Here is a 62,905-nt window from a genome sequence, read left to right on the forward strand (position 1 = left end):
ATCCAGTGGGGGGCACTTTGAAGGTGACCCAAGTTTAAACATGTAAGAATCAATACACACTTTTTGGTAAATAAACTCTGTTTTGGGGAGGGTTCCCCCTTGTAACTGACAGGTAGTAACACCAGTCACGGGGCTGTTTCCACAAGGCTGACAAGGCCCGGCGGGGGGCCCAGGCACTGGAGCGCCGTCCCGTACACGAACGGGCTGTGGGTTCGGTCCCCACTCAGGGCACACATCTAGGCGGCAGCTTCGATCCCCAGTCGGCTCCTCAGTATGGGAAGCAAGCGATGGGTGTTTCTCTCTGTCTCTCCATCCCTCCTCTCTCTCTAAAATCAATCTACATATCCTCAGGATTAAAAAAGAAAAAAAAGGCCAATGAGCCTGCTAGTGACAAGTCACGGCTGTCATCACATTCTGCCCCTTGCCCTGTCTTCTGTCCCTTCTCAAGACGCCCACAGTCACCATAGGCAGGACGGTCTCGGGGGCACAACATCGGGCACAACACATGTGGAAAGAATGGAAGGCTATGCTGAATCGCACGCAGTCCGCGGGGACTCTTCCGGGGCGGAGAACCTCGGCACTGTTTTCCCTTCTTTCCTGTAATTTGCGATGCATTCTCGGAGTTCAGTGGAGCCTCAGCCTGTCGTAACGGGACACGTATTTGGGACGCTGGTTTCGCAGCCCCGCACGCAGCGTGGACAGGGACATGCAGGGACAGAGTGCCCCCCACGGCTTCAGAGCATGCCCAGAGTCCCCGGGTCAGGCCACGGTGCGACCGCAGTGGGGACCACTTTCTTGCTTCATTTCTTCTACTGCCCTGTCCTGTTGTCCTCGCTCCCCCTTGTCCTGGGAGCACCCCTGATAAGTCACATGGGGATGGCATCACCACCACGGGGCCGCGTGAGAACCAGGAAATGAGGAAGCCGGGCTCTGCCACACAGGGGCGTCGGGCATCACGAGGCTCCTGGCCAGGCTGAGTTAACGGCACAGCGTCACCCACGCGTCACATCAGCGTCTAAGTTGTTCCAGAGGGCCGCTACGAATGTGACATTCTCCCAGGCTTCTGCATCCCCCGCCCTGCTGGCCCAGGGGGTCCTGTCCACTATGGCCCAAGGTGGCAACCGAGGCCCGGGGGCCCTCGCAGGGAGGGAGCGATTTGCTCTTAAGTGTGTCAAAGCTGTTTTCTAGAAAGCCCGCCCGCGTGTTCACAGAAGTCCAGCACAGGGCTGTGGAGGAATCCGGTCCCCTGGGGAAGTGAGCCCCTTGTGATGGGAGCAGGGGCAGACTCTCAGCACGGTGGGGGCTGGCCCCGTCGCCTGCTCTGCATGTGGGCGGCGGGCCACGTGGACAGGCTGGGCCTCCTACGGTCTGCCTGAATTTACTTTTGCGTCTTACAAACACTTTCAGCAAATGTACAGTTCGTAAGAGAGCTGAGAGTCCTAGTAAAAAGAGACCCAAGTTGCTGCAGGAACGAAAGGACAGGTCTTTAAATAGAAACCGGCGAGGAAACGACAGCCGTTGCGCGTTTGACGGGTGATTCAGCCGCCCAGGCGTGCTGTGATTCACGCCGGGTGGAGGGGCTGGGCCGTTGGGAACCCACAGGGCCTGCTGGGCGCTTCCGTGCACCCAGAGAGCCGGCGGTAACCCCAGAGGGAGCTGGGGTTCTGCAAAGGCCAGGCAGGGGCAGGGCCTGCGGAGGAAACCCCAGTCTCCCCCAGGCTCCCCCACGCTCCCCCAGGCTCCCCCAGGCTCCCCCAGACTCCCCCAGGCTCCCCCAGTCTCACCCAGGCTCCCCCAGGCTCCCCCAGGCTCCCCCAGACTCCCCCAGGCTCCCCCAGTCTCCCCCAGGCTCCCCCGGTCTCCCCCAGGCCCCCCCAGGCTCCCCCAGTCTCCCCCAGTCTCCCCCGGTCTCCCCCAGACTCCCCCGGTCTCCCCCGGTCTCCCCCAGTCTCCCCCAGGCCCCCCAGGCTCCCCCAGGCTCCCACAGACTCCCCCAGGCTCCCCCAGGCCCCCCCAGGCTCCCCCGGTCTCCCCCAGGCTCCCCCGGTCTCCCCCAGGCTCCCCCAGTCTCCCCCGGTCTCCCCCAGACTCCCCCAGGCTCCCCCGGTCTCCCCCAGTCTCCCCCAGGCCCCCCAGGCTCCCCCAGGCTCCCCCAGGCTCCCCCAGGCCCCCCCAGGCTCCCCCGGTCTCCCCCAGGCTCCCCCGGTCTCCCCCAGGCTCCCCCGGTCTCCCCCAGGCCCCCCAGGCCCCCCCAGGCCCCTGCTGCCAGACTTACCCCGACGCAAGGCCCAGGGGAGGGATGTGCATGGGCGGGTGCGGCGGCCTCCCCCAAGCTTCAGCACACACCAACATTTGTTTATTTGCTCATTCGTTCATCCCCCTGAGCCAGGCGCTGTGCTGGGCTCTGGGACCCGGCAGGGACCCACGTCCTCAGGGAGGTGTGTCTGAGGTCTAGAGGCCCCCGCTCACTCCTTTTGGGGAGAAACACTCCAAGCTCCTGTCCCAAGGACCAATGACCTCCGGCCAGGGGTGGCATCTCAGAAGCTCCCGGGGGATCCCAGCCCCAGTGAGCTGGCTTTTCTCCATCTGAGGTTTCAGGAAATGCTTCCCAGGACTCCACCTGGGAAGGACAGGTTCCCCCATTTCTGTAGGGAAGCCCCGAGCCCTCCTGTACCTGCGCTGGTCCAGACCCTACCCTGCTCCTCAACTTGGGCAAGGCCCCTCCAAGGGTGAGTGGGACAATGGGCGACTAGCTCTGGAGGGACAATCTCGGATGGCACAGACGAGGAGGGCCAATTCCCCAGGACACAGGAGACCCGCCAGCTCCGCCCAGCCCCAGCCTGGGCATCTCACACCATGGCAGACAGAGCCCCGTCCTGCGCGGGACAACCCTGGACGAGTGCCCTGGGGTTGCCACCACCGAGTCCCACGCACCGGGGCTCACAACAGGAGCAGGCTCCCCCACAGTCTGGAGGCCAGGGGTCTGCCATCAGTTGTCCCAGGGCCGCTGCCCTCCGGAAGCTCGAGGGGCCGGTCCAGCTCCCGGTGGCCCTCATGCTCCCGGGCTCTGGCCGAATCCCTCCAGCCCCCACCTGCCTCCCCAGGGTCCCCTCCATGCGTCTGTGCCTCCTTGTGTCTCTTCCATGGATGATTGTTGGTGGATGCAGGGCCCATCAGGGACAATCTCACCTTAAGTCCCAAATTCAATCCCATCTGCAAGCATCCTTTTTCCAAGGAGGGTTGCATTCACACGTTCCAGGGCTCAGATGTGAATCCATCTTTGGTGGCCACCACCCAATGCCTCCCCAGCCCCCAGGCCTCCTCCGCAGGCAGCCGAGCTCCCCAACCCCAGAGGGTCCTTCTAGGAAGCCCACCGCAGTGACCCCTGAAGGATAGTCCCTGGGCACCCCTCCCAGGATGCCACCCACAAGCCAAGCCTGAAGGAAAAGTTTCTAGGAGACATGTGTTTCAGGGGGTGAGGGGTCCCAGAAAGGTCCCCATGGATGTGAGTGACCTCTGGGAGGGAAGGTGGCAGGTGTCCACAGGAGGGACCAGGGACCAGGGCCCCCCCACCTCCTGGGAGAGTAAAGGAACCTGAACTTCGCCTTAAGAGCAGCGGGATGTCAGACACGACCGTTTTAAGCAGGTGAGTAACAGGGTCCACTGGGGGGGGCAGGTGGAAGGAAGCGGAGGCGGGGGCTGTGGGGGCTCCGCTGCTGCAGGTTGATCGCACTGGCTGGAACCAGCAGGGTGGTGGCGGGGAGTGGGGGACACAGAGGGAAGTGAGTGGCTCCCTGGCTCGTGTGTGAGAAGCGTCGATAGCCAGGCTGTCCCAGACCAGGTGCCCCGGGCCCAGGAGCAGGGGTGGGGGTAAGTGGGAGCTCTCTCTGGCATGGGGTGGGCACAGGGGCCTCCCTGAGGGGGAGACAGGGGGACAATGCATCCGGTTTCGTCCACATTAAGCTGAGACGCCGGAGTGATTACAAGGAGACACCTCCAGGGGAAGCTGGACACGTGGCCCAGGTGCTCACCTGCAAGGAGAGCCACCGGGAGAGTGCGAAGTGGGGCCAGGGGGGGACCCGGGACCGGGGCCTGGAGACGGGCACCCCAGACGGTGGGGTGGGGGGAGGGTCTGTCTCAGGAGCCTGGGTGAGGGGCTGGAGGTGGGGGCGGTGAGAGGTGGGCAAACCCAAGAGAGCTGGGAGAAACAGAACAAGGGAAGGTGTTTCCAGAAGGAGGTGGGCGAGTGCCGCAGGGCTGAATGGGGCCGGGAGGGGGAAGGCGGCCACATGCCTGTCCACCAGGATTTCTGATTCAGAGAGGGGGTTGGCCGCTCCCTGCCCCGAACCCTCAGGTCTGGAGAGGCTGCTTAGTCCCTCGGAGCAGACCCCCCAGGCGCTGACACGCCCAGCCACCTGGGCCTCAGCCCCGCCGGGACGCTATCCCGTGGACTCGGCCCCAGAAGCCCGAGGAGGGTCCAACCAGCTTCCGAGCGCCTGGCGGCCTGAAATGACTTGGTGCCGCAGAGACCTCCAGCCAGAGAGACAGAGACAGGAGGCTGCGCGATGCCAGAGCTGAGTCCGAAGGAACCGTGAGCACCACGCAGCCCGAGACGTCCACAAAGGAACAACTCAGAGCGAGATGCGTCCTCAGGGATCAGCCGGGCTTGGGGCCAGGCTGCACCCAGAGCCCCTCCACCCCCCTCACAACTCCTTTGCTGGGCATTTCGAAAGGTTTAAAAACTCAAGCAAAACTTGGGAGAAGGTGTTAAATGGGAAGCAAAATAGAGACAAAGAGGAGACAAGCTGAGCCCCAGCCCGCGAGGCCCTGCAGCCCTCCGGGGAGTTGTGGAAAGCCCCAGAGAGCCGGCGAAATGAGGGAAGGAGGCGCTGAAGCAGGGCTTACAGGAGTGCTTCCCAGAGCCTGGGCCCAGTGCTCCCGAGCAAGACTCTAGGTGCCCCCCACCCCTCCCGCCGAGGAGGGGCACCATCTGTGGCTCCTGCAGTGACATTTTCACAGGACAGAGATAGATGCTTCCAGACAGGAGAACCCAAAACTGTCACTGTGAAGGACAGGAATGTGACAGCACCAGTCGGGAGCAAGACGGAAGAGGACAAGTTAAAAAGCACAGCCTTCAAACTACAGAGAATGATCCTCAGCTTGGATTCCTCCACCTGGCCAAACGGCGCCTTAGGTGTGACAGCCACTCGGGGGCTCTTGGAGATCCACCTGGAGCTGCCCTGAGATGCGCAGGCCGGGCAGAGAGCCGTCCCCAGAGGTGCTGGGACTGAGAGGAGAGCAGGCGGGAGGGCCCGGGATGAGACCCTGGCTGCCCCGGCCCAGGCTGGAGCAAGCAGATGGGTCAGGAGGGTGCCCTGGGCGCGGGGACCTGGGGGCCTAGGCGTTTGACACATCCTACCGAGAGGTGTTTGCAGTGTCTGTTGTGGCATTTCAAGGAAAGAAGCTGAACAGGTGCTGGGATGGCCAGTTTTATCCGGCAGCTGGCCGGGCTGGGCCCCAGGGCATCAACCCAACGCTTGTCCCGTGTCGCTGTGCAGACACACTGTGGGCGCGGCTCCCAGGGACCATCAGGACACTCTAAGGAGGGAGGTGGCCCTCGACGGTGTGGTGGGCCTCGTCCCACCTGTCCAAGGCCTGCGGAGCCGATGCTGAGGCTTCCTGGAGGACAAAGGACTCCACGTCTAGACCTCGGTGCCAGCTCCGTCGGGATCCCCAGCCCGCAGGCCAGCTTACCAACTTCGGGGTTGCCGCGCTAGCGCCCACCAGCTCGAGAGCCGATGCTTCGACCCCGACCGCTCAGTGTGCATGTTACCGTGTTATTCCCGCCCATTCTCGTCCCTACGCACACAGCACGCCAGTGCCACTGGTCCTTTTCTCTGGGGGGCGCTGACTGGCTGCACATCCACAGAAATCAGCAACTGAAAAACGGGCCATTAACTCCAAGGCAAACAGAACCCACGCGGGAGCGGAACGGATCGGAGCCCCGTGACAACAGCTGGCCTGTCCTGGGTCCCTGGTGCCAGGCATCTTCACGACAACCCCGCCGGGTGGGCACTGGCGTCCGGTTACATAGGTTACATGGGGTAAACTGAGGCACAGAGAGGTCCACTAACCTGCCCCCAGCCACACAGCGTCCAGTGGCAGAGGTGGGATTCAAACCCAGGCAGCCTGACCATGGACCCCCAATCCGGCCACAGTCGGGAGATGTGACCCTAAAATGGTGTGAGGCCTTGAAAGGACTGGAGGCGGGTGTGTTCAAGACAACTAAATCCTCAACACTCAATAGGATGCCCCGGACAACGCCCCGACCCGTCACCCCAAAGATGAAGGAAAAAGCACGTCCTGCAGAGAGGCCAGCCTCTGAACCCCCGCCCCTCTGACTGCGTCCCTGGAGAAGCGGTGAGGGGCGACTCGGAGCGGCAGGCTGAGTCACGCCCCAGGCAGTGGGTGAAGTCTGCTCCCAGGTCCGGTGGCTGATCACGTGTCCAGCTGTCTGTCTACTTGGGGCAGTGATTGACAGATGAGCTTTGACACCTCCGGTTTCCACGGTGGTGTCCGTATTTTGTCTCGAGGTGTTTTCCGTTTTCCCTTCACCGGTGTGGAAGTTCTGGTGTACGGCCCACTATTTTCAGGACAGCGCCCCCCACCCCAAATGGACCCCGTCGTTATGAGCTGACCCTCGTGACCCCTGCGAGCCCTGCCGGCGCAGCCTCCTCAGTCAGCGGTTAGCGTAGGCTCTCCTGTCCTCTACTTTCGCCCCTCACGAGCCCGTGCCACCGGCTCTGGTGTCTCCTGATCCACCGGGCGGGCTCTGACTTTCTACAGGAGAGTTAGGACGCGTGTCCTTCACGTAAGTATTGGTGACAGGTTTCCACGCACCAGCTTTCTAGCTCCTTCCCCATTTGCTCTTCATTCCTTCCCCTCCTCTGCCTTCCTCCGGAGTCCGGGGCAGACTCCAACTCCATCGCCCCCCACACCCCACCCCCTGTGCCCCACGGCTGATGGACTTCACCATCCTGGGCTGACGTCTGTTTGCTCTGCGGCCCCCCCAGGCTCGGCCCTCTGGCTGCCCGCGTCTGTGATCCCTGTGGCAGCTGAGAGCGAGTCAGCGCCCCCAACACCACACGTTCTTGGATTCTGTCTGGAGTCTTTTGCTGTTTTCCCATTGTCCCTGCTACTCCATCTTGGCTGGAAGTGGAAATCCCTGTTAATTCCTTTTTGTCAATCAGCTTCTCTGGCTTGTCCTAAAGGGACCTCTGCCCACTGCCCCACCCACTCTGCCAGCCTCGGGGTCTCTAGACATCAGCTCCTCCCTCGTCCAATCAGATGCTCCACCCTGTCTCCCTCGCCTCTCTCCATCTTCTGTCCTACCTGTCGCCCCATCCACCACTACCGTGGGCTCCTGGGGTACGGGGCCTGCCCCCTCGCCGGGTCACTGACAATGGATTCCATCTGATCTCGCCCGGCATCCCAGGCCCTTCCCACCTTAGGAAAGCTTGTCCCCAGCGCTGAGTCATGGCCAGCTCACTGGGCAGCCACGGTTGATACCCGATGCCAGAGCCCTTGGCCCGGGGTTCAAGCCTGACCCACATGCCTCTGCCATGTGGCCGAGGATAAACATCTCGTTCCCTCCCAGGACTGCCATGGTGCCCGCCGCGCCGGGTCCGTCTGCAGACACCGCACTGGGGCAGGAAGGGTGGTGGGGCCTCGGAGGGCCGAGCAGTCATGGTTACTCCCTCACAGCCCCGAGCTCCTTCACCCACAGAGCTGAGTGCCCGCTCCACGCCAGGCCCCCTTCTGGGCACATATGTGGCGAAACGACAGGGGTCTCTGCCTGGAGACAGAAAAACACAACAAACAGACAATGAGGGGATCTTCGAGCCTGTTGGAAAGCAGGGAGGCTGTGGGGAAGAAGAGGCTGGGGGAGGGGCGCTGGGGCTCGATGCGGGGCAGGGCGCCAGGGGGCCCATCTTTCAATGACTAGTGCTCGGCCGATGCCATGCCCCAATGGGAAGAAAAGGACCCTGGGCCCCACCTCATCCCACACACAGACGTCAGCTCCAGATGGACCCAAGATCTAGCTGCACAAATGCGGGACAGTTGAGCTTTCGGAGGCAAACAGGGTAAATGGCTTCGTGAACTTGGCAGGAGCAAAGTTTCTTAAACAAAACACAAACACATGAACCATCGAACATTTGGTAGATCGGACCACGTTACAACAAATTCTTGTAGCCAACAAAACTTTCTTCTCTCCCGGGTCTGGAGGCCGGAAGTCCAAGACGAGGGGCCGGCAGGGCTGGTTCCCGCCAAGGCCAAGAGAATCCGCCCCCGGCCTCTCCCTGCTGCTGGGGGTCGGCGGGCACCTTCGGGTTCCGTGGCATGTAGACTCAACTCCCCGATCCCTGCATCTTCTCATCCCGTTCTCCCTCTGTGTGTGTCTGTGTCCGATGTCCCCTTTCATAAGGACACCCATGCGATCGGATTAGGGGCCCACCCTGATAACCCTATCTTAACTAGTTACATTTGTCACTGCCTTACGTCCAAATCTGTCACGTTCTGGGTACCGAGCATGACCTTAATACATGAATTTGGGGGGACGCAGTTCAGTCCATGACGACGCGTGGGTGTCTCTCACACGCGGCGTACGGCAGCAAAAGGCGTCTGAGCTAAAGCAGAGGGGCTGAGGGGCACTCGGCATTTTCGCTGATGCCGGCACTTTGCCTGCATCACCTCTGCCTCAAACAGCTGCTTGCATTCTTGAAAAAGAGGCCTGAGTTTGGGGTGCAGGAGGGAACGGGAAGGGGTGCAGCCTGCCCGAGGCAGGCGTTTGCCCGGGAGGTGGTGCTGGCTCCAGCAGGTACAGGCCCACGCGGGAGCCCGGGTGTCCAGGCTGACACTTGCACCTCTGCCCTCTAAGCCCAAGGCCAACGGACACCCAGCAGAGTTCTGGATCACCTCCCCTGGGGACACGAAGGAACGCCACGGCTGGAGCAAGGCTTCAAGGTCAGCGGGAAGGGGCAGGCCGGGGGTACAAAGGAAAGGCTGGGGCAGCGATCCCAAACGCAAACGAAATGACGAGGACGGCGGTGAGGTGTGGACAGCAGAGAAGGCTGGAGGAGGGTGGTCGGGGTGGACCGACTGCGAACTCGGGCACCCCCGGAGGAGAAGACAGGGTGAGAGGGAGCCGCCCGGCCCGGGAGTGGGGGCTGCAGGGGAAGAGTCGGGGAAGGGCCTTGCCAAGCAGAGTGTGCTCTGAAATGTCCTGGTTCCAGGAAAAACAAGTCTTCACAAGCCCCCAAGAGAAAAAATAAACAGGTGCTCTTGAAAAAAGCTCGAGTGCTTTCCCTCCCCTCGGGAACGAAGGCTGTCAGTCCCCGGAAGCCCGCGGGCTGGTGCAGCAACATTGGAACAATGCACCTGGGCGTGTCTTCGGGGGACAGGTCCCGCCGAGACCCAGGGCCCGAATGTGGGAGCCCCCAGACCGCGCCCACGCACGGGACTCTCCAGACACCCTCAGCATCACCTGGAGTCGCACAACAAGGGTGTGACGACAGAATGCGGGCGCCCGGGTGCGGGGCCTGGCAAACAGGACCCAGAGCACAGGGGGCGGGCGGCTGCTGACACGGTTGCGACTAAGACGGCAATGGTGCCACCTGAGGGAGTCCAGCGTTGCAGCAGGAAGGGTGCGGTGTGGGGAGTCCGGGACGCAGACAAACCAGCCGTGAACAAACAGGGAGGAGGGAGCAGAGCAGGGGAAGCTGCCCCGTCTTCCCCATGGGGAGCTGGGCTGCTGTTTGGAGCTAGGTTATCAGGCAGATGTGAGTGCAGCTGTTTAAACAAGAAAGTGAGGTGGTCGAATCAAGAACATGCTGTCTGCTTTCTACATCATTGTGGGAGATTTAAAACGTAAACATGTGAAGAGGAAAAGACAAAAGGAAAACCCAGCAAAGAAAAAGGGGGGGAGGAGGTAAGGGGGGGGAGGGATAAATATTACCACCACCTTATTCCTATCAGGATTATTTAAACATAAAGGATGTCTGATTATGAACAAAAAGAACTCTGACTACTTCTAAGAGATATGACAGCGCTGGCTGGTGTGGCTGAGTGGATTGAGCGCTGGCCTGCAAACCAAAGGGTCGCCGGTTCAATTCCCAGTCAGCGCACCTGCCTGGGTTGCGGGCCAGGTCCCCAGTAGGGGGCGCACGAGAGGCAGCCACACATTGATGTGTCTCTCCCTCTCTCTCTCCCTCCCTTCCCCTCTCTCTAAAAGTAAGTAAATAAAACGAAGCGCGGGATGATAAACGACACAGAAGAGTGTGCGATGACAAGACGAGGAAAGACACGGACTGAAATCAATGGCATAGAACACAAGTCTGTCGACAACTGAACCTAAAACACAAACTACGCAAAGAAGCAGAACAGAGACAGAGTCACCGGTACGAGAGCCTCGTGATGGTCGCCAGACGGGAGGCGGTGTGGGGGTGGGTGAAGAGGTGAGAGATTAAGAAGTACAGACGGGTGGGTACAGAACAGCCACGGGGATGTGAAGTGCAGCTCAGGAAACGCAGCAGCCAAAGGGCTCGCACACCTGACCCGGGAACATGAACGAGGGTGGGGGATGGCCTGAGGGAGTGGGGGTGCTGGGTGGAGGGGGGCACGGAGGGGGAACTGGGACAACTGTAATAGCATAGTCAATAAAATGTAATTTAAAAATAACATAAAGAGAGCTGGGACAGGAGCATTGATACAGCGAAGTTGGATTTACAGCCAGACACTCTCCGTGTGAACACAGGGGGCCGCTTTGTATCAAAGATGCGCATAAAGTGGAGAAGACAACAAACTAACCAAGGAAGGAAGGAAGGAAGGAAGGAAGAAAGAGGGAGAGAGAGGGAGGGAGAGAGAGAGAGAGAAAGAGAAAAGAGAGAAGGAAGGAAGGAAAGGAAGAAAGAAAGAAAGAGAGAGAGAGGGAGGGAGGGAGGGAGAAAGAAAGAGAGAGAAAGAGAGAAAGAGGACGGAAGGAAGGAAGGAAGGAAGGAAGGAAGGAAGGAAGGAAGAGGGAGGGAGAGAAAGAAAGAAGTAAAGAAGGAAGGAAAGAAAGAAAGAGAGAGAGAGAGGGAGGGAGGGAGAGAGAGAAAGAGAAAAGAGAGAAGGAAGGAAGGAAAGAAAGAAAGAGAGAGAGAGGGAGGGAGGGAGGGAGAAAGAAAGAGAGAGAAAGAGAGAAAGAGGACGGAAGGAAGGAAGGAAGGAAGGAAGGAAGGAAGGAAGAGGGAGGGAGAGAAAGAAAGAAGTAAAGAAGGAAGGAAAGAAAGAAAGAGAGAGAGAGAGGGAGGGAGGAAGGGAGGGAGGGAGAGAGAAAGAGGAAGGAAGGAAGGAAAGAAAATTAAATTATTGCAAATCCAAGGAGAAAGGTTTCGGTCCCCTCTAAGGACCAGGTGAACTGGACTGCCGGGAGCGGATGGGCGAGGAGGGGATAGGGGCCACTCTGCGGGAGCCACCACGGCCACTGCGGATGGGCACATAGCGTCTCCGGGCGCAGAGAAACCTCCGTGAATATTTAAAACCCAAGATTTATACAGCTCTCGTTTCCTTACCATAATGCACTGAAGCTACAGATAATAAAAGTGTGAGCAAAAATGCCAGTCACTTAGAGATGTGAAAGTTCTGGAGCGAGCAGGACAGAAAATGTTGCATCGTGGGAAATAAAATAAACATGGGGACCCCGGCAAAGACTCGGGCGCCGGAGCCGGGACGAACTCGGCAGCGGCACACTGCTGCAGCAGCTCACACGGGTGTAAAAGTGGGATGAGAGAAACACACCTGGCTTTCAGCCGGAGCGTGGGGAAATACTTCTGGTTTAAGTGGGTGTTTGGCCGGTGACCCTCCACACAGACCCAACGATGTCCCCCTGGAGAGCCTGCTGTCCAGAGGAGGTGGGCTCTCACCCCGCCGCACACCTGCTGGGAAGCTGGGTGGAGAGGCATTGCTGGACGGCCCCTCGGATGTGCCCACCCCCACAGCAGGGACCTCCTCCCCGGCACCCAGTGTCACTCCACCACGAGGCGCAGCCTTTGGGGGCGACTGTCACACTCCCTCTTCCAAGCCACTCACATCCTGCTCTCCATCTTTCCCTGCGATCCAGGAGCCCTGTGCCCACGTGTGACGGGGAAGCCACCCCTCCCCCCAGGGCAAGAGGCAGGCAGCACGCTGGGGTGCCAGACTGGGTGGCCCAGGCTGGGGGAGGCTGGACCTCAGTTCCCAGCCCTGCACACGCCAGCTGAGCTGGCTGCTGCCACAGTGGCTCCCGGGTGTGCCCTGAGCAAACCACCTGAGCTCCAGCTTTCAGGCCGAGTGCACAGAAGCTGGAGCCTGGCTCCCCTCCCCACCCCCACCCTGTCTTCACGACTGGGAGACCCACAGCTCTCAGCTGGCGGAAAGATAAAACAGCCTCTACCCTTGTCTATGCCCCAAGGCCCAGGTCTGATTTCCCAGATCTGTGGCCTGGGCTGGCCCGGCCACCGCCGCTGCCCTTGGCGAGGATTCCAGAACAGCCAGGCATTTGCAAGCCTGCACAAAGAACCTCATTGCAAAGGCAGCTGTTCAGAGCAGTACGACCCCAGAGGAAGGCACTGGCATTGATCCGGACCTTCTATGCAAGCGGGCTGCAGCACTGGGCTTCCCTCCACTCTGATTCGCACCAGAGTCTGTGCTTTCAGACGAGAAACTCAGAGCCGGGGGCGGAGCCAGCGCTCTGCCTGAAGGCAGCGTGGGGCCTGCTCCTGACCTTGGGGCCTGCCCCTGACTGAAAAAGCAGACAGGGCCAAGACCAGTAGGCCAGGCCGGGGGCAGCCTGCGGTTCCTTATTAACTTCCACAACCCCCGGGGAGCTCCAGGACAGTGAGATGTGCCTCGAGGACGTCCTCATTGGGCATTTCTGGACAGGCAGTGGCCTCGACGGGCAAGCTGCCTGGGGAAGATGGCGCTGGGCCGGCGGAGGTCGGGCAGGGCCTGCGTCCGTCAGCCGCGGCTGCCTAATAAGCACCCACGCGTCTCCGGGCACCAGCTCTCTCCTTGGCCGACCGGACAGCTCGGCTGGGAGGCGGGCTAGGGTCTGGGTGTGCACCGCCTGCTGCCGGTCCTCTGACCAGCAGCCTGCCTGGCACATGCTCCTTGTCACAGCCATGACGGCAGAGGCCTGGGAGGGAGAGAGAAAGCGCTGCGGCCTCTTGCCGCCGAGGCCCTGAAGTCATTCCCAGTTCTGCCCCTGGTTCGTGCTGGTCAAGGCCTGAGCCCCCTCCCCCACAGCGTCCCGGAGGAACATTCCACCTTCAGTGAGAAAGTCAGTCTCCTGGCAAAAGGCTTGGACTCAGGGCAGAGCGAAGAGCTCGGGCCAAGCGAGCCATCTGCCGCACCCGCCTGGCAGACTTGGACTTGATCCTGGAGCAATACGGAGCCATCAGCAAGTGGCAGGTAACAAGGCGGAGGACAGGGGCTGCTGCAGTCCCTCTGTCAGGGGACGGGGGAGGGTGAGAGATGACAGAGACGTTAAGGAAGCCGCAGGGTGCCAATGGCAGACAGACTGGCCTGCACAGGGGTGGCCCGAAGTCTGTGCCTGTGCCGACGGGCCGGGTCCTCTTCACTCCTCTGCGCCCAGCGAGGTCACAGCCTCTGCCGTACCTCGCCATCGGTGTGCACACTTGGCTGCCGGCTCTGCTGCCCTGGCCTGCACTGGGCCCGCCCGGTCCTGGCCCTGCTTGCCCTCCATCCCCACAGCAGCCACCTTCTCCAGTGCAGGCCGGATCCTGCCATGACGCAGCCAACGGCCCACCCATGGCTCCCCACTGCCCTCTGACCTAGGCTGGACACCTGACTGCTGGCCATGGGACTCCCCTCAAGAATCAGCCTGGGAGACCTGGGTTTGCAGCTCAGCCAGTCGCCCTCCTGGGTTCCCTCCGCGCCGAGTCGCCTGTTCTGACATTCCCGTGTACCTCCCTTCTCCCCGCAACAACCCGTGGAGGGCAGGCGGGCTGGGCTGTTTCGGGGCAGGAAGCAGCAGGAGCCGCGGGCGCAGAAGAGCTGCAGCAGAGCTGGCACCCGGCCCCGGGGCAGAGACGGAAGGGAGAGTCGAGAGGCGGGCCAGACAGAGACTGTGGAGGAAAACCGGGTCCAGGCGAGAGTAACGGGGGCACGGATGCGGCCGCGGTAACCCCACTCCGGAGTCGGCAGGCCTGGCTGGGGATGTGGCCTGTGGGTGGGACCGAAAGCAGGATGGAGGGAGCCACACAGACGTGGGGAACCACACACCAGGCGGCACGTGCAAAGGCCCTGATCCCCCAGAGGTGAGTCCCCATTTGCGCAGCTCCAAGCGGCGGCCAGTGACCCACCCAGGAAGCAGCCGAACGGGTCAAGCCTAATGCACTCCAGTGCTTGACAGCTTCCGTTTGTATTCACTCACTCATTCACTCACTCAATCACTCATTCACTCACTCAGTCATTCATTCACTCAATCACTCACTCATTCATTCATTCACTCACTCATTCTCTCACTCACTTACTCATTCACTCATTCACTCATTCACTCACTCACTCATTCATTCACTCAATCACTCACTCACTCATTCATTCACTCAATCACTTACTCATTTTCTCACTCAATCACTCATTCCTTCTCTCACTCACTCATTCACTCATTCACCACTTAGTACTCATTCACTCATTCATTCACCACTTACTACTCATTCACTCACTCATTCACCCATTTAGTCAACAAGTCCAGCTGAGCCCCACTCACTCCCAGGCTCAAGCTGGGGACACTGAGATGTGTCAGTCCTGTCCCCAGCCTGAGGGGGTCTATGGACACAGACACGGACAACCGTGAGGCAGGTGCAGGCAGGGCTGAGCCCCAGGACACCTCCCCTGGGCAGGCAGTCCTAGGGCACTTCCGTCCTCGGGGCTGGGCTCCACTCTCCAGCCTGGATAGGCTGGACAGGTACCTCAGGGACACTCTGAGGTCTCCTGCCAGGTCTGCCACCCCCATCCCACTTTGTGGGCCAGGCTGGGAAAGAGGCTGTCACCTGTCAGCGACCTAGAGAGATGGCTCACAGCCTGCCTGCCCACCCCAGCTGGCACCAGACACTCTGCTGACCACTGAGCTCCGACAAGCCGGCAGACGGGCACAGGGTAGGAGCCAGCCAGGCCCTCAGCAGACGGAGGCAGGCAGGGCTTGGTCGGGCCAGACCTCAGGTGGGGGCTCGGGGCTTGGTGTCTGGAGAGCCAAGGCATGTTGGGGCACGGGCCCGTGCCAGGGCTGGGGGATGGGAATGGGGGCTGTTCTTGCCTTGGCCCAACTGTGTGAACGAGAGCAGCCAAGGAGCCAAGAGGGGCTGGAGACGCGTTCACTGGGGCCGGGGGCCGGAACAAGACCCTAGACGTGGCAGAAGCTGAAGCTGCAGGGAGCCCTGTGCCCGCAGAGGGGCTGCTGCGGGCTCAGCCGTGCCCCAGAAGTTCACCCGCTGAAGTCCTCACCAGGGCTTCAGAATGTGGCTATTTGTGAAGACCGGCTGTTGAAAGAGGTGATGAAGGTAAGACGGGGTCCGGGGTGTCCTTCCAGGAAGAAGAGATTAGGACACGGGCACACAGACAGGGACGACCGTGTGAGGGCACAACATGGGGAGAGAGTGGCCGTCTACACGCCAAGGAGAGAGGCCCAGGAAAAACCAACCCTGCCGACACCTTGACCTTGGCCCTCCGGCGACCGTGGCAGGGAGGAGGTGAGTCTGCTGTTTAAGTCCCCGTCTCTAGTCCTGTGTTGTGGTGGCCCAAGCAGTCCAGAAGGGGTGGCAGATGGAGTTCGGTCCTGCCTGGCCAGCCAGCCCCTGGCCGAGTGGGCTCAGGAGTGGGTGGCGAGGTCCCTGAGCTGATGGCCTCGCCCAGCACTTGGTCCTCCGATGTCTTCCAACGTGCGGTAAGGTGTCTGTCATTCATGTGGTGGATGAGGCTCACAGAGGGGGTTTTGAGCGGCTGGAGCAGAGAGCCCCTGGCTCCTGCCCACCTCCGACCCCTCTGGGGGCACAGATGAGCCCTCAGCCAGGACAATGGACCTGCTGCTTCACTGAGAGGGGCCTGGGCCCCAGACCTGGGTGGGATGACCCGGCAGGCCCCGGGAACCCTCCATCCCCAAGTCAGATGCGCCCGGAGGCCAGCCCTGCACGGCGCAAGGAGGGCTTCCCAGGGGCCACCAGCAAGGACCGGTGATGCTCAGGGGCTCCCAAAGCTCCCAAAGCCTCTAAAATCAAGCCCATTCTCCAAACTTCAACGTCAGCCCGCTCTGGCCCCCGGGACTTGGGGACCTGCAGAGAACCTGGGCAACCTGCCCTCCTCATACCCAGTTCAGCCCTCCTGGGGACCTGGGGACCTGGGGACCGGTGGTGGGGAGGAGGGACCGGAAGGAGGCAGTGGGTCCTTGTACAGTGGGTGGCCTCGGGGAGCCTATGGGGAGCAACCGATCAATGTTGTCTCCCCCCCCCCACCCCACTTCTCTCTCTCTCTGAAAAGCAATGAAAAAATGTCCTCGGGTGAGGATTAAAAAAAGCAGCAGCAGCTCCCCACAGCCCTGCTGACTGGCACCACCCCGTGGCCACAGGCCGCCACCAACTGATGCCCGCCTACGCCAGCTCGGAGGGCCAACACTGGCCTGGACTGCGCCACGGCCCACTGGGCGCGCCCACCCCTTCGCTTACTTCTCCAGTAGGCGATCACTGCCCTCCTCCCGTGTGCGCCGCCCCCCGCCCCAAGGGCTTGGCCTTGCCCGTGCTCTCACCGCCCATATTTTGCAGGTCAGCAGACTGGGCCCAAGAAGGTTAGAGGTATGCCTGGAGTCACAGCCCCCGGGGGATGGAGTGGGATTTGGACCCAGGTGTCCTCGGCTTGTGAGCACAGCTCTCACCCACTGCACCCGCTCGCCCCCCAGCCCTCCACGACACTGGCTCCTTCTCTGAGGCATGCCCTCCAAAATTTAAGGCAGGTGAGTCCCTTCCTCCAGGAAGCCTTCCCTGACTTCTCATCTCCCACCAGCCTGTGTGGGTAGAAGCCCTGTCTCTGGCAGAAGTGCTTCCAATGCCAGACACCCTGTCATTGGCTCACTCAACACGCCTCAAGCAGAGGCATGTGCCTCTCCAGGTCCTCTCTCCATCCCCCAGCGCTTTGCTACATTTCCCCCAGTCTGAACAATTTCCATCCTTGGGCGGCGATGAGTAAGCCTTCAGTACCTTCAGCCAAGATCTTTTTATTTGCTCTGTTTGTTGGGGCTGTTTTTGCCCTTTTAAAGTAAAAATAGTTTATTTTTAACATTTTGAAGTTGTTATTTTCTTTTTGAGATAGTGCAAAAACAAAAAAATTAAATTAAAAACACTCCTGTTTCTTTTCTTGGCCCAGCACGTGTGTGATGCACCCTGCTCACTGGACACCCTGCCCCTGTCCAGGCGCCGCAACTGGAGCTCCCACTGGATTCTCACTGGGGGGCCGCTCAGCATGGGTCGGGGGGCGGGGCAGAGAGCCTGCAGCTGGGAGGGAAGGAAACGTGACCATTGGCCTCTTGGGGACAAAGCAAAGCTGCAAAGGAGCTCCTCTAGGACCCCTCCCCAGCAGGAACCAGGAGCCTCCGAGCTGCAGAGAGGCCAACACCGGGCACAGCCCAGAGCACCACAGCCTCTTCCGCCCCCGACACCCACAGGCCTTTCCAGGGCCTGGGGTCCGCACCACCTGGCCTGCCGGCACTGGAGCCCAGAGGCAGCCCCCTCCCTGCCCTTAGGAAGCTCACTGGGCAGAGGTGCAGACTGAGAGACCAGGGCTGGAGCTGAGGGATAGGGCCACAAAGAGGGATCTGGAAGGCTTCCGGCGGGGGGGGCACCCTGAGCTGGGCTCTGGAGGAAGAGCAGTTCAGCAGCTAAGCCGGGACAGGGGGGACACGCAGGAAGGGGCCAGCCCCAGAGGCACTTGAGACGTGCATGGGCGGTAACAACCGGACAGGACTGCCGCCACGGCCCACTGGGCGCGCCCACCCCTTCGCTGACTTCTCCAGTAGGCGATCACTGCCCTCCTCCCGTGTGCCCCGCCCCAGGCCAGGGCCTGAGAGTGCAGACGAGGGCTGGATGACGCCCCAGGAGGGTCTAGTTGTTCCCAGGCCAAGAAGGGAAAGGGACGAGGAAAGAGAAGGTGGCAGAGCCCCGTGACTCAAGCGTTCCAAATCCCGACACCAGCACAGGTGCACCGGAACCCCAGCGGCCCTGGCACCTGAAAACCGAGACAGGGTGTGCCCAGACCCGAGTGGTGTGCTCTCAGGCCCATCCTCCCTCGGCACAGCGAGTGCTGGGTGGTGGCAGGGTGGTGGGCGGCAGAACAGCCGCCCCCCCCACTCCCGGGGAGCGGGGCCCCTGGAGGGTGGGATGCTAGGAGGGGGCCGCACTGCCAAACACTCGGTTAGAAGGGTGGTGGGCTGCCACCGGTGTAGGAAGGGCCCTGCCTCCAGTACAGAGACATCCCCCCAGGGCCAGTCCACTTCGTTCTGTCCCTCCTGACATGTCCCCTCTGGGCCCGAGGCCTAGGCTGTGTCCCTCCCCGTTGTTATGGAAGAGCCACCCAGGGCGGCATGGATAGACCACCTACTGCACACCTGGCCTCGGGTTGGAAAGAGAGTGCGCATGTGAGTGTAAACCATGACCTGTGGGAGGCTCCGCCGGTGTCGGTGACAGGAGCTGGACCCCAGGGGACACTAAGTAGCCAGGGGCCAAGTCTCCCTGGGGCAGCTACCACTCCTGTCCTCTGGCCAGGCCACCACTTTACCCCTCTAACTAGCCCTCCTTCTCCCCACATCCCACCCAGGGACAGCCCCCACCTGCCGAGAGGGGAGCGGCCCTGAGGGCCTCCTGCTGGGGTCCCCATCAGCACACTGGGGAGCTGGGCCCCACACACACCCACACGTGAACTCACACACACGTGCACACACGCACTTCGCAGCTCCCGGACGTCCACTTTGCCAGCCCCATGGGAAGGGAGGGGAGTCAGCGTCAGCCTCTGCACCTCCGCGGTTTGCTGGGCAACCTCTCCCGCATGCACTCCCGGTGGGCGAGGCTCTTCTGCCTCCTGTGACCTGGGAGGAGAAGCCCCCTGAGGGCGTCTGAACTGGTCTCGGAAGGGTTCTCAGCGCAGCACCGAGTCCACCGTGGGTTCTGGCATCGAGATAAGAGCTGGCAGCAAACCGCCTCCACTGAACTTGCTTTGACCCCAAACTGCTGCTCCGACCTTCTGGAAGCTGCGCCCTGGCCGGACCTCAGCCTCTCTGGGTCAGCAGAGCCACGGCCGCTGTCCAAGGGGCTGGGCCGGCTCACGGGGGGCGGCCCCCGTGATATGAATGTAGGAGCCAGTCCGTGACCCAGCTGTGGTGGCAGGGGCCTGGGGCGGCGGCCTGGGAGAGGGGCTGCTCTATCATCGCGGCAGTGGGTGGGGTGGGGGGCACAGCAGAGGCTGGTGCTGGACGGAGCTAGGGGTGAGTCACCACTGCGGGAGCAAGGGGATGGGTGGGGGCTGAGAGGTGAGGCGGGGGCTAGGGAGAGCTCAGGGCCCCCCAGCCACACTGTGTCCCAAGCCCACCCTGCAGGCTTGGCCACAGGGACAAGGCTGAACAGCTCCAAGTTCAGAGGCATGGCGTTACCAGGGGAAAAGAGAGAGAAGCACCAAACAAGGATCAGCAAACGATAGGAAAATTCCATGAGAAAGAGAGAGAAACGAACTGACCACAGTTAGGAGGACCTCGGACCTGCGTCTCTGCACCTGGAGGAGGAGCCTCCCAGGACCCCCAGAGGGAATGGAGCAGGAGCTCGCCAGTGGGTCCAGGGCAGGAAGGCTCAAGTTCTTGGACTCAGGACACACCCTTGTAGCAGGGCTCCCACTAAAACACCAGCCGGTTTTCCCTGGACAAGTTGATTCAACAGTTCACGTGGAGAACACGCATGTGGGGTGGGGTGGGGGGGTCAGCACTGATGAAGAGCGGCACGGGGGTGGGGGATGGTGCGGGCACTCACCGCAGACAGAGTCACGCGTGCTGCAGTGTGGGGACCTTTCGGTAAAGGACGAGGGAGCTGCCAGATAAACCTCACCCCGCAGCTGGAGAGAGACTTCGCCCTCGGGGCCGCTGCAGCGGGCAGAGCGCTGGCCGGGATCTGCCGGCCTCTCACGAACAGGGTTCAGAGTTGTTTTGTGGGTTTTGGTCTGGTTTTGTTTTTTAGTTTTTTAGGGTTTTTTTTTTTTCATTGTTCTTAGGGGGTTTTTTAGATGTTTTTTAGATTGGGTTTTTGTTTTTTTTTCCTTTTTTCTTTTTTGGTTTGCTTTTTTTTTTACAGAGAGAAATCGAGGAGAACACAAGTCTGGAAGGAACAGGGGTGGGGCCACGGGGCCTGTTCCCGCCCCGGCTCCCTGCTGGTTTGGGCCAGAGGAAAGAGAGAAGCAGAGCCAGGTTTGGTGAGTGAGCACTTCGTCCCCACGCACGGCTCAGCTCACCCTTTTTGGGCAGAGAGAAGGGGTTGGAGGGTCTGTGTCCGCCCCGTCACAGGCAGACGGGGGACAAGTGAGCGCCGTCTGAGTCACTGGGGCAGGGGACCTGTGCAGTGAGCCGCGTTCCGGGACAGACGCTGCGGGGTTGCTTCAGAGTTTCCAGGGACCCGGGGCTCAGGGGTAGCCCAGCCCTGCAGAGCAACAGATAAACCTGTAGACGAGACGAGGCTGAACCTGGGCTTCCTGCGCCCCCCCACCCCCCACCCCCCAGCAAACGCTGAAGGATCAGGGACTGGAATGTAAAACAAAACTACAGTTGCCTGAGGGACTTGTGGGTGCATCCCCCTGTCACCTGAGAGTGGGGGGCCTTTCTTGCCGTGACCCGAAAGCCAGAGGCAGTGAAGGGAGAGAGCTGTGCCTGTGAACGTGAGCCAGACGCGGCACGGGGAAACACACACCCTCGAGTCAAAACACACGAGGAGGGGTCGAGGAGAAAACGCTTCCAGTCCGTGCCACACGGACTGCTCCCCCTATGTAAAAAAGTGCACCTAGTAGCCCCAGCTGGTGTGGCTCAGTGGATTGAGCACGGGCTGTGGACCAAAGGGTCACCGGTTTGATTTCCAGTCAGGGCACATGCCTGGGTTGCAGGCCAGGTCCCCAGTAGGGGGCGAGAGGCAACCACACACTGGTATTTCTCTCCCTCTCTTTCTCCCTCCCTTCCCACTCTCTAGAAATAAATAAACAAAATGTTTTTTTTTTAAGGGAAAAAAACGAGATACAAAGAATCGGGAAAACGCGATGCACAGCCGGGGGCACAACAGTCAACAGAAACGCACCCAGAGATGCTGCGGGCAGCAGACAAGCCCCACGGAGCAGCCGCTGCCAAAGTCCAGGACTCAGACGCCCAGACGGCCACGGGGGTGAGCCGACGGGGAGTCCCAGCAGGGAGGGGTGTCCCGAAAGGGCGAGGAGCACAGGCATCTGGAATGAACATGTCCCAGGCTGAGCTTCACGGCAGGTGAAAGAGTCGGTGTCCCTAACGGCGGCATGACAGGAGGTGTCCGATCTGGGGAGCTGATACCAAGGTGGCGAGCACGGGTGCTCTTCTGTGTTGGGTCCATTATTGGGGCCCCAGAAAGAGAGGAGAAGCTGTAGCAAGAAAAACACATAAATCTGAAGAAATAATGGCCAAAATTTTTCCAAATATGATGAAAAATATCAGCCCACAGATCTAAGATGTTCACCAAACCCAGAGCAGAACACGCAGACACGCACAGGAAACCCCCACCCCCAACGCACTTCCTAATCCAAGGCTGAAAACCAGAGATAAAAATAAAATCTTAAAAGCAGCCACAAGAAAATAAGAACATTCCATGTAGAAGAAATAAGAAACACGTGTAGCTTCTCTTCAGAAGCATTCTGCTAGGATTGGAATGCTTGTGTGCCCCCAAAATTCATGGTGAGCTTCACCCGCAAGGAGGATGGTGTTAGGAGGTGGGCCTTTGGGGGTGATGAGGCCGAGAGGGTGTGGCCCCCGTGGTGGGACTGGCCCCTCAACCAACCATGCCGGCGTCCTGAGCGTGGACCTTAGGAAATCCTCTAAAAAGCACTTTAGAGAGGGACAATGAGGTCGACCGAGGAGATACAATGGGATAATTAAAAACGCCCTATTGGATCGAAGAAGGCAGAAAGGGGGGCTCGGAGGCAACGCTCAAAGCTGACGCAGCCTCGGGGTGCTCGCCTCCCGACGCACAGTGGGGCGAAGCGAAGCAGCACACGAACGTGGCCGCGCTCAGGGGAACCCCCCTTCCCTCGCGAGGGGCTCACCCCTAAGTTCCAGCGGACAGGAGAGGCGGGGAGGCAGCACGGGGTGTGGCGCCACCCCAGACCTCCCGCCTGGCCCTTCAGAAGTCGGACTCATGCACCGAGAGTGGCGGAACCACCGTTTCATCCGGCACTTTCCCCCTAGAGCGGAATTTAAAGGTTCTGAAGAGACGAGACACACAGGAGGTGGGACTCAGTCAGACCTCAGGTCACACCGACAGCTACAGAGGGGTCGGGGCTCACCCTGGACACTACGCCCAGGCAGGGTATTGGCTGATGCCTGAGACCTGATGGTCCATTTTCCTAGGTGTGGCCAGGCCCCTCCGGGCCTCTAGGAAACATCCCCGTGGGTGACAGATGCACGTTGAAAGACGAAGGATGAAGTGTCACAGTGTCTGCAGCTTACACAGAAACGCCGGGCCAGGCCTTCGAGGAGGGACGGAGAGAGGGAACGTGCAGGGCCCAGCAGTTGGGACTGCAGGCCCCGGTGGGGAGCCAGGTGCTCATTGCGCCCGTCCACCTTATGATTCTTCCGTGCTGAAAATTTTCTGATTAAGCAAACCCCTGTGGCGATCCCCAGATCAGGCTGCCGGGGGCTCCACCATCTGGTGCGCAGGTATGCGCCCAGGGTCGGGAGAAGGGGCTGCTCCTCTCCAATGTGACTGCCGCCGAGCACCCCGGCCATGACCGACTGGGTGGGTGCTATGGATCCAGCCCAGACCGCACCCCTGTCCATTTGCTCTGGCGTCCGTGTGGGGGTCCACCTGGTCTCCGAAAGGCTGACTCCACCCACCATGGGCACTGCGTGCTCCAACCGCAACGCTGGGTTGAGGATGCTGTGCAATCTGAGCCGGCCTGCTCACCCGGAGTGGGTGCACGAGACTGTGGAGCCCCAGGAGGTGCTGGCAGAGACCTCGGGAACAGAGGGGGACCCAGGCCCGGGAAAGGCCAACCCCGCAGAAGCAGCACACGGGGGCCACGGACTGGGTCCTGGGTCCTGGGTCCTGGAACCACTGAAGCTGCCACCACCACCAGGTTGGTCTGTCGTAGAAGCCGATGGGGTCGCTGAAGTTGCCTCTCTCCTGCTTGCAACCGAAAGCGTCCTTAATGCTACGCAGTCTGTAGGCCCCCACGCACAGCCTTAAACCACTGTGTGAATGGTGTGCACCCATGAACCTGAACCTGAACTGTGTGGACCTGAAATCTGTGTCTTGCTTCCCAGAACTCAGGAGTGCAGACCCAAGACACGAGGAGAGGGAAGAGCTGCTGCAGGCAGGCGCCCAACAGCGCGAGCAGTCCGCCCCGAAGGCAAGCAAGCACGCGGGCTCTCCACACAAGAGGGAGCCCAGGCGACAGCCCTCACGCGGGACAGGGGAGACGCAGATGGAAGCCTCAATAAGTGCACGGCACACCCGCCAGGCTGGCAAAAGTTCCAACCAGATAATATCAAGTGCTGACACGGATGCAAAACACCTAGAATGAGCCCTGGACCAGCCAACTCAGCACACACCGCTCTCGTGTGGGTGCAGACGAATGGATGGTGGGGTGGGCGAGCAGGTGGGTAAGTGGGCGGGTAGAAGTCTATGAGCGTGGAGGTAAGTGGGCAGTGACAGGGCAAGTGGGCGAGTGTGGGGAGGATAGTGCGTGGGTGAGAGTGGGTGGGGAACAGGTAAATGGGATATGGGTGGGGGAGAGGCAGACAGGTGAGTGGGGGTGGGTATGTGTTGTGTTAAGGGGTAGGGGCTAGACGAGGAGACAGGTGGATGAGGCGGTGGGTCTGTGGGAAAGTGAGTGGGCACATGATAGTGGGATATACGGGAAGAAAAGTGTTAAGTTAGTATTGTGGGTGTGTGGACAAATGAATAGGCAGATACAGGGCTCATTGCCAGATGGACAGATGGACGGATGGATGGAAGGACTGATGGATGGGTGGATGGATGGGTGGGTGGATGGTGGGTGGATGGTGGGTGGGTGGATGGTGGGTGGATGGTGGGTGGATGGATGGTGGGTGGATGGTGGATGGATGGACGGTGGGTGGATGGTGGGTGGATGGATGGTGGGTGGATGGTGGATGGATGGATTGGTGGATAGGTGGGTGGGTGGATGGTGGGTGGGTGGTGGGTGGATGGGTGAGTACATGGATGGACAGGTGGGTGGTGAAGCGGCGGAGAGGTAAGTCTCGAGTGCAGTGGACGGCATCTTCCTGAGAGCTCTCTCGGAGATCCTGATGCCGGCTCTTCCACACACTTGTCTTCTGACTGAGAGCGAGCGTCTGTCCCCTCTGGGCTCAGTTTCTCCATCGGGTCTGTGAGTGGGAGGGAGTTGAATAGCTGTGCCTGTTCCAGTCCCCTGGCCCAAGCCCCGGTGCCTGGAAGTCCCCCTCACCACAGAGAGCCGGGGTCTCCAGCCATCTGGTCCTCTCAGGGCAAGCCCGGACAGGGAGAGCACTCTGCCCGCTGGTGATTGCCATGGGCAGCCCTTTGCTGCGTCTTTTCTCCTGGGCTGATTAAGGAAAGAGACTCATGAAGTGGCAGCGCGTCACTGGGCCTCGCCTGCGGCTAGCGCTGACTTATCCCCTGACATTTCCCAAGAGCTGGCTAACCTTTCCTGCCACAAATAGACAGATGTGGGTCCCTGGAGGCTGTCTGGCCGGCACAGGGTCCTGTCTCAGGGGAGCTGGGGACCCAGGGGACACGAAAGGGAGCAGGATGATGACAGCAACCGGGCAAGGGCGGACTTGTGTGGGACCAGCGAGGAATGGAGGTGGGGCACCAGTGAGCGCCGGAAGACTGGTGCAGGCGGAGAGCGGGCTGTCCCGGCCCACAGCCCCACGAGGCCCCCAGAAGAGTAGGAGCCGAAGCCTTGAGACCACCTGCCAGGCAGGTGGAGCCAGGGGACAACAAAGTCTACCCATTGTCACCCAGCTCTGATGCTCCCACAGGATTCCCGGACTCTGGGTCTTTCTGATTGGGAATCAAAGTTAGGCAGCCCTGCCTCATCCAGGGATAAGGCAACTTCTGCTGCGGCAGTCAGGGAGGGCAGCCTGGTGGAGGTGCCCGTCAATCAGGGAGCTGCATGGGGAGCGCTGCAGGCAGAGGGAACATCATTTGCAGAGGGCTGCAGGCCCGGTCAGCAAAGGTGCGAGTGTCCTCAGAGGGCCTGGCTAGGGCCTGGGCTCAGAGGCCTCGTTCTGTACATGGAGGGTCCTGGGGTGGCCTCCGGTGGCCACCGGGGTAGAGGGCAGACCGCACAGGTATGGCAGTGCCCCCCTGGGGGTTGCAGCTCACAGGGGGCCGGGGGGCACGCAGGTCCCACCCCTGGAGGGAAGGTTCTGTCGGGACTAAGACCGCTGGTGGTGGGACTGTGCCCTGCGCTGAACCTGCCCTGAGCAGTGAGGAAGCCGCCGCCGTCTCTCTGGGTCCTGTGTGTTGGTTCTCCGCCGGTCCAAACGCAGAGAGGACGGGCAGGCAGAGTCCTTCCCAAGCCTGTGGGTCATTGGCTGGCTTGCCCGCGGGCCCTGCCCCGGAGACAGCATGGGCGCCAGGAGAAGGGGACACCAAGACCAGGAACGGCCCCGCAGTCCACAGCTGGCTGGCGGACCGCAGAGCCTGCCCCCACCCCCAAGGACACTTGGAAGGGAAGGGTTTGCCCAGCTCCTCCCCAGCCAGAGCGTAAGTCGCCCGCTCAGGAGAGAGGCAGCCGGAATCGGGTCAGTGCCGTCTGCCAGCCCCACCCGAGGGCGGGTGCGGTCAGGACAAGAAACCTCACATTGGCAGGAAGCTGATGAATATTCTACTGAGATGCTCCCCGAAGACTCCTCTGAACTCCCAGCCTTTAAACCCCCCACGAGGGCCCTGAGCAGTGTGGCTCCATGGGTTGGGCATCGGCCATACTGCAAAGCCAGGGGTCCCCTGTTCAATGCCTGGGTTTCGAGTTCAGCCTCCAGTTGGGGTTCCTGGGAGAGGCAGCTGGTGCGTGTTTTCTCCCTCCGCCTTCTAACAATAAATAAATAAAGCCCAAAAAAGAAAGCCCTCAAAGAGAAGGACCCAACTCTCCCTCCCCTACCATCCTCCCCTTCCCCCCCCTTCCCCTATCCCCGCAGGCTTGCAGGGCCTCCTAAACTTTAAGGGCCCCCACAGAATTTGCAACTGGGGAGCAGTGCTCATTTCGGGCTCCCCCCAACCCCAGAACCTGTCCCTAGGGCCCCCCTTTACCTCTGACTGTCCATTGAGCTGCCAGTGGCCGCACCTAAGCTCACTCCTTTCCCGTACTGTTTCCAGGAGCCCAGGCCACCCCGCCCAGGCTCTCTCCTGCCTCCCCTTCTCAGTCCTTCCTTGTGTCACCGTCCCCAGCGGTCATAAGCTCTCAAAATCCCCCGGACTCGTGTTGGGAAACCTTTCCTGCACGAAGTCAAGGGCCCCGCACTGCCAGCTGGCGTGAGGCGGACTCGCTGGGACAGCCACAGAGGGCTCTGCGGTCCCCTCCCACGTCCCTCCTGGCCCTGCCCCGTCAGGTCACGATGCCGAAGGAAAGGCAGTTCGGGGAAACCGCTTTGGACTGGCCAACTGGAATAAGCCCAGCAAGCTCTGGGGCCCAGGGGCTGTCCCTCGCGGTCTGGCACCTGGCCCGGGTGACATTGGCGTGAGACACATAGGCGTGGTGTGTGACAGGTGGCACAGACTGTGGGCTCTGGACGGCCGGGAGGTGTGACAATGTGGGCCATCGGCGTGGCCTTACGACTAATGGGTGTCGAGTGGACGGATACAGACCCTAGGGAGACGCACGAGGAGGAGTTGCTGGGAGGGGGCGGGCAGTGGGGGAGGGCCAGCTCGGGGCCTTTGTTCCTCTGCCCCCAACCACAGGCGCTCTCCTGCACCCAAGGGACGCTCACGCGTTAACATGTTGGAAAACACGGATCCTGCCGACAGGCGCAGGAGAGCATCCCGTAAGATCCGATTTCTGTTCTTGAGAAAACGTCCTAGCTCTCAGGGAGAGCAGGGACCGCAGTGAGTCTGATGAGAGCGAGCCTCTGCCCAAGACCTCACATGGCCATCCAAGTTAATGGGGCAGGGCCGAGAGCTCGCCCTGGGAGGCCGGCCAGGAGACCAGTGCCCAGGCAGCTCTCCGCTGCAAGTCCGGCCGGAGGTGGCTGGGAGCCGGTGAGGTGTGGGGAGAAACAGCGCCATCTCTATTCACAGGTCACGCGGCTGCGCACACAAGGGCCTGAGAGTCGACAGACACCACGGCACTGAAGAGGGAGTTTAGCCCAATTGTTGGAAACAGAATCAGTGCGAGACTCGGCTCTGATGGTGTGCTAGCGACTATGTGGGGAAATAAGCTTTCCTCGATAGACATTATTCAGGAAATGATGTCAGCATCCAAAATCCGGGAATGATGCACAAGGTTGCTGCAAGAAAAACCGGAAACCGCTATCGGGGAAACGAGGAAGGTCCATCCCATGGAGAGCCGAGTCCGCGGGGTAGGAGGCCACAGACTGTCCCCACGTGTACTGCTGCTTTCCAAGTCGACTTCCAGAGCCAAAGAAACTTCCGTGCGAACCCCAACCCAGTGTGTGGGTGTGGGGAGCAGGACCCATAAAACGTCGTCCGTCTGATCCAGACGGCATGAAGTCTGTAAAACAAAGTGGAGACCTGTCAACCAAGACAGCGGCCAGTCAGCCACGATGCTGCGGTTCAAGAAGGGAACTGCCTGAGTCAGAGCAGACACGTCCGGCCAGGAGACGCACCTGCGATGTCCGCACACGGGCCAGGGGGGCCGTGTCTGCGGAGCGGGGCCCCCCACGGGCTTCTGGGAAAAGGCCCCACGTGCCGGCAGGGGGGCCAGACACTTATCAAAGGACCCAGAGGTGTCGAGCCCCCCACTTTCCAGGGACAACTGCGGCAGGCTCCAGAGCACTGCGGAGACCGCCGAGCCGCACACCCCGGAGGGCCACCCCACGCCACGCTGGTCTCCCTTGGCATCGGCTGCCAGAGGCCCTGCCCTGCTGCCCACCTGGCTCTGGAGATCCTTCCTTACAAGACGCTGACCACCCCCTTGCCCACCGTGCTGGCTGCCGGACCCGAAGACCGAGACTCGGGACTCGGGTTCGTTATCCCCCATGGAGGGCTGTGAGTGTGCGCGTGATGTTTCTCTTAGACGGTCAGGGTGTGAGTAGGATACTGTGTATGCTGATGTTCCGCTCTGAGGGAAGCTGCATTCAATGAGAGCTGAGTGAATAGCGTGGTTCCCTTGTGTGACTCTTCATTCCTCGGCGCCCGGCTGCTCCGCAGGCAGCAGCCGCCCGGCTGACTGACAGGAAAGACTCTGTCACGAACCTGCGCTCGTGACAGGGGGTGTAAAATGCCGATTCCAACATGCATGTGGGAGGACATTCAACTCAACACGTAGGACCGTGCTTGGGGGCCTCAGAATGAAGCACGCCAGGACGCCTGCCGGCCTCCCTGCCGGCCAGGGACATGCACAGTGAACGCTGGACAGGATCAGTGGGCTCCCAGCGGGCAGAAGGCGATAGATGCTCTGCAGAGCTGAAGAGTGAAGTGAAGGGGGGCGGGGGGGGGGGTGGTGGCCGGGACCGCTGGGGGCAGAAGGAGGGCAGTGAGCAGAATGAGTGCACGGCTAGGATGGGCCGTGCTGAAGGTGACATTTGCACGACGCAGGAACAGCTGAAACACCAGTGACCAGAGGTGGAGGACATGCCCACAGCACCTCGGGGCATGCTGCCACCCGCACGACTAAGCCAGCACGGGGCTGGCGCCGGGAACGCGAGATGACCCTGGAATGGGACAGAGAGCCCAGAAACTGGCCCTCGTCCACATGGACACTGGATCTGAGACAAAGGCGGCGTGGCCCCGGCCGTGGGAAAGGACAGAAGTTTCCGAAAATGCTGCTGGGACCACGCTTACTTGAGGGAAGTGAGAAACGGCGCTCCGTGCTGCACCGTCCTCGAAGATCAGTCCCAGCTGGATGAGAGCCTGACAGGCGCAAGGCAGAGGCAGGCGGCGTTAGGAGACGCCAAGGAAGGCTGCGTCCCTGCTCCGAGGAAGGAGGGGACGTCTTGAGAAAGACAGCGAGAGCACTAGCAGTTCAAGGGGCCGAGGCTGACCTGACCGAGCAGCACGGGGTCCCCGGACCCTCGAGCAGCACCTGGCACACAGCGGTGCTCGGCAGGCTATTTTTAGTGCATGGACGGAACTCCGGCTTGCTGGCACAGACCACAAACGCCAACCTGAGAAACGGGGGCAGGGGGTCAGGATGAGAGGAAGGATGGACGGTCTTCATGTAGCCTCCTGTCCTGGGGAGCATCAGCCAACCTGAGCACGAGCCCTGGCTCTGCCACTGTCCAGCTGTTTGACCTTGGACAAATGACCTCACCTCTCTCAACCTTAGCTTCCTCCTCTGTAAGTGGGGTGTGGGGTCCCTCCCTCTCGGGGAGCTTCCTAGCAGAATGCCAGACACCCGCCCCACCCACAGAGGTGGCAGCTGTCAACCCCACCCCACCCGTGGGAGCAGGAGGCCCCACGGTCCTGTCCCCACCCATTCAGTGGACAGTCACTGAGTCGCAGGAAGTGGTGTGGCCGTCCTGAGGTCATGCACACCTCCTCTTGTCCTCAGAAACGGGGCCGCTCATGTCATCAGGGAGGAAAAGGCCTTTGTCCAAGTTCAACAGCTCGTCGGGACAGGGCCTAGGGAACTGGGCTGCCTTGTAAAGTGGTCAGCCGGGCGCCGGGGGCAGCACGGGCGTGGGGGCGGGGTGCTCCAAGTACTCGGTCTACACAGAGACCTGCGGCTGGGCCCGGGGCCCACACCTCTGCTCGTGGGCCACGCAAGGTTAAAGTCGCACAAAAAGCACCTAATTTCAGGTCCCTCTAGGGGAGGCTGGAGCACAGAGGAGGAACTCATGCAAAACATCAACTTCTGAAAAGTGCATTTCCAGTAACTACTGTTTTGCGCCCGGTTTCAGGCTGGTGGAGGTTTCGTGTCAGCATCGGTGAGCAGAAGTCTAAAACGGACAAGTTAATCACCCTGCGCAGGGGTGAGGTGCCTGAGACGAGCTGGGTCCCAGAGTGAAGTGCTTCCGGGTCGGCCAGCGCAGCAGGCCCCAGGGAACACCAAGGCCCTGGAGCAGAGGGTGGTGGAAGGCAGGGGAGGGGGCCTCGAGTTCCCACACCACTGTACGCCTTGGGGGGAAGTAGGGACACCTGAGTCTGCAGAAACATTGGGGGGAGCTGTCTGGAACCTGGAAAAGCGGTTCAGAGCTGCCTCGTCTCCCCCAGCGCCCAGCCCCTTCATCCGCCAGCAGGCCTCGCATCTCTCTCCTAGGCCCGCTCTGGTGAACTCTTCCCAAAGAGAAGGCTTGTCCACGTTGTTGCAGGTAATAGTAGCTCGATTGTGGCTTTTGTTTTTCTTTTTGCTGGTTAGTGTTCCCTTAGATGCACGTACTACGATTTGTTTATCCATTTTCCTGGCGGTGGGCTTTTGGGCTGCTCCCAGTCTTTGTGACGAATGAAGCTGCCAGAACCACGCTTGCACAAGTCTTTCTCTAGGCATGTGTTTTCACTTCTCCTGGGGAGCCTGGCAGTTACATTGCCGGATCCATAGGACTGGACCCACTGGATTGGATCATCAAGTGGGTATTTTTTTAATTGTATGAGAAACTGACAAAGAGTTTTGCAAAGTGACCGACCACTTTCGACTCCCACCGGAGACGTCAGAGGGTTTCGGTTGCTTCGCATTCCTTCCAACACACGACAGAGTGGGTCTATTTCGTTCCAGCCACCCCAGTTCGCACGAAGCAGTGGGCTGAGTGTCAGCGGTGGCAGCTGAGCCTCCTCCCAGGCTTCTTCGTTTCAGCGCGAAGGTGCTCGGCCTTTCACCTGGCGTCTGCTTTGAGTTGTGCATTGCGTGTGGATGCCCCTCACCCAGCTGGGAAAGTGCCCTCCGCTGCCCATAGGCTGTGTGACTTTATCACCCACGGCGGGGGGGGGGGGGGGGGGGGGGGGACCGGACTTGCCAAGTGCTGAGGCTCCACCTACCGAGGCTGCTGGAGTCGCGCCCCCTTCGTTCTGCTACTGAAGGGAATGACACTGACTCATCATCAGATACGGAGCCAGGTTAGTTACGTATTCATGGGGGGACCCAAGAAAAACTGGAATTTATTTATAAAAAATGGGGTATTCATTCTCACATGTTTAAACTTCAGTCACCTTACGAGTGCTCTCCATTTGATACAATGCACCTATCGAGACGTTTCTCCTACTGCTCAGAACAGTTTTGGGATCTGTCGATTTTGATGCCTTTTAGTGCTTCTACTGTTTTTCATTTCACTTCTTCTGCATCAGCAAAATGTTTCCCTTAGAGGACGTTTTTCATCCAGGGGAAACAAAAAAATGTTGCTGGGGGTGAGATTTGTGTGAATAGGGAGGGTGGGACATGAGGGTCATGCCGTTTTTGGTCAAAAACTGCTGAACACTCAGCACAATGCAGGCAGGTGTGCTCATAAATCCCCCAACACGAAACAGGCAAACACGCTGAAAGTCTTCAAAGAAAACTCACTGAAGCCGAACGCAGCCTCTCATGACAACACCAGTTGGTACACTGTCACAGATGGTTCCTAGAACACTCACCTAGCAGGGGAAGCCTGTACTACAAGGGGCCCACCCTCCAGACGATAATTCCAGTTTGCGGGGTCTGCCCTCATACATGGTGCTGGATTTGATAATATTTTGTTAACGATTTTTTTAAATCCTCCTCCCAGGATATGTCATGGATTTTTTTTTTTTTTTTTTAGAAAAATACTGGTGTGAGAGAAAAACATCGACTGGCAGCCTCAAGCACGGGATGATGCTCCAACGCACTGAGCACCGGGCCAGGGCGGGCCTGCCCCTTTCTTCCTCTGTCAAGGGAAGGAGTGGGCTGGGTGGCCCCTAGGTGCTTGACAGCAGCGACAGTAGCCTGAGTGCCAAGCAGGGGCCACCTCCCCCAAGCCTATAATGACAAGTGAGATTTAATATCAGATGACACAGGAACAGTCTCAGGCCCAGAAAAGATACAGTCCCCATTTCTGATTCACAATTTCTACGAGGTAGAGGACTGGGCGCCGCGGTCATGTGGTTTCCGGCGTCTGGGCGGCTCTGACCCTTCTCTCCACCCAAACCTCCGCAACCCTGAAATCTATTCAGACAGCCCTAGCGCAGTCGCCTGCCGCGGGCGCCGGACGTCACGAGGCTGCGGCGTGGTTGCCTGGGAAACGCTCACGTGTCTCCGCAGGGCTTCCTGGGCCTCGTAGTCCGCTGGCAGCCTCGCCTGGGCCAGCTGCGTGTGAAAGAACTGCAACTCCCAGGAGGCGGCGCGGCGGGGAGCGGGGCGGGGCCTGGTGGGACCTCTTGACCAGAGTGCGGGGTCTCTGCAGCCAAAGGAAGATGGCGTTGCGGACATTCGGATCCGGGCCGCGCCGGCTTCTGGCGCTGGCGCTGCTGCTGCTCCCGCTACTGTTGGTGCTCGGGCCCTGGCAAGTGGTGGGCCACGGCGGCAAATACTCGCGGGAGCAGAATGAGCCCGAGCGGCCCCCGAAGCGCGAGCCCGGGGGCGAGTTCCGCATGGAGAAGTTGAACCAGCTGTGGGGGAAGGCCCAGCGGGTGAGCGGCCGGGCCGGGGGCGCTGCGGGGCGGGTGGGGCCTGGGTCCTCTGGGAACTGTGTATGTCGCCTCCCCCGCCCCAGCATTTCCGTCCTGCCTCCCTGTGAAGTTTTTCAGTTCCTCTTTGGTGCATACGAGCGCTTGTGTGGTCTGGGCGCCTTTGGGGTGTTGCGAGACCCCGGATCCCCTCGTGGTTGGGGACAAGCCCTGCGAGGAGCCTCGCCCGCCTTGCTCACGGTCACGTGCTCCTGGGGTGGCAGAGCGCCCGGGAGCAAGATATTGGGAGCTGCGAGCTCCTGTTGAGGGTTCTTGTCCTCACTCGGTGATTCTAACTGTTGAAGCGCTTGTGCTTCTAGGCGGGGGCCCAGACGGGGAGGGAGGCTGTGTGTGACTGCCCCTGTGTCCCTGTGCGCCGCCTGTGGCCGGTCCCCTTCCTTGGGGCAACGGGAGGGACCCTGAAGGGCGGGCCAGGGGTGGGTTTCACCTGCATACCGGGCAGTGGGCGGGGCGTGGTCATCCTCAGAGCGCCTGCCCTGAGCGCCTGGGGGTCTCTGGCCGCACCAAGGGTGGGCGCCGCGCTGAGGCAGCACACTGCCCGGCCTCCAGGGACTACTCCACACACCGTCGCTCAGCCAGAGACCGGAACCCTGATCTGGCAGTCCGCGGTGCACTCTGGCTGCTGCACGTCTCGGCACAGCCGCTTCACAAACGGCCCGGCCTGGCTTGCCCCGCGCCCAGCCCACAGCCAGAGCGTATCTGCAAGTGGCATTGGGACCCACTCTTCTGGTGTGGGGACGCTTCGGTGTGGCTTTAGAAGTCAGCCATTAAACTAGAGAATCCCAAAGCAGGTTTTTCATAAACATTTAGATGCCTCCGTGTTTCCAGTTAGGGCCACCCATGTCAGTGGCCGCAACACTGTGACTTAAGCCTTTCACGTAACTGGCCGGTAAGGATCTTGACGGTGAGAGTAAGAACAGAAGGACAGGAGATGGGAGGGGGTCAGGTTTCACACTTATGTTCAGACTCAGAAATCACAACTATTTTCTTCTGCGCCCAGAACCAGCACAAACCGGAACGCAAGTTTAGCATAAACCCTGTGACTCATCTTCTGGGTCGTTGGCTCGGGAAGAGGAGAACCTGCCCAGTCCAGGGGCCCTTCCCTGTGGTTCCTACTGGGGCCGCCCGAAGCACGCACACATGTCCTCCTGACCAGCGCTGCGCCCTCGCCCCGCGCCCTGCGTGTGGGAGCAGCCCTGGCCCACTCACCGCAGCGGAGCGGCAGTCGGAGGCTGGGGGTCCATCTAAGAAGCAGAGACGGAGCAAGCATCAGACTAGGGACCAAGGAGAGATAGAGACGGGAAGCTTGAGGTCACAGTGCTTTCCTTATAAAGGACGCTTAGGAATCTGCGTTCTTTACCTCCACTGGGCCCAGACCCGCACACTGGGTCCCGCTCCTGGTGACCTGTGGCACAGGGAGGCCGTGGGCATGGTGCCCGTCTTTGCCCTCGGTGGTGGCGAGGCCCTGTGAGCAGCCGGCACGGGGTGGTCTTGCCTCGCTCCTGCTGGCCGGGAAGCTCGTGCCACCAGCCCCCCACTGGCCCTGGGAGCCCACCCTTCCTGCAGGACAGCTGGGCACTGGAGCGCCCCACACACGCAGCCCTGGGTCTGTCATTGGGGGTCCTTAGCAAGTTCTGGGGGGAGGGTCAGTCAGGCATGGGAACTAATTGATATTTAAAGCCACCAGTTTCGTGGAACATGCGAGAATCATCATGTGTCATTTGAGCTGGGAGAGATGGTGCAGCCCCAAAGCGGGTGGAGGCCTCAGGGGTGAGCAAGGCCTCGGCTCTGGGGAACAGGGACACTGCCCAGCCCCTCCTCAGCCAGCGCCTGCTCACAAGGAAAGCTGCTCGGCCAGTGAGCCATGGCAGTGCTTTTTATTTTTTTTACTTTTTAAGACATTTCTCATAAATTCGGTCTTCTGTCCTCTTCAATAACAGTCGCGGTTTCACAATACAAGAACTGGTTTCCTCACCAAGCCCCTTTCTTGCCCCTACGTCCTCCCACCCTGTTTACCTAGGTGCCCCGTGACTGTCCCTAGGGTCCAGGGTGGGAAGGTGGGCGTCCTGTTACCTTCCCCTCCTGTGCCCACAGGCCCAGGCGACTGAGAGCAGGTGGCTCTCTGGGGACGCACGGTGCTGTGGGCGGTCCAGCAAGGCGGCTGGTCCTCGCACGGCTGGGCTGGGGTCCCTCAGAGGTTCTCCCGCGGGAACATGTGCGATACTTTGAAGGGCAGGGGCTCTGACTCCGTGTTCTGCTCAGCTCCTAGGGTCTCCCGGCCACCCTCTCCGGGGTCAGCTTCTTCTGGCCAGTGTCGTTGGTCCATCACATGGCCAATTGTGACAGGTCCCCTGCCTGTGTCCCCCAGCTGCAGTTGTCTCCTGTGGAGCTGTCCGAGCTCCATGCTGATCTGAAGATACAAGAAAGGGATGAATTCTCCTGGAAGAAGCTGAAGGCCGAAGGCCTGGACGAAGACGGGGAGAAGGAAGCAAAGCTGATGCGCAGCCTCAGTGGTACCTTGGGTTCCCACTTTGTCCGAGGGGAGCGGTCCACGGGCTCCATGGTCTGACTCGGTGTGTGGGCGGGGCCAGCCGGGACTGTAGGGGCCCATCCATCCAGGCAGCCTGCTTCCTGGGTTTCCAGGTGTCAGTCACACGTGGTGAAGTAAGATATCAGTGACCAGGCTGAGGAGATGGCAGGTGTGTCTGCCCGTGCGACCCGCCCGGGTCAGGGGCCGTCACGGGGGCAGTGCTTAATGGCTCGGTGGGGGCCTCCTGCAGATCAGGGAGAGGGCCGGACGGTGTCTGGCACCTGGGAAGGCCCTGAGCTCACCAGCTAGTGAGGGAATACACACTTGTCTCAGCTCGCTCTCCAGCCCTGCAGCGGTCCAGGCGTGCAGGTGGATGAGTTCCTAGGCGCAGGCGGTGTAGACTGAGTGGGAGGGCAGGGCCTCCCTGAGCAGGGAGCGGACCGGCCTCGCCCAGGAGCTAGTGTACAGGGCATGCGCCCGGGGGCCCCTGGTGGGGACTGGTTGTGTCCAGCAGGTGTCCGTCCACGGGAGGGGCTAGGGCCAGATGGCAGGAATGGGGTGCAGAGCGAGGTGAGCCCTGTGCGGGTTTCTAGGGAGGATGGGACTGACCCCTTGGAGAGGCCCTAGCGACATTCTGGGTGCTGGACTCTGCTGCTCAGGAGATCCAGGCACAGCCACTTCCACCTTAGGAGGGAGAGGGGTGGGGCCCTGAAGAGGGCGTGTCCCAAAGAGTCGTGGTGAGGCTGGGAGCGGGTATCACCTGCCCTACTGGGCACGGGCTGAGAAGTTGGGCTCTGAAGATCTGTGAGGTTGGTCTGCACATGACCGCACTGCAAGCGACTCCCATCCCACCTGGGCCTACTCGTGGTGCAGCCTACAGGGCGCCCACTGCTGTTGGGCGGGCCCCTGAGCTGCTGTCCACATCGGGGAGCGTGCGGCCCTGAGGCTTGTTTCGTCCTGCTGGGTCCTGATTGTCACCAGAAACGAGGGTGGGCAGAGGGAACCTGCAGGAAGCGGGACAGACCTGGCCAGCAACCCTGGCCCCGCCTTGACCGCCAGCCCCTGTCTGCTAGTCATCCTGGCCAAGTACGGCCTGGACGGCAGGAAGGACGCCCGGCCGCTCAGCAGCAACTCCCTCAACGACGGGACCGAGCAGGACAGCCTGGAGGACCCCCGGCTGGAGAAACTGTGGCACAAGGTACCCCGGCACTTCCTGTGGACCCCGAAACGTGTGCCCTCGTGTCGAGATTTGGGGGCCGCCTCTCTGCTCTGGCCTGTCCCTGGGGCTCGCCCGACCAGCCTCGAGCTGTCAGGCACAGAGCAGGGGAGCTGCTGACCAGCTGCGGGGGGCGTGCGGGCTGCACGGGCCTGTGGCTCTGAGCGGTGCCCACCCCCAGGGGCGCACAGCACACGCCGTCGCTGGGGCTGCAGAGCCGTCCACCGGCTCCTGTCCAGGATGCTCTGTCAGGGCCACGTTGCGAGGGGTCAGGAGTTGGAATTCTGACACCAGCCAGATGTCCTCAGTCTCAGGGGTGAAGTGGGAGGGGGGTGGGCTCGTGGGGAAGGTGCTCCCTATAGCCCCCAGGCTGAGCCTGGGGCCTCCGTTACCCACTTTGCCCTGCGGCCCACGGGGAGGTGGGGGCGCCAGAGGTGTGGACAGGTGAGCTCGGCCCGCAGCAGGTTCACTCGGCCGCTCTCCTCGCAGGCACAGACCTCTGGGAAGTTCTCCAGGGAAGAGCTGGACAAGCTCTGGCGGGAGTTCCAGCACCACAGAGAGAAGGTTCGAGAGTACAACGTTTTGCTGGAGACCCTGAGCAGAACGGAAGGTGCCTCCTGCTCCCGGCCCTCCCTGTGGGCAGCTCTGACTCCAAAGGGGGCTGCAGGCAGGGACACCCTGCTGGGGTCTCGCCTGCTTGCCCCTTTTTCTGAGGGGGATCGAGCCACGTGGGAGGGATCCCCGCCCGTCAGGGTGCCTCCAGCAGGCACAGGGTGTATCGTTCCGACGGGGCGCTGCTCCAGGACTCGGCTCACCGCTGGCCAGCGCTCCCGCGGACGCCTTGTTCTGACCGTGTGATCTCTGACCGCGCAGTTGTTTGGTCTCAGAACCCACCCCAGTCACGGGCTCCGACCCTCACAAAGCCAGCAGGCACCCCGGGGGCCTCAGGCTCCTGGTACACTGACGTCCTGCAAGTGGCCGTTTGGGAGCGAGGGTTCTCAGGTCTGCCTCTTTCAAAGGAAGGGACTGGGAGAGGGGCCGTTTAGCAACCTCAGAGCCTGTGGAAGGAGAGAGACTCCAGCCGAAAACGAGAGGACGTGTGGCCCCTGGTGACGCAGGGCTGGCTCAGTGGCGGTTGTCCCCAGGCCCCAGGCCCTCATCAGGCGCTCCCTTCTGTTCCCCACAGGGATCCGGGAGAACGCCATCAGCCCGTCTGACATGAGCCGCGTGCAGGAGGCGGCCGTGTTGCACAGCAGGCATGCGGAGCTCGAGGACAGGCTGCGGGGCATCAACCAGGGCTATGACCGCCTGCAGAGGGCCAGCCACCAGGGCTACGGTGCCGAGGCTGGTGAGCGTGGGCACGGGGTGTGCCGGGGCTGCTGTTTGGCTCTCCCCTGAGAGTGCCACATGGCTAGGCTTTCAGCCCCCTGTGCCCTGCACAGCTGTCCTGTCCCTCGACCCTCGTAGCTGTCAGGGCAGCTGGGTACACTGGTCACAGCCCCTCTTCTCAAGTTCCAAGCCCGCTGCTCACCCAGGACCCGGCTGCAGGCAGCCTGGGAGGGGGGCGGGTTCCAGGGGCCCAGCCACCTTCTGGCAGGTCCTGTGAGCTGTGGGCTGAGAGCGCACAGGAAGAACACCCCTTTGCTTCCCAAGGACGCTGCGCGAACACATGCGTGCACGTGGGGACACGCACCCACGTGTCATGCACACACACACACACGGCTCTGGCTGCCAGGCGGGAGGCCGGCCCAGGGGCCGCAGGAGGCCGTGCATGTCTCTGAGGCTGCCCTGCTCTCTGCCAGAGTTCGAGGAGCCCCGGGTGATGGACCTGTGGGACCTGGCCCGGTCCGCCAACTTCACGGAGAAAGAGCTGGAGGCCTTTCGGGTAAGGAGGGCACCAGGCTGTCCTGCTGCAACCTGACTCACGGCACGGTCCTGGGGAGTTCCTGATGCCGCAGGGGCGCCATTGCTGTCGCTGTTTCCCCTCCTCAGAGCAGTCAGCATGTCACGGGGACCACCTTCTCACCCTGTGTGCCCCTTCCTCTCCAGTTGCCCGCCTGTGCGGGGGCCTAGACAGCGGGCCTGTGGGGGAGGGGCTTTGGGCATTAGGAGCCTGTTGGAAACTCAGTTGCTTAAAACATACTCTTAGGAGGAGCTGAAGCATTTCGAAGTGAAAATTGAGAAGCACAACCACTACCGGAAGCAGCTGGAGATTTCACACCAGAAGCTGAAACATGTGGAGCGGCTGGGCGACCGGGAGCACGTCAGCCGGAACAAGGAGCGCTACGCCCTGCTGGAGGAGAAGACCAAGGAGCTGGGCTACAAGGTGGGTGTGGCTTCAGGCCACGTCCCAGCCCCCGACCCACAGGTGCGCCGGACGTCCCCATCTGAGCCTCAGTTTCCTCGGCAGCGGGGCGGGGGCCTCAGACACACAGCCTTGCTGCTGCGCCCGCTGCCCTGGAGGGGACAGGAGGCGGGGCCAGGGCCTGGCCAGGGCTGCGGGCATGTGCACGGAGCAGGCGGGCAGGGCTGGAGCCAGAAACCCTGGCCTTGAAAATGGGTGGCCGGTCAGTGGTCTGCACGTCCTCTGCTGCCGAGGGAGCAGCCCCGTGTGTCCAGAGCGCACGCAGGCTGCTGTGCCCTGAGGGTCTGCCCTGTGCTGGGGGGGACTACGCTTGGCCCCCGCAGGAGCGGGGACCCGCTCAAGACCGGAGCAGGCAGCCCCAGGCCAGCTGCTGCCTTGTGCTCTGTGAGGGCCAAGCTGCCCCCCAGTGGGGCCACTGGTTAGGGCATGAGGGGCAGGCACTGTCCAGGCACCAGAAGGTGAGGGGCCTTTTCCACAGAGCCTCTGCTATGGGTCTGGTGGAGGGGGGAGGGTGCACGGAGGGGCAGGGGTGGCTCGGGGCGTCCCCAGCGGGCCTGATGAACTGGCTTCTGCAGGGCGTGATGCTGGGGCTGGGGGCGGGAGGGGGGCCTCTCAAGCCTTTGAAGCTGCAGGGACTCATCCCTGCGAGAACACTGGCCATGCGGACCGTGCCTGCTTTTGGCTGAGTGTGTGGAAGCCGAGCACCACAGTGCCTGCGTGGTCGACTTTAAAATGGGCGTCGAAACGCAGGAGTTTGCGGGGTGGGGCTCACCTGGCACAGACAGATTGGGGGTATGAGTGAGCAGAAGCAGAGCGTCGCCCGGTGAGAAAGCACTCGTGTGGACAGGCTCTCGTTCCAGGGGACTGGAGCCCATGGGAGCCCGGGAGCAGGTGCCTCCCCGCTGGCAGGGTCCTGGGAGGAGTAGGCAGGAGCTGCCAGGAGTGCTGGGCTGGTGGCAGGACCACCCACAGGCCCTGGCGAGCAGCGAGGAGGGCGGAGGGAGCAGCTCAGTCTGCTGGCTCCTGGCTCCTCACTCTCTGACAGCGTCCCAGCCACTGCCGTGCCGCTTTAGTGACTGGTTTGTGACGGTTTCTGGGTGGCGGAGAACTGCAAGGTAACAGCTTCGCAGCAACCCTGTGTGGCTGTGGCTCAGGCCGGGCCGGCTGTCTGTCTCTCCAGGTGAAGAAGCACCTGCAGGACCTGTCCAGCCGGATCTCGAGAGCACGCCACAACGAGCTCTGATGGCTGGCCCAGGGCCGTGCTGCGGGGGCACCTGCATGAACGGGACGGAGGGAGAGCGCGGCGGCTGCCTGGGCGCTGTGGGCCTGGCGCAGGGACTGCGCGCTGCCACCCTTGCCGGCTGCCGGCTGACTGGCGTCCTCTGGCCGCAGCAGCTTGGTCTGCAGCCAGAACGTGCCGCTGCAGATGGTGCGTCCTGAAGTCCTGAACAGTCACCACGTTTAATTCTGATCATCAGCGACCCACTGCCTCCCTCGCCTGTCTCTGTCTCATTCTGTCTCTGTGGCTGGGCCTCAGGGCCACCGCGCCTCGGTCCCAGGCATCGTCGGTGGCTCTGGGTCCCCGCCCGCCTGAAGGGCCCCCCTGCCTCCCCCACAGCCCTGATGGGCTCCGTGCTTGGGCCAGCTCAGGGGGCATTTTCCTGCCCACCCCTGCCTCAAGGACCCTGCAAGTCCCCGTGTGACAGGAATGCCGACTGCCACCAAGGATGGGGCTGTGACCTCGCAGTGGCTGGTCAGGGGCGGCCAATACAGCTCCTGGGGTTGAACCTGGAGGAGGCCTGACCCCATCGGGACTGCGTGGCCACACTGGGGCCTGCAAAGCACATGCCCGCTCATTTAAGAGACAAAAGCCAAGGACCGCCTGCTGGGGCTTGTGTGCTCGGGTGCCATGAGTGGGGGCAGGGGCTGGCATCCACGGCAGGGGTCTCAGCGCAGCCCTGGGCCTCTGCTGCCCCGCCCCATTCATCCTACAGACTTTTTCCCTCTGTCACCTGATGAGCCTGGTGCCCTGGTCGGAGGGCGAGGGAGCACACAGGTGGGGGCACCCCATCTGTCTCGAGTCTCGGGGCAGGGGTGCCTCTCCTCCCCACACACCAGCTCTTTGGAGGTTAGAGGCCTCTTGCAGCCACACGTACCTCTCAGAATCCACTTCTGCACTTTTACGGGAAAGCCCACTGGGATTTCCGCAGGGCTGCTTTCACGGGCAGGTCCCTTTGCGGGAGCCAACAGCTCAACAGCCCTGGGTCTCCCCATCTCGAAGTCTGTGTGTCAGTCCCTCACCGGGCTTCCGTCAGGCCTCCCTCCGGGAGACCAGGCACTGCATGTGGCTATGGATGGTGGGTTTTCGTTCTGTGTCTGGTTGTCTCCTGCAGGGCCCTCGCACCCCATGTCCGTGGTCCAGCCTCGTGCCCCCCGCCCCCCCCCCCCAGGTGGGGAACAGCAGGGGCGGGAAAAGCCTGCTTCTGCCACAGTCCTGTCATCTCCCTACAGGTGGTGTCTTGCAGGCCTGGAACCCCCTTGTGCTGAGTCTTTGGGTTAAGAACTCAGTTTTAAAAATAGATATGGGGCTGTTTAGAATTTCCGATTCTTGTGTCTTTATTTTAAAGGTATATTTATAAAGGTATTTCATTTCTGTCCAAATACCGGGCATGAGGTTGACACCATGCCCTCCCTGAAGTCTGCTGACTCAGCAGTGACACCTTCTCTTTCCCCAGGTGCTAAGGAGTCGTAGCATGGGTGACTGAGCCCCCACCCAGAGGGGCCTCGGCATGCTGGAGGCCCAGGCCAGGGCACACCAGCCATGCCTTGCCCCCTACTTGTAGCTTAAAAGGAGAGCCCTGTACTTTCCAATCGCATCCAGGGCAGGGGCCTCAATAGTTTGCTGGCACAGCCCCAGGCCCCTCCCACCCCACCCCAGGGCTCAGGGCTGAGCCTGTGACACTGCCTCGACCCCCAGCTCAGAAGGTGGGGCAGGGCGAGGGAGGCTGGTGTCCTGGGGACAGCGAGATGAGTAGACTGTCCAGGGGCTGCCGGGCAAAGGCACAGCTGCTGCACAGGTCCTTCAGGAGGAGACCAGGCCTCGTTAAAAATGGAACATGAACAATTTCAAGCGATCAGGTCCCGGGGAGCAGTGTGGTCAGTGAACGTGTGCGCGGGCCATACCGGCAGGCTGCCTGCATCCAGGGCTTGGCCAGGCAGGATGGCTGGGGGCCCTGACCCTGTGGCTGCAGGGTGGTCTGGGTGCAGCCACTCTGGAGGAGGGAAGGGCAGCTGTGCCTCCCACCTCCTGTGGCCAGGAGGCTGTGAGCCACAGAGCCAGACCCTTGGGGACGAAGCTCCCGGGCGCCTGCCTTCCTGGCCCCGTTGCCACTGCTGCCACACAGCTGTCCACAGCAGGGGGGGGGGGGGGGCGGGCCGGCGGCATGAGGGCTGGTCAGTGAGGGGGCTCCTTCCTCCTGGGCTCCAGCTTGGCCAGCCGCTCTTCCCGGGCCTGGGCATGCTGCGTCCCCGCCCTGTGGGCTGCCTCAGTGGCTGCAAGGTCGATCTGGGCATAGCGGGCGGTGTCAGCCCCTGAAAGCAGCCCCAGGTGAGCAGGCCCGAGTGACCCCAGGGAGCCCACTCCTCTGCAGAGGCCTTGGCCTGCACAGGGGGCTGGGGGTCCGCCTGCACCACCCACCCAGCATGACCTGAGGGAAGGCCCTGCGTGGGGCTGTGGCCCCCAAGGCACCCACCCCCATTGGCTGTGTGGGGACCCACCTCGGACACCCACGCCGGCCTCCAGGAGCTCCAGGCCCAGGTAGTGCAGCTGCATTCTGGGGGAGGGGCTGGCGGGGATGTTCGCATAGGTGGGCGCCTTGCTCATGGGCTTCTCGGGCCCCAGGGCTCCTGTGAGGATGGGGCTGTGAGTCCCCGGGGGTGGCTGGGAGCCCAGCTGACCCCAGGCCTGTGCTGCAAGTGTTCCTCGCCTACCCTTCCTGGTCCCACCTCCACTTCTGCAGGGCCGTGGGGGGCTCCTCAATTTTCCTGGGCAGCTGCTGTCTATCCTGAGACACCCCCCCCCACGCCGGGGCACACCTCCCCTGGTGCCATGGGCGACCCCCCGGGGCCCACACTCTAATGCCTTCTGCCCTGCTGCCTGCCGCCCACCCCAACCACCCCTCCTGGCCACTTTCTCCTTGGGTCCGCAGCATCCTGTTCCTCCCAGGCAGAACACCCACCCAGTCTGTGCCCCAGCCCACCCCGCCACTGTGCTGGGTCACCCCCCCCCCCAACTCCAGGTTCCGGGGACCATGGGCCTGAGCTCAGGGCCACGCTCATGAGAGCACCGTCCCCTTCCTGGTGTTCCCCCGCACACTAAGTCCCTTCCCCTGTCCCACAGACTGCTCGGTGGAGTTCAGGGTGGGCCCCCCACAGCTGACTCCTGGCTGGGGGCTGGACCCGCCCACAGGGGGCCAGGCGCCAGTCGCTGCAGCCCCCCTCCTGCCCACAGGGCCTCACGGGAGCCCGTGGCCCGCTGCCCTCTATGGTACAGGTTTCCTGGCTGGGCTGCCACCCTGGCCTCTGTGACCCCACCTCCCTGCCCCATGGCTGTGCGGGGGCTGGTTCTGTAGCCAAGCCTACCTGAAGGCACTGGGAGCCCAGGGGGTGAGGCCGCTGCTCCCTAGACCAGAGAGAGCTCAGTCAGCCATCCGTCTGCACCCCCACACGCAGCTGAGGGCCGGGACACCAAAGAGCAACACGGGATGGGGCCCCGTACCCTGTGCCCCAGGACTCATGCCTGTCCCCCAGCTCTGCCTCCCAGACCCTGTCTGGGGGGGTCAGGAGTGCAGGTGCCCCGTCAGGCCCGGCCTGTGCTGTAAGGGGTTTGCTGGCCCACAGCCGAGCCCCTGCCGCACTGGAGGAGGCAAGGCTGCGGCACGCACTCCCTGGGCACCAGAGTGGCCTGACCAGGGGCCTCTCCCAGGTGCTGACAGCCAGAGAGCCAGAGGAAGGGACTGTGGTGGCCTCAGAGCTGGGGACGCTGATGCCAGCAGATTGGGACAGAAGGAGGGACAGTGGCCCATGGCCAGCACATACACTGACCCCAGGGCCTCCATCTCCCAAACCCCGCAGGAGCCAGGCCCCCTGCCAAGGGCCAGGGCAGCTGTCCGGAAGGAGTCCTGGGGAGGGCAGCCCAGCAGCGGGACCTCGTGGCTGGACTGGGGTCTGGAATCGGGGTGCGGAAGCCTGATCTGCTTTCGGGGAGGGTGTGGGCACTGCCAGACTCAGGATGAGCGCCCCGCCCTAGTCCAGGACCAGGCTCCTGAGCAAGGCTCTTTCCATCACCTTGTGTGACGGAGCCCCCACGTGCTCTGGGGCCTGGGCCTGGGCACACAAGAGTCTGACGCCCTCCGGGAGCCAGGCACTCGTACACCGGTCCCCAGCCCCCAGTTCTCACAGGCTCCCCCTGCCCTCAGAGCTCCCCCCATCCCACAGATGGCACCTGCTTCCAGGGCCAGCCCTGCAGGTGTGGGACACCACAGGTGGTGTGGAAATGAGCAGACACAGGGCCACCGTGTCTCCCTCTCTGGGGACAGGACTTGCGGACCCGTGGGGAGTATCTGCCTGCTTGAGCAAGGAGCTTCGGGGCACCTGAGGGACCCCCCTCACTCGAGGGGCCATGGCCCCTAGGGGCCCCCAAAGGGCTGCAGTGGCCACTCCCATGATGGGCCCCTCCCTCCCCTGGATGAGGTGTTGAGGTCCACAGCCTGGCCCCGCCCACCAGGTTCTGGGTGCCCCCTCCTACCAGACTGAGGGTGGAAGGCTCTGGCCACCCGGCTCCAAACTTGCCCGAGTCCACCCTCCCACCTCACCCCTCCGATGGCCCTTCCCTGGAGTCCCAGCCCTCTGCCTCGTCCACAGCCAGGACACCTACGTGGGGCAGGGCCAACGGAAGGCACAGCTCTGCCCTCCAGGGTCACCACCCCCGCCCCAGCTCACAGCCCTGTCTGTTCCCTGTGAGGCTGGCCAGGCCCCGGAGGGGGGGGGCAGGTGGTGATGGCTGTGTGTGTGACTCACTGACAGGCCTCTGTGGGGCACTGACTGTTACCTCAATAGACCCCCCCCCCCGTGGGCCCATCTGCGGGAGGAAACTGAGGCTCAGACAGGTGGCAGGACTTGCTAGGGTCACCCGGCCAGCGGGCGGGCCCCTTGGGGCCCCCGAGCCTGCCTTTCCCGCTGGCAGTGATGCAGGGCTCGCCCACAAGGCCGCAGGCAGCGGAGCCGGGCACAGCCCCTGGCACGTGCAGGGAAGACAGGGGCCCTGGAGCCCTGCCACCCGAGGGGCGGACAGCAGAGGGGCCGCCAGGCTCCGAGCCAGCACCCTCACGGGCCCATGGAGCAAGGGTCCACCCCACCTGGACACTGGAAGCCACCTGCCTGAGCCCCGGGGGCCACCAAGGACCTCACTGTGGTCTCCAGTAAACACTCGGGAGCACGCCACCACGTGTGTGCACACATCACACGGACCACACCCACGTGCATGCACGGACACGCTGCACAGCACGTGCACACACGCAGGCACATGCACACGCTCGCGCTCCTGTGTGCGACCAGCCCGTGGGGGGTCCGCAGCCCACCGTCGTTTCGCCCTGCACACCGGGCTTTAGGCTGGTAGGACCGGCACGGCCTCGCGCAGGACTTCGGTCTCAGCCCGCGGGAAGGGCCGGGGCCGGGGCAGAGCACTGGCCACACGGAAGAGGACGAGACGGTAGGAAAGAACGCTTTATTTCCAGTCTACGGGTTTATTACAAACGGTCAGATACCAACGGCGTAAACACAACAGACGCCTTCAGTCAATGGCGAAGGCGCAAGGCGGGGCGGTGGCAGGTGAGCCGCTCACCCCCAACGGGGCTGATTCCAGAGCGCGGGGCAAAGGCACCCGGAGTCCAGAACCGACGGGCGCCGGCCACGGCTCACGCTGCCTCTGAGACGGCAGAACAAACGCACACCACCAGGCCACGCAGCTGCACTCCATGCAGGTGGGCGGGTGGGCCGTGGAGGGTGCCGGCGGGGGCCACGGGGCCACGGCGGTGCCTGGGGCCCTGCAGGCCCAAAGGGGTAGTCCCCAGCTGGAGCCGGGCACCCTCTCCTTCTGACCCCCAGCCCTTTCTCAGCTGGACCTCCTACCTCACCAGCCACACGGAAGGTGGTCTCAGCCCCTCCCGGGAAAAGGCTGGGTGGGCTGAGCCAGGAGGGCAGCCCCTGGGTCACAAGACCCACCCCCACAAGTCCCTGGGCCTCCTGAGCCTCAGCTTCCTCCCTGCAGGGCAGGTCACCGATGGGTGTGGGTCGAGGAGGATGAGGGACAAACAGACCCCCACCCCACACACAGGGCTGCACAGGGTGGTCCATCTTGGCTCAAAGTCCCTGGGACTCGAGTGAGTGGTGCTGCTGCAGAGAGACTTAATGTCTAGGGGTGGCGAGGCTGCAGGATGGCGGGGGCGGGACCCAGGCTGAGAGGGAAGGTTTGGGGGGCCACAGGCAGGCAGTAGGCAAAGTGGGGAGGAGCCTCTGGGCCCTGAGCACCCCCAGGCCTGGCAGGGGCCCGTGGGGACCCAGGGCCCACTGGTGCCCGGCACCTGATCCCGGGCCGGGGGCTCTGTGGACCCAACCGCCTGCCCAGAGCCGCCACTGTGCAGAAGCTGCTTCCAGCTACACCCAAGTCCATCCCCCTCCCCCCATCCTGCGGGTCCACTGGCAGCCCCAGCACCCTCCCTGCAAGCTCAACTCCCCAGAGGGCTGGCCCTCGGGGATTGCCCCGCCGCTACCCCTCCACTAAGCTGCACTGTTGCTGGTGTCACCAAACGCCAAAAGGACGCCCCTCTGCAGAGCTGGCGCCCCTTCTCGCCTGTAAGGAGAGTCGCACCCGCCCTCAGGGAGGGGGGTTTACCTTGAGCCCTCCGCAGGCTGGGCACGTGGAAAAGAAGGCCGGAGGGGCCCCCCCATGAGGGCTGCCTGCTTCCCGGGGCGCACGGGCGGCCTCGCTGCCTGGGGCCTCAGCCTCTTGTCCCTGTCGCCTCACACCCAGCCAGCCGGAGGGACAGCCTGTGGGCGTCTGGCCGCCGGGGTCCCCAGCTGCGCTGCCGTCGGGGCCGCCCTGGGCAGCCGGGGTCTGGTCCCTGGGGGCCAGGCGCAGGCTGCGGGGCGTGTCGTAATGAGGCCGCAGGGCGCTCGGCACCTGGTACTCCGCTGTCCCGGGCGGGCAGGCGCACAGGCTGGGCTCAGGCACCCCCGCCACCTGTGGCAGGCTGAGCAGTGAGCCGAGCTCGTCGCCACCATGCCACACGTCCAGGCTGCTTCCGGCGCAGGACGAGAAGCTGCCGGAATAGGAGGAGTGGCTGCCGGTGGCGATGCCGCTGTCCGAGGAGCTCTGGCGGCCCACCTCCTGCAGCTGCCGCGGCCTCGGCGGCTTGGGAGGCGGCCGAGAGGCGCCCAGCGCGGCCTCCCCTGAGACCTGGGCCACTGCCAGCCCGGGCCCCTCCTGCGACGTGCTGGCTGAGGACGAGGGCGGCTCTGGCCACGCGGTGAGCCGGCTGCTGGCACTGACGTCTGAGTGGCTGGCTTCTGACGATGAGCTGGACAGGCTGCGGTCATCCCCTGGGATGGACAGGGGGCGTTGAGGCTACGGGGCTGGGGAGGGGGCGCTGAGGCTGCGGGGGATCCTGGGGTGGGGAGGGCTCGGTGGGGGCTGACATCTAGTGTGTCTCCCAGCCAGAGCCAGCACCAAGTTGCACCCTGGGCCTTTGTGTCTGGGCACCCATGGGGGAGCCCACTCAGGGGCTGCGGCCTCCCCCAGTGGGAGGGAAGACCCCCATCCCTCCTGCTTGCCCAGGCCAGCACCCAGTGTTCTGGCTCTGCCAGTCCGGGACACACGAGCAAGCAGGGTGGAGAGGAGTGAGTGAAGTTCTGGAGCCTGGCAGCCTGGGGCCCCACCCTTAGCCCCGCCCCCACCGCCTGCCAGGCCACACCTCCACTGCCCGGCCGGCCGAGGTGGGAGAGAAGGCTGAGCCGCTTCTCCAGCTGCAGTGCTTCCAGGGCTTCCTGAGCCACTCGCTCCTCCATGACAGCGGGTCCCCCGGGGCTGGGGTCTGCAGCAGAAAGGAATCACAAGAGGCAGCCCTGGCCCCCTCCTGGCAGCCTCTCAGCCACAGCCCCCGTGCTGCCTGGGATGTCACGGCGAGCCCAGCACTGTAGGGCTACCCTGGTGCGTCCCCAGCCCACAGCAGGGCTGCAGGTATCCCCAGGAGCCCACTGTCCGTACCCTGCGCCCATGCCACACTAGGTTGCAAGGTGGGACAGCGCCAGCAGAGGGCGCCACCACACCAGCCAGCAGATCCAGCCAGGAGGCTCCTGCCCAGACACTGGAAGACAGCACCGGACCATAAGCAGGGAAGGGGACAAGATGAGGCACACCCCCAGCAGCCCCTGCCCCACCCCAGCCCACAGTCCCTGTGACCTCAGGCTTGCCCCCCACGCCAGTCTGGGGGCCTGGACTGCTCAGAAGGTGTGCAGGAGCCCCGCCTGGGGCTGGGGTCTCTGGCTGACCCCACCTGGCTGACCGCTTCTGATTGGCACGACCATCCCAACCAGCAGTGGTGGCCTGGGTGTCCCAACAGCTCAGGCCTGTGGAGGAAGGCCCGTGTCCCCAGGAGCCCAGCGGGGCAGACGCTGAGGGACCCCAGCCAGGCCACGGTCCCCACGCACCTGGGAGAACCGGGCGCAGCCCAAAGGGGCCCTTGGTCGGGGAGATGCCTCGGACGATGCAGTCAAACAGGAAGCTGATCTGCTCGCCCTCCGCTGAGGACAAGAAGAAGACTCCAGCCCCTGCAGGGGACAGCCCATCAGCCTGGCCCGAGCACCAGAGCCCGGGCTCCTCACAGCCCCTCCCATCTCCGTGTTCACTGAGGGGTGGGAAGCAGGGCAGCCGAGAGCAGGCCCACCCCACCGGGAGGGTGGCTATGAGACCGTCACCCTGTCGGGGGCCTTACGCCCACTTGCTGTACCCAGGGCTGTCGAGAGTGCTGACTGGTACTGGTGAGACAACCGCCAGGACACCTGCCCTGCAAAGAAGCGGCCACCCTGCCGAGACCAGCCAGCAGCCCCGCCCCTGGCGTTTTCAGGTGGGAAACTGGAGTCCCAGGGTCAGGGTGCAAGTCAAGGTCGCGCCCTGGGACTCCCTCCCAGAGAAAGAAGGGGCTTGGGCGGTGGGCACCTGGGGCCTGCACGCAGAGGGGTGCCAGGGCAGAGGGCAGGCCGGGTGAGTCAGCAGGACACCCCACCGCCCTGCCGCTGGGCCTGCGGCCCCGCCAGGGTGAATGAAATCCCTCACCGCGAGTGAATGGGGACGCCGGGTCACGGGCTGGACCGGCAGAGTGGCCTCACCACCCAGGAATGCCTGCAGCTCTTGCCCTCGGCTGGTTGCCCAGAGAAAGGCACGCACTCTCCGGGGGACAGTCCCTGCGCACCGTGTGGGCAGGCGTGGGACCGGAAGCACCACTGTAGAGCCTCTGCGGCCATCAGCGTCTCCACCCTCCCGGGTCCAGGGGGCAGGCCAGCCCCCACCCCGATAACGCCACTGCGCCCCTCGGCAGCACCCCGGTCATGAGGGCAGTGTGCAGCCTTCGGTGGTTGGAGCTTCACCCCTGCAAGACCCCCAAAAGATGACCCGACTGCTACAGAGATGAGGAAACTGAGGCCCAGAGAGGGGCCGAGATGTGGACTCCAGCTGGGACCCCCACCAGGGATACCCAAGAGGCCTGGCGGGTGGCCCTCCTAGAGAGCCCCCCCTTGGCCGGACGGCAGGCCAGGGGAAGGCCCGGCACACCGGCCACCGCCCCGCCTGCCCGCACAGGGCCAGGCCTCTAATCCCCAGGCAGCTGGCAGAAGCCTGGGCACAAGCAGTCCCCCAACTATAAAAAACCACATTACGAGGGGACTGGAGCCGGCGGCATTCCACCGGGGCATCTGCCGAGCGTCAGGCTCCTGAAGATGCGGCGGCTGGTGAGGCCTGGGGACACGGCCACAGCCCCCAACCCCGGCCAGCAGCGGCTCCCCGAGGACACCCGGCGCAGAGGGCTGGACTGCCTGAGCCTCGTGAGGGGGCCGCCCAGGACACGGCTCCCTGGCCTCTTGCCAGCCCTGCGTGGGCTCGCATCGCATGCTGCTCTCAGGCTCCGTGGATGAGTCACTCCTGACCCACGGAAGCTACTGCAAGTGGGAGCAGCCTGGGGGGCAGGGCTTTCTCTTTGTCCCGGAGGCTAGGCTGGGGCATGGGGCATGCCCGTGCGGGGGGCGCCGGGTGCCCTGCACACAAGACGGGTCCTCCAGTACCCGCGCTAGGGCACAGCGAGCCCCGTGGTACAGGAGCGGGGGCTGAGGCCTGGGGAATTTACAGATAGCGGCACTCTGTCCCTGAGATCCTGGGAGAATGGGGCTTCACTTCCAGGACCGAATTCGTCGAATCTGGAGAAGGGATGAGGTCCCCATGCGGCCTGGCACATCCAGAGGGTCCCTCACAGGGCCACAGTGCAGGGGACAATGTGCAGGCCCCTCGGGCTGTGTCTGCCAGGGAGGAAACGGGCAAGCAGACGCCCCAGAGGACGGGAGGCTGCCGGGAGCAGTCTGCATCGCCTTAGCTGGGACTGCCCCTTCCCCTGTGCACCAGGCCCCATGCCGACCGCGGCTCCACCGCACTCAGACGGGCAAGTCTAGGCGGCCCTCTGCCTCAGTTTTCTCATCTGTAAAATGGGGGTGATGCACAGAGCTTGTGGGGCTGGCATGGGCACCCCGAACTCCAATAACATGGGACCCCCGCAGGGCTTGTCCTGTCCTGTCTCTTCCTGGTGGGTGGCCCTGTGCAACTTCGGTCTCCAGGCCACTGCCCTGGACGCTCACTCCCAGCCCCAGAGCGCAAATCTCAGAGTGCAGGCGTGAAACCAACCACCTCCCGTCAGAAAGGGGCCGTCCGGCCGTTTGCCTGGGCTTTTCGCAGCCTCCTGCTCCTCAGCCTCGGCTCAGCCTCCCCAACCCGCCAGGGTTCCTGCACCCACGTGGGTGGCCGTCTGTGCCAACCTGCCTGCAGCAGCCGTTTCCCTCCCCCAGCCCCGCTTGCTGCCTCGGGGCCTCCGAGGACTGCAGACCTCGTTGCCCAGCCCTGCACCCGGGCCTGGCCCAGAGAAGCCACTGAGCACTTCCTTCCCCTCCCCCAAGTTCCTGGGTCAGGGACAGGGCTTCAGCCCCGCCGAGACCACCAGCTTTGGGACCACAGCGTATGGAAGAGGTGCCAGGGGGCTCGCTCCTCACGGCGGGACAGGCTGTGCACTCGAAGCACAGAGTGAGCCAGGCTCTCCCCAGGGCTTCTCGCTGCTCTCGCTTCAAAGCCCACGGAGCCCTGGCTGGTGTGACTCAGTGGACTGAGTGCCGGCCTGTGAACCAGAGGGTTATGGGCTTGATTCCCAGTCAGGGCACGTGCCTGGGTTGTGGGCCAGGTCAGGCCCGCAGTAGGGGGCATGAAAGAGGCAACTACTCATTGATGTTTCTCTTTCTTTTTCCTTCCTTTCCCTTCCCCTCTCTCTAAAAATAAATAAAACCTGCACCGGCCCAGCCAGGTGCATGAATCTGCAACGGAGCAGCGAGCCGCGGCAGCGGAACGGCGCCCCCACCCGGCGGCCCAACTGCCCCTGGGCTTCCGCGGCCTGAGGTCGGCTCCCTCGGGTGGCGCTCGCCCCTCCTGCCCTCCAGCCCTGGGTGTGGGGGGCTCACAGGCCAGGACCTTCAGGAGCCCTTCAGCCCACGCACATGGTCACGTTTCGACGAACCTCCTCCCACATACGTTTGCTCCTTCTCTTTTCCTGAAACCAGAACTCAAGCGGCTCTGACGCCAGCCCAGTGCCCCCAAGGCAGGGCCGCGATTGTGACTAGAAGCCTCGCTCCGAGACCCCAGGCACCTTCCGCACGGCTTCCTGCCAGGGTCCCACCTCTCGCCCTCCCCTTGCTGGGAGCCCCCCACTCCGAGGGGGAGCACTGGAGGTCTGTACTCGCACCCAGCACCCATTTTGAGATACAGCCCCCACACCTTGTCCCTGGACGCCAGCAAAGCCGGTGTGCCGGGGGCCGAGATCGTCTGGGGACGGGGGAGCACCTGTGGCCGGGGGCCCCCCGCGGCCGCGTACTTACAGTACCCACACCTGGTCCCGCCTTCAAAGATGAACCCGTTGGGCACAGCCCCGTAGCGCCGGAGGTCGGACAGCTTCCACTGGCCCGTGACGACCGGAGGGACGTCCCGGGCCACGACAAGGACATCATTGCAGAGGTGGAGGGTGGCGGGGCCGCTCTCCAGCTTGGTGCCTGGGGCCACCGTCACATGGAACCTGTGTACTGAGAGCCAGGAAGGGCGAGAGGGCCTGTCACCCATCGTCGCGGCCAGGAGGGGAGGGCATGGGGCCACCCGGGCCCCGGTGGCTGCTCTCGCTGCACCTGTGCTTCAAGGGCGGGCAGGCTCGCTGAGGGGCGGCCCTGGCCACACCTCCCCTCCCTGAAGCCCGGTGAGACCCCAGCGAGCCCTGGTGACCGCTGGTAGGAACAGCCTGCGTGGGGCCCTGGCCACAGAGCGCCTCCCCTCAGAAACGGCCCACTGTGGCAGCTGCATGGCCCAGTCTCGCAGACGGGGAAACGGAGGCTCAGGGAGGCCCGGCTCACAGCCAGTGTGCTGAGCTTCTGGGGTCTGACTCACAGCCCAGCCTGGCTACAAGGGCGCTCCAGAAACCATGGGCCCCCCACCCCCAGTCAGGGCTTTCCCAGGCTGAGCACAACCCACTTGCTCCTGGAGGCCGCACCCCCATCTCAGCCTGGCCCTTAGCCCCGGCAGCACCTCCCTACACGGAGGCCACTGTGACATGTGTCCCCAGAATGTCCCACCTCAGAAAGCGGTAAGCGCCTGGGGTGACCAGTCCCCAGAGTGGATGGCAGCCAGCCTTCCCGGCCCCCGTCTCATTGCCAACCCTCCTCCTCCTCCTCGGAGCCCCAAAGCACGAAGACAGGGCACGGGGACCCCGCCCCAGACCATAAGAAAAAGGGGGGTCGAGCCTCTGGGCCTGGTGAGTTGGCGGGAGCCCCCAACAAGAGACCCCTCTCTCCCATGCTCTCTCGCCAGGCCTCCGCAGACCCCTACCCTCAGCGCCCCACCTGGGGGCTCCAGGTGGGGCAGGGGGCTACTGTTCCCTGTGCCCCCTCCTTCCCCTCCTTGGGCCCCCTGCTCGCACCCCAACCCAGCAACAGCTGCTCCTAGCCCAGGCCAGGGACTCTGGGGGCCAGATGAGGGAGCAAAGGCAGCACTTTGGAAGGTCACACTGTTTGGACGTCCATCCCCTTGGGTTAAAGGCCCTAGTTCTAACTAATGAGGTCAACTTAAGTGGCTGGGAAGGCCGTAGTGGCCCCCAACCCCCACCCAGCTTCGTGCTCCTAGACTTCAGCCCCTAAGCACAGGCCCTGGGCCAGGAGGCTGAGCAGACACCGGCTCAGTAGCCTGGAGTTCGGTGCTCTGAAGCCCCCTGTGCGTAGGGCCCCAGGACAACCCCACCCCCCGCCCCACACCTGGCACCACTCACCCTCGCCCAGCGCGCAGCGGATCCGGGCGTCCCAGGCGCACACAGCCTCGCGGCTGTCAAAGCCCAGCATGACAGCCTGCGGCAGGCAGATGACCGCCAGCGTGTGGGCCAGGCCCTCGTAGGGCAGCCCCGGCTCCAGGCCGCAGATGTGCTCCAGCGTCTGGCTGCCACGCTCCGGCAGGCCCCGGGCGCGCTCCGACCGGTCCTTGTAGACCAGCATCAGCAGGCAGTCTGGGGGCGCGGACAGCACAGGTGTGGGCCATCAGGGGCGCTGGCCAGCGTGGCTGCTGCCCAGGTCCCCAGAAACCCCCACCCCTCACCCCAGAGAGTCCTGGGTTTGAGGGGCAGCCCCGAGCACGTCACCCAGCCACTCTGAGCCTCCATCTTCTCAAGCACAGAATGTCACCCCCACCCTGAATGGCCTGCAGAGACAGAGGACCCCAAACACTTCGAGGCTGGCCTGCCCCCGGCCAGCACATCACCCAGACCCACTCTGAGGCCCAGGGGGTCACACTAGCGGGGACTGCAAGACGTGTGGCAGGTGGCTCGGGGGGCTCGCAGAGCCTGCCCAGGGCCTGGGCCCCCCCAGCCCCACAGGTGCCCTTGCAGCCACCCTTTCCCCGGGCCTCTGGGTTCCCAGTCCGGGGGCCCGCTGCCGAGCCCACACAGGCCCCCTCTCTTCCCCAGCTGCAGGGTCTCAGTCCTTGCCACCCACAGCAAAGCAAGCAGCTGCTTGGAGGCTGGGGTGGGCTCCCAGTGCGCCGCCCCTCCGCTCGTGTGGCCCGGAGCACAGCCCCCGCCCCAGGCCCAGTCTGCGGTGTGGGCCCAGCGTCGGGGGCTGAGGGGACACATGGGTGGGCGGGACACCGGGTCCCTGGGGGCCTGGGCCCCACAGCTGCCCCAGCACTGTCCCCTCCCCATCGCCTCAGGCAATAAATGGGCCCTATTTCTAAAAGCTGTTCTGGGGGTGCTTTTTAGTGCAAAGCTGCTCCAGGCCCTGGTGGCAGGGAAACGGAAATTCTCAGTCAGGGGACCGAGACCTGCCGGGCAGAGGGCAGTCCTCTGGGACTCCAGGTGGCACCTGCCCCCAGGAAGCTCCAAGGGCCTGGACCCTGGGCAGGCTCTCCTGGTCAGGGCGGAGGCCATGCTGCCCAGCTCTGTGGCTCCTCTCCTGTCCCAGCGGGCCCTGGGCGCTGAGAGGGACTGGCTGCCCCACTCACAGCAGTGGCACGGGGACAAAGGGCACAGGCAGCCACAGCCTGGCGCGGGTGTGGGGGCGGAGTGTCCACGGGGCCCGAGGGAGGGCTGCAGGGGACTGGGGTGGTCACAGAGAAAGGAGGCCGGGATGACAATGACGAGAGGTGGCAAGGAGACACCCAGGTGGCAAGCGCTCACGCACGCGCCCCCATACCAGGCTCCGGCCTCACGACCCCGGAGCCTCTGCTGTGTGTCTGCGGGCTGCGCGTGCCCACCCCCGGGCTCGAGGCGCCCAGCCAGCTGGCCTGGCACCCAGGAGGCCTCAGCAACAACAGTGAGTGCGGCGGGACCGGCAGGGAGCCCCAGACAGCACCTGCGGCAGCCTCGGGTCCCTTGACCCCTTGTTACCGCCCCCCCAACTCCCCCTCTGCCCCGGGCTTGGCCTGCCCCACCCACGCAGCCCTCACTTTGCTCATGGGCAACCTGGGGACGGGGACAGTGCAGTGGGACGACAGAGGGGAAGCCTTGAGGAAGCGTGACTGGGGGAGTGGGGACAGGCACTGGTGACCAGGAGGGGCTGTGCCTGAGGGCAGGGTCAGAGACAGACTTCGACATCCACCTTCCAGGTGACGTGAGGAGTGGGCCTGGCAGGGAACAGTCAGTCAAAGGCCCAGGGACCGGGGGCGCAAGGGCTGGGCTGGGCTGGCAGAGGAGGAGGGAGAGTGGTCCCAGGTCAGGAGTTCAGGTCAAGTGGGCCTGGGGGTCGGCCAAAAGCCTCATCCCAGTGCCTGAGGGCACCCAGGGGCTCTGAGTAAAGGGGCCTGGCCTGCCCGCGTGCAGAGAAGGGACAGGGACACGGGTAACGGCGGAGGCCTGCAGCCTCCTGCAGCTGTTCGGGAGAGAGATGTTGCTGGCCCATGCCAGCTTGCAACCACCATGGCGACGCCGAGGGAGCCTGGCTCACGGGACCTTCCGGGGTAGGGGGGATGAGGGATGAGAGAAAGGAATAGGGAGGGGATGATGGAGTGGGGTGTCGGGGGCAGGGTTGGTGTGCTGCCTTGACACGTGAGCCTGAGCGGTCTGCAGGGCACTGGGCGGCTTGTGCGCAGGCCACCGGATGTAAAAATAACCAGGGAGCCACGAGCCCTCGAAGACGCTCCCAGCGGCTGCGTGGTAGGGGGGGGACGGCTGGGGAGAGGCGCACCTCCGGGCTCCCTGTGGGGGACGAGCCAGGAGGATGGCCGGCTGGCTGGGGACTGAGACTCACACCCACATGGATGCAGCGAAGCCCAGGACAGAGGCCGGAGAGCAGCAGCTGGACTCGGCCCTAAGAGGTCACAGTGACTTTGAGGCAGGATCTTCAGGAAAGTGGCTGGCAGGAGCCCAAGGGGGCCCTGGGGATGGTGCAGGCCGTCGGTGGGGGGCCAGGGTGGGGCAGCCCCAAGCAGCTGGGGCTGGGGGACCTTTGGCCAGACCGGTCTGCAGTGCCTCAGGCTGCAGCCAGGAGGCGCCCACCCGTCTGACATCCAGGCTGTTCACAGCGCGTACCTGGGGCATGTGGAGGGCCAGGTGGTCAGCAGGGGTCCACAGGGTCTGGGTGCCTGGCTCACCCACCCACCACCCACCCCCCTTCCACTGTGGGCCCGGCGAGCACTGGTCCAGGTCGCACAGGTTGTGGGGACATTGCTGAGACCTGAGCCGAGAGCTCCAATTTCCAGGCCCCTCGTTCAGGGGCTCCACCAGTACTCTGTCGCAGGCTGCCTGCCCCACCTGGGACTCAGAAACCACACCCATCCCCCTGGGACACATTAATCCAAAGCCCGGAGGTGCAACCTTGGAGGAGACCCTGCCTGCCACCACCCCTGACCCTGTCCTTTAGGGACAGGCCCAGCTCAGCAAAGCTGCAGCCTCGTGGTTGGGGCGGGTGGGGGGGGGAGGGGCAGGCGCCCTGGGGCCCCCATTCCGGACGGGTTGCATAGCCCGGGGTGTTGCAGACAGCAGGTGGGCTCCCAGCGCCGCACCCAGCAAGTCCCAACCCTGCCAGGCTGCCCGTGGGGCGATGCTGCTCTGGGGGACCCCCACCCCGAGCACTGGCCCTGGAGAGGTGGAGCAGGCGCTCCAGCAGGGGCTGGCCTTCCAGCCTGTCCCACAGCAGCAGGGGGTTGGGGCGGAAAGCAAGGCCCTGGCTGTTCTTGGGCCTCTGGGTGTCGGCTCTCTGTCCATAATAGCCCACATGGCTCCCGGCCCCGGGAATCAGGGTCCCTCTGGGGGCTTTTCTGGGTGGGAGGAAGCCCTGGGGAACCCCTGAGCGTGCTGGGCAGGAGAGCCACCCTGGGCACCCCCCTGCCCCTTAGACTAGGCCTCGACCTGGGAGGGTCAGAGAAGCTGCCCAGGGTCCCCAGACCCCGGACCAGAGACGGGACCCGAACACGAACCCTTTGTCCAGGACAGAGGGTGAGACCCCCAGGGACACACCCGCTGAAGCATCACCACTTCCGGTAAAAGCACTGCTTTCACTGAAGGCGGTCTCCTTTCTCTCACTGACTCGACGACTCCAGGAGGCGCTCCCTCCCGTGGGATCGAGGCCACCAAGTGACAAGGTGCCCTTGGCACCCGCTGCACCCCTGGTGCCTCTGAACTGTCCCTCTAGGCCCTCCCAGGAACACGTGAGGCAGGGGTACAGCCTTGAATCTCTGCCTCCGGTGAAGCCCTTGTGGGCTGCCCACAGTCCTCACGCCCTGACTGCGGGTGGTCTCTGAGAGGACGGCACCCCAGAGGGGACAGAGTGTGCCCTCCACTCCCCTGGCCCCCACCTGCCCCTGGCCTTGCGGCTGTGCTCATGCAAGGCACTGCCTGAGGGTCCCTCCCTCTCCCCTCCAGCAGCTCCCCTCAGACCCAGCCCCGCTCCCTGGGGAGAGGCCCTGCCTTCAAGGCTGTTGCGCTGTCCCACTGGCCCGCTGTGCCTGCCGTCTCTGCTGCTCCTGGGCAGGTGGGCAACCCTGGGCTGCTCGTGGATTCCGCGGTGCTGGGACCTACTGCCCCTCCAGCGTGCCTCCCTTGGGGCAGAGATCACCTCGCAGCCCACTCTCCAATACTGAGATGAAATCCATCACTCGGTGCAAATCACCCCCCTCCCCAAAGGGGCAAAGGCCATCCCCCGGCCTCTTCCAGGGGGACACCCGTCTCGGAGGTCCGCACAGGCCCCAGCTCCCTGGGGACCCACCAGGCAACACGCAGCCTGCAGCCAGCCCTGCTCCAGCCTCTGCCCCCAAGCCCTGCCCTGCCCTCGGCCTGGCCACTGCCTCTCACCCCCTTTCTGCCAGGGCCCCTCCATCTTCCCAGCCCTCGCCCCCCGACCAGGCCTCCCTAGACTCCCCGGGACAAGGCGCCAGCCTCGGGGGCTGGGCCCCAACAACAGCAGGGGGACTGGAGGCTGACGCCCAGGCGAGGAGTGAGTGTCTGGGGCCCAAAGCAGGCCCTTGTGTCACCACCAGGAGGTGCCCAGAGCAGGCTCAGTAAGAGGAACGCAGGAGGGGACCCCAGAGGAGAACAGGGAGGGCACCCCCACCCCTCTCTGGGAAACAGCAGCCACCCAGGCGTCCCCGTCCCGGAAGACTCTCTGGCAGGCCCACGGGTGGGAGGCAGCACGCGCCCACACCCCGGCATCCCACGAGACCCCTGAGGCCTGGGCTGGCTCCAGGGCACCTGTCTCCTGGAGCAGCTGCAGCCGCCCAGCGCCCAGCCTGCCGACTGTGCCCCGGCCCTGGGGGAAAAGAAAGATGCCCAGACTCGGGCTCCTGGGCCGGGTTGGGCCACTCTCCCCTCCGGCCCCCCACACAAGGCTGATTTCGTTTTTCTCAGGCACAGAAGCAGCCCCGCTCCTCCCGCAGTTGGGCTTCTGAGGCACCTGGGGAAGGTGGTGGGGCTGCCTCCCCTTTCCCCGACCCCCCCCCCCACCCCGCACTGCGGGAGGAACGCTCACTCCAGGAGTGAGTGACGGCACCGCTCAACACCCCAGAAGCACCGGGGGGGAACTTTCTGGTCCCTGTGCGGGATGGGGGAGTGGGCCAGGTTCCTGTGCTCACACCCCTCCAGCCGCAGCTGCCCTTCTGCAAAGGGGGTTCCCGCCCCGGGCTTGGGTCCGCCACGACGGCCCTGCGCCCGGCCTGCGGGAGGGTCCCTGCGTCCCGGCAGTCGGAGGCCGAGGCCCGACCGCTCTCCGGTTACAGCCCCGGCGCCGCCGGCTATTTCGGGCGCTCTGGCCGCGCTCCGGCCGGCGCGGCGCAGGAGGCCACCGGCGCCCGTTCCCCCGCTCCTCCACACCCCGCACTCGTCTCGGCCCCGGCTCGCGCCCCGCTCACCTGCCACCGGCGACGGCTTGCGCAGCACCAGCCACCTACTCTTCCACTGCGGGGACAGAGGGGCTGTGAGCGGCCGCCCGCGCCCAGCGCCCGCCCCGCGCCCGCCGCGCGCCCCCACCTTCTTGCCGTCCCGCAGCTTGACCTGGCCTTCCACCAGCGCCGCCTCGGTCATCTTCTGTCATGGTTCCCGCGCGCCCGCCGCGCCTCTGCCCGCCGCCCCGCCAGCCCAGGGTCACTTTCAAAATAGCTCCGGGAGGGCCCTGGGCTGGGCCAGCGAGGGCGGGCCGCGGGCGGGGCGTCCCGCGAGGTGGGTGCGCTTCCCGCCGCGCCCCTGCCGCCGCGGCGCGCGCAGCCGGCGTCCCAGGCCGTCGGTCGGTCCACGGAGCCCCTCCGGCGCCGGCCGCAGCCCGGGGTGGGGGTGGGGGTGCCAGGGCGGGCTCCGCTGCACCGGACTGCTGCTTCTCTTCCACCAGCGAAGCAAACAACCCGACAGAAAGGTTGGTTCCGGTGTGGATGTCTCCAGTTTTAAGGTTTGTCTTTAACCAACCTGGCTTCACCCTCTGGCACCTGCCCCTCCTGCCACCCAGGGCTGTCACCACACACCCCAATAACAGACTGACCTTGGGACGGCCATGCCCCCCGCCCTCCAGACCCTCCTCTTCACCCCCAACCCCGGGGGACACCCCACTGCCTGGGCAGGGCGATGGAGGGAGGAACGGTCCTGCCCCTGCAGCTCAGGCCCCAGTGCGGGCTGCCGCTTGGTGGGACCAGGACTCACTCACCGCACTTTGTGCCCCGGGGCCCCGTGTCTGGCCTCCTCCAGCCCCGCTGGACACTGTCCCCCTGAAGCTGGACCCTGCCACCTGGGCAGCCACGGCCCTGAGGAGTTGTGTGCGCTGTGAGGCCCACGGGGCGGCCCCTTAGCAGTGGGGTGTGGGGGGGGCTCTGAGCATCTGGGTTTCCCCTCTACCCTGCAGCTGCAGCTCAGGTGTCCGGGTTCTCCAGGAGCCCAGGGGGCCTGGGGACCTCACAGGGCTACACCTGGGACGTCTATCGGCCCCCATCTCTAACACTCCAGCAGCACCCAAGTAAGTAGACAGCACAGAGGTGGGGGAAGCACCCCAGAAAAGCCATGAGAAGTAATGAGGCCCCCTGAAGACTCCCCCGGGGGCCTCCGTTCTGGAGGGGAGAAGATAAAGTGTCCTGTTGACCCAGACCCGCAGGCAGGAAGCCTGCCGCTCCTGGGGCACGTGTGTGGGTCTTCACGCTGTCTAGCCCCTCGGGGCTGGGTCCTGCCACTCTCAGAGAAGGGGAGTGGTGCCCAGAGCCAAGGGTGTCAGCTCCCGGGCGGACCTGCACCTGCCGAGCCCAGGCCGAGCCCAGGCTGGTGCAGGAGCAGTGAGGTGGAGTCCCAGCTCAGCAGCCACTGTGCTGGATGCAGAGAGCCAGGTCCACCCGCTCCGCGTGCCCACTGCCCCTGGGGCATCGGAGAGGGCAGGTCCCTGGTGGGCCATGAGCTTGATTCTGAGGCCCTGCGATGTCTTGCTGGGGCCTAATGCAGAGCAGAATCACGCCCAGCCAGGAAGCAGCTCTGCCCCTGCTCACGCCCTCCCACCCTGCGTCACCTGTGTAGCCCCCAGCTGCCTCCCCCAGAGCGGCTGCCCAGCCACACAGGCCCATTCATGCCGCCCGCACACGCGGGCCCGGGGGCTGGCCCGGGACAGCCGGCACGGGGCTGGGTGGCAGCTGGGGACTGTGGCCTCCAGCACGCCCACCACATCCACCACCCAGGCGCCTAAGCGCCTGGCCGTCCCTGCCAGGAGGGACAATGCCTGCTGCATTCCTGAGGGCTGGCCCTGACCCAGGCTCCCGCCACGCCTGGCAGCTGTACCTTCTCCCCCACTGGCCCTGGAAAAGTTGGGCTGCAATGGGGAGGGACAACTCCCCTCCCCGCCCAGGCCACTAAGGCCACTAAAAGGCAGGGAGAGTTTCCTGCCTGACTCCCACCGCAGACCCGAGTCAGCTCCTACCCCCTGCTCCTCTAGAGCTCCTGCTCTAGACCCAATTTTGGCACCCCCCCCACCATGCACATGTTGAAGCCCAACCCTTCGTGTGATGGGGTCAGGAGGCGGGTCCTTTGGGAGGTGGTCAGACTATGAGGGTGGAGCCTCTGCGAAGGGATCAGTGACCTTTCGAGTAGAAACACATGAGGTCACAGCAAGAAGGTGGCTGTTGGCACACATGGGAGGGAGCCCTCCCAAGACCCCAATCCCTGACTTCCGGCCTTGGGGACTGTGAGGGACGAGTCTCCCGAACCATTATGGCGAGAGGAGCTGGTTGTAAGCGGTAGAAACGCACTCTGGCCACTGACGCAGGCAGGAATTTGCTGGAAGAAGGTCAGCCCTGCACCACCGCACGGCTGGACTCCACAGCCCGGGGCATGGCTGCCACCTCCCGAGAAGCGGTGGGTCACAGCTGCTCCACTGACCGACTACATGGCCAAGGGACACTGTCACCACTGCCAGACTCAAGGCCACAGGACACTGTCACCCCGCAGCTGCAGGACCTGGCGCCAGACACGGCACCTGCCACTCACCTCCCACGTGCCCTGGAAGCTCAGCTTCCACTCCCAGCCCGACAGCATTACGAGGGGCCCAGAGGCGGGTCTTCCAGGATGCTCGTGGCTGTACCAGAGGTCAGCCGGGGCCGGGCGTGCCGCCCAGCCTGTATTTCCAGGCACACAGTATGGCTGGGAAAAAGCATGTGCCGTCTGACGTGGCTAGGACCGGGCCCCATGCGTGTCCCCCCATGGCCGGGGGTGTGTGGGTGGAAGTGATGGCCCAGCTACATGATGTCCCCTCCAAAATTCAGACGTTGGAACAGTGACCCTGTGCGACTGTGTGTGGAGATGGGTCTTTAAGGAAGCGATTAAGGTTACTTGGGGTCAAGGGTAGAGCCCTAATCCCATGGGACTGTGGCCTCGCTAGTGGGGGAGAAGCAGTAGGGAAAGGCCATGGGGACACAGCAGGAAGGCACCCTCTGTGAGCCTCTGACAGGAAACCAGCCCGTGGGCTCCTCAACCTTGGACTTCAGCCTTGGGAACGGGAGAGGGATGCAGGACTGTCGCTGAAGCCCCCGTCTGAGCTCTCCGGTTCCGGCGGCTTGAGCTGAGCAGAACAGACTGCAGCAGACTCCCGGGAAAGCGGCTGCAAGCACCGGCTCCCCACACCCACAGCCCTTGGAACGTGCCCAGACTCCTGGTCCTACGAAAGACGGAGTCTCGCTGCCTTGGGATTTGGCTTTGCGGATGCTCACGGGCACTCGCTCTTTTAGAGCCCAGCCTCTGCCATGCGAAGAAGCCCAGGCAGGCCCCAGCCAACAGCCAGCCAGCTCCCAGGCACAGGACGGCCTAGGATCCACTGACCACCCTGACGCATGAAGGAGCCAGCGCAGCCCAAGTTCAAGTTGC

The 62,905-nt window shown here is 63.3% G+C and overlaps 3 protein-coding genes and 1 long non-coding RNA gene across 11 annotated transcripts; 3 read left to right on the plus strand and 1 right to left on the minus strand.

The window, feature by feature from the left end:
* Window positions 1-19,495: 19,495 nt before the first annotated feature.
* Window positions 19,496-28,913, plus strand: LOC123478017 (uncharacterized). 2 transcript variants are annotated; one of them, XM_071221317.1, is made up of 6 exons: window positions 19,496-19,561; window positions 20,415-20,532; window positions 21,328-21,485; window positions 22,697-23,424; window positions 23,612-23,946; window positions 27,588-28,913. In XM_071221317.1, exons 4-5 carry the CDS (start codon window positions 23,073-23,075, stop codon window positions 23,869-23,871), a joined length of 612 nt encoding a protein of 203 aa, XP_071077418.1. In that variant the 5' UTR covers window positions 19,496-19,561; window positions 20,415-20,532; window positions 21,328-21,485; window positions 22,697-23,072; the 3' UTR covers window positions 23,872-23,946; window positions 27,588-28,913. The 2 variants fall into 2 exon arrangements, 1 of the variants encoding a protein (XP_071077418.1); XR_006653116.2 differs by lacking the exons at window positions 19,496-19,561; window positions 22,697-23,424 and having other exon boundaries at window positions 20,115-20,532.
* A 92-nt stretch (window positions 28,914-29,005) lies between these two features.
* On the plus strand, window positions 29,006-31,406 carry LOC139440863 (uncharacterized). Its single transcript, XR_011651164.1, has 3 exons — window positions 29,006-29,807; window positions 30,371-30,781; window positions 31,183-31,406. It is a non-coding gene; the product is annotated as an uncharacterized lncRNA (long non-coding RNA).
* A 1,369-nt stretch (window positions 31,407-32,775) lies between these two features.
* LRPAP1 (LDL receptor related protein associated protein 1) lies at window positions 32,776-40,708 on the plus strand. Its single transcript, XM_024573862.4, has 8 exons — window positions 32,776-33,044; window positions 35,470-35,614; window positions 36,705-36,829; window positions 37,337-37,457; window positions 38,034-38,195; window positions 38,650-38,732; window positions 38,997-39,173; window positions 40,393-40,708. The coding sequence occupies exons 1-8, from the start codon at window positions 32,829-32,831 to the stop codon at window positions 40,453-40,455; spliced, it is 1,092 nt and encodes a 363-aa protein (XP_024429630.2). The 5' UTR covers window positions 32,776-32,828; the 3' UTR covers window positions 40,456-40,708.
* A 5,273-nt stretch (window positions 40,709-45,981) lies between these two features.
* Window positions 45,982-59,820, minus strand: LOC112316672 (protein Dok-7). 7 transcript variants are annotated; one of them, XM_053923226.2, is made up of 8 exons: window positions 59,579-59,820; window positions 59,437-59,482; window positions 53,879-54,109; window positions 52,449-52,649; window positions 48,978-49,097; window positions 48,535-48,896; window positions 48,242-48,361; window positions 47,158-47,870 (listed from the first exon to the last, which is right to left on the minus strand). In XM_053923226.2, the coding sequence occupies exons 1-8, from the start codon at window positions 59,606-59,608 to the stop codon at window positions 47,292-47,294; spliced, it is 1,689 nt and encodes a 562-aa protein (XP_053779201.1). In that variant the 5' UTR covers window positions 59,609-59,820; the 3' UTR covers window positions 47,158-47,291. The 7 variants fall into 7 exon arrangements, with proteins under 7 accessions (XP_053779203.1, XP_053779204.1, XP_053779206.1 ...); XM_053923225.2 differs by having other exon boundaries at window positions 59,555-59,816; XM_053923228.2 differs by lacking the exon at window positions 48,535-48,896 and having other exon boundaries at window positions 45,982-47,870; window positions 59,555-59,801.
* Between the last annotated feature and the right edge of the window lie 3,085 nt (window positions 59,821-62,905).

Source organism: Desmodus rotundus, chromosome 4, assembly GCF_022682495.2.
Source record: "Desmodus rotundus isolate HL8 chromosome 4, HLdesRot8A.1, whole genome shotgun sequence".
NCBI lineage: Eukaryota > Metazoa > Chordata > Mammalia > Chiroptera > Phyllostomidae > Desmodus > Desmodus rotundus.

Coding starts and splice junctions, on each gene's coding strand:
- LOC112316672 (XM_053923225.2), bottom strand. CDS start 59,608: ATGACCGAGGCGGCGCTGGTGGAAGGCCAGGTCAAGCTGCGGGACGGC. Junction 52,650..53,878: donor CCGCTGCGCGCTGGGCGAGG/GTGAGTGGTGCC, acceptor CCTGGCTCTCAG/TACACAGGTTCCATGTGACG. Junction 48,362..48,534: donor TAGTGTGGCATGGGCGCAGG/GTACGGACAGTG, acceptor TTTCTGCTGCAG/ACCCCAGCCCCGGGGGACCC.
- LRPAP1 (XM_024573862.4), top strand. CDS start 32,829: ATGGCGTTGCGGACATTCGGATCCGGGCCGCGCCGGCTTCTGGCGCTG. Junction 38,196..38,649: donor GGGCTACGGTGCCGAGGCTG/GTGAGCGTGGGC, acceptor GCTCTCTGCCAG/AGTTCGAGGAGCCCCGGGTG. Junction 39,174..40,392: donor CCAAGGAGCTGGGCTACAAG/GTGGGTGTGGCT, acceptor CTGTCTCTCCAG/GTGAAGAAGCACCTGCAGGA.
- LOC123478017 (XM_071221317.1), top strand. CDS start 23,073: ATGACCGACTGGGTGGGTGCTATGGATCCAGCCCAGACCGCACCCCTG. Junction 23,425..23,611: donor GAAGCTGCCACCACCACCAG/GTTGGTCTGTCG, acceptor CTTGCTTCCCAG/AACTCAGGAGTGCAGACCCA.